The sequence below is a fragment of the Nicotiana attenuata genome, unplaced genomic scaffold, assembly GCF_001879085.1.
Source record: "Nicotiana attenuata strain UT unplaced genomic scaffold, NIATTr2, whole genome shotgun sequence".
In the NCBI taxonomy this organism is placed as follows: domain Eukaryota; kingdom Viridiplantae; phylum Streptophyta; class Magnoliopsida; order Solanales; family Solanaceae; genus Nicotiana; species Nicotiana attenuata.
Window position 1 is genome coordinate 11,510 of NW_017670402.1, and position 72,089 is coordinate 83,598.

The window sequence follows — 72,089 nt, forward strand, 5'->3', positions numbered from 1 at the left end:
TTGAGCCATAACTTTTCTCTATTTGTTCAACTACGTTTATATTGTGGTTGGTTGAAGAGCTCTCAATTAGCTGTGCCTATTTAGTATGCATAACTCGATAGAGAGTGCATATTTAGGTAATTGTTGAACAACACCACTCCCAGAGTATATGAGGGATCAATAACCGAGGGTTTAAAGGTGGGATTAGGGATAACGAAGCCTTGGGTGCGATCTGAAGTGAGCTGTATTAAAAGCCAGCTAGCGTAGCTCGGGAGAGTGCGTCTAGTAATTGTCGTAATTACTCGGGAGAGATTTACGGTAATAAGATTGCTCATGATCGGTAGAGAATACTTAGGCGAAATTATAGAAGACATAGCGGGAAGGATTCCGACAATTGGGGAAATCATAACTCTAGACCTCCTTAATCTTTTATCTAACCCTCAGTATCGTTAGTTGTTAATTTACTATTTTAATTTGTTAGTTAATTAGTTAAACACAAGAATCTAAATATCTATAAGTTAGGAATTGCTCAAGCTTGTCTTCTTAGCAATATTGAACAACTGTAGCTAAGCCTTAGTTTTCTGTGGGATTCGACTCTGGACTTGTAAACCGGATTATATTTGCAACGACCGCTTAGTCCTTTTTATAAGGCATAGTTGGGCGTGATCAAATTTTGGCGCCGTTACCGGGGAACTAACGGTGTAGTTGTAGGTGTACATATTGCTAGGTTGCAAGTTTGAACTTTTATTTTATTATTTGATTTTTTTTTTATTTTAGTTTTATTTGTTTATTTGAGAAACATGACATCATGGAATTATGAGAATTTTGTTGTTGGTAATTCTACTTTTGATCCTCCTTATGCATATTGTGAAGGAAACCACCCAGGGCAAAATTATCAATATATTCCTGAGAGCGAGTTTTGTGCACCAACTCAATCTTATGTGTGGAATGTGTGTGATATATGTGGTGGTCAAGATGGTCACTTTCACGGTTGTGCTTATATTTCTTACCTTCCCCCAACCCCTTACTTTGATGGTTCTTCTTTTTCTGGTGAAGTTAATAGGAACAAAGAACCTAGGGAAGCTGACCTAAAGAAGCTCGAAGATATGTTAAAGTGCATTTTGGAACAACAGAGTAAATTACTACTGCGGATAGAAAGGCAGGAGGAAACTATTCACAACTTGAAAGTTCACATGAGTCAACTGGTTGAAGCTTTTAATGCTCAACAAGCCACTATTGTGAATAGTATCCAAGAAGAGCGTGAATTAGATACAGAAATTGATGAGCTAGAGGAGGAGGCTAGAGTAGAACACCAACAATCAATCGCACTAGATTTTGAGGATGTCGATGTTGTAGAAGAGATACTAGAGTCAACCAAGAATATTGAGGATACATATATAGTTGACTCTATTGTAATTAGTGTTGAGAATGTAGACAGTCCCAATGTTCATGTAGTTGAGCGCATTGGTCCTCACTCCAAGCATTTTTCCACATTGTGTTTAGATGATGATATGAAAATAGAGTCGTCTGAGCCGTTTGAGGAGTCAAGGAATGAGGAACAAAGTGCTTACATTCTGGAATTCTTCTTGCCAGAAAGTCGGGATTACACACCTCATCTAAAGGCCAAGAAGTTCAGAATACTACATTATTTTATTGGGCCAGTTAGATTCGTTCCACCACCCCAGGAGCATGATCATAGAGCAGAATCAAAACTTGGGGTCCAGATTCATAAGTTCAAAGTGGAGGCAGAAAGTGATTCACGTCGTGCCGCGACGTTAAATCAAGCGCTTGTTGGGAGGCAACCCAGCTTTATTGCTTTCTTTTATTTATTTTTTTATTTTTTTTTTTTTTTTAATTGTATTATTTTTGTAGTGTCAATTTTTTTTATTTTCTAGGAGCATGGAAAGCAAAGGTATTGGAAGGATGCAACAGCAAATCAAATGGTTGGAACTAAGTGTGAGGTACCCGCACGAAGGACCAAGCTTGGGAGAAGTCTGAGTACCCCATGAACTGCTAGTGCTTCGGCCTTTGGCCTACTAGGGAGTTTCTTTTACCCTCTTGTATGTATGGGTGTGCATTGGGGACAATGCACAATTTTAAGTGTGGGGTGAGGAGATTGTCTGGGTGACTTTTCATGCTACTTTAGCTGTGTTCGTTTAATTAAATAATTTTTTTAAAAGATTGGACTTTTCCTGATGACGGATCTTCTAGACAGTTTTCTTGAGGGAAGTAAGTCTAAAGAAAATACCAAAAAGATTTTTTGTTTTGTTTTGGGTAGTGTAGTAACTCCCCCTTGGTTTTTCTTTGGGCCACGGTTCTTTTCCAAAGGTTTTATTTGAACCGGGTGTAGTTAGTTTTTTTTTTGGGAATAGGATCCATTGTGTTTTGTTTTGAAATGAAGCAATATCTCTTGACTTTGTTATGCCTTGAGAATAGTGAGTACTTTGGCTGTGACGCTTAGGCTCAGTTTTTGACTCTTGCATAAGTACCTTAAATTGTATGATTTTAACTTTGCTTAACTGCTTTGACTAGAGTGTCTTGATGAATCTAATCCTGAGTGAGTTATGTGCCATGTGTGTGTGAGGTTTAGGTGTTATTCTGTGCAGTGCATTTGATGCCTAGAACTTGCCCCGTGTGTTTGCAAAGCGAAATAGTAGTGTTGTTCAGTCTTGGAAGTGATATAGGCGTTTTCTTGTTGAGCCAGATATGTATATTTTACCCACCTAATTGTTATGTATCGTACTTAACCTCTTTGAGCCTATAATCCTTTTTCTTTGGCAACCACATTACAAGCCTAACCCATTTGTTTGAATTAACCATCTATTTGAACCTTTTCACCTCTCATGAGCACTTGAATTGTTATGAACTTTGTAAAAGTTAAAGTGTGGGGTGGTTGGTTTGGCTTTTGAGTGGAACTAATTGAATAAGGAGAAAGGTACACTGTTTTGAAAAAGGAAGAGCCACTTGAATTGAAAAAAAAATATAGTTGGATTGTTGTGGAAAAAAAAAATCCTTGATAAGTGGTGGCTTTTGAGGTAAGTGTGCTTAAAGAAGAATGGGGTAATATGCATTGATGTGAAGGTGGAGTTTTGGTTTGACATAAGTATTGGGTTTGAATGTTAAAGTATATGTATTAAAGTGCTTAGGGAGGTGTAGTCACTCTTATATCTAAATATATCCTACCCGTCCCGTAGCCTACATTACAACCAAATAAAGTCCTAATTGATCCTAGATTGAATGAGATCGATTAGTGGAGTAGTACACTATGGGCAAGCTTATGGTGCATCTTTTGTGGCATATGAATGTTATTTCTGAGAGTGAGTGAATTCTTTCTATCTTGAGTTCCTAAGTGTTCTTAAATTTTATTGTGTGGAACTACTCTTTTTTTGTTGTGTGAGGGCACTTGATTCATGAAGGAAAGGTAATGTCAGTCACCTCTATATTAGAGTAAGTGGGTGAGTTGTGAATAATGTGTGGTACTTGTGAGTCAAATCTTGAGGTGAAGATGTTAAGCTTTTGTGCTTAGTCTATTTTAAATACTCTTGGTGTGCTGCGTTAGGAGAATTGTTTAAAAAGGTCGTGTCTATAAAAAAAAGTGTAGTTTGATTGCTCGAGGACGAGCAACAGCTTAAGTGTGGGGTGTTGATGATAGTCTATAATTACGTATTTTAGTCGATTATTACACTCGAGTTTACTGCACTTTAATTGAGTTTGAGCTTTAATCGCTAGTGTTTTGCACTAATTGTGTGTTTTATGCCTTGTAGGTGTGATTCCGAGCTATATAGATGTTATGGAATGCATTTAAGTGATTTGGAGCTTTAAAGTTTGAGTAATAGTTCAAGGAATTAAGCCGGGATCATGTTTGGGGGTCAAATTTGATAATTAAGTACGAATGAAGACTCGAGGAGGCATATTGCGCACTGTCTAGTAAAATAGATATAACTTTTTTCTCAGAACTCCATTTGGGCCCCACAATATATGGTTGGAAAGATAACTCAAAGGGCTACAACTTTCATGTTTTACGTTTTTCCAAATTCCAAACGGAAGAGGATGAAATACCGTGATTACGGTGGAATTGCGGCAGAACCGCGACAGAGTGTACTCGGGGACAACTGAAGAATCAGAGAGTATGTTTGGCCGCGGTTTGACCGCGACAGCGGTGAGACCGCGGCAGGAAGCGAAAATTTCAGGGACTAAAGTGCAAAACATGGGATTAAACTTTTTTCATCGCCCCACCCAAGGCAGATCGAACAAAAGATCTTCCCACTAATGCTTTCATTCTCCCGGCTATGATACTGGTAAAGAGCCCTTAAGTCCTAAACCCTATATTAAACAAAGGAGGCCGGCCAAGAACAAGAGGGGGACATATTTTGGACATAGATTCGACCTAAGGAGGCAAGAACATATTGGGAGCAAGGCGGAGAATTCTTCTACGAGTTTTTCCTTCCTCTTCCTATTTTTCATTGTTGGTTATGACTTTTAGTATTGTAGTTTTACATACTATTATGAATAGCTAATTTGTTATCTAGAGTTTGATAGAACCTTTTGTAGGATAAATTCTTGTTATGTTTTTAGATAATTGAGCCATAGCTTTTCTCTATTTGTTCAACTACGTTTATATTGTGGTTGGTTGAAGAACTCTCAATTAGCTGTGCCTATTTAGTATGCATAACTCGGGAGAGAGTGCATATTTAGGTAATTATTGAACAACACCACTCCCAGAGTAGATCAGGGATCAATAACCGAGGGTTTAAAGGTGGGATTAGGGATAACGAAGCCTTGAGTGCGATCTGAAGCGAGCTGTATTAAAAGCTAGCTAGCGTAGCTCGGGAGAGTGCGTCTAGTAAATTATCGTAATTACTCGGGAGAGGTTTACAGTAATAAGAGTGCTCATGATCGGTAGAGAATACTTAGGCGAAATTATAAAAGACATAGCAGGAAGGATTCCGACAATTGGGGAAATCATAACTCTAGACCTCCTTAATCTTTTCTCTAACCCTCAGTATCGTTAGTTGTTAATTTACTATTTTAATTTGTTAGTTAAGTAGTTAAACACAAGAATCTTAATATCTATAAGTTAGGAATTGTTCAAGCCTGTCTTCTTGGTGATAGTGAACAGTTGTAGCTAAACCTTAGTTCTCTGTGGGATTCGACTCCGGACTTGTAAACCGGATTATATTTGCAGCGACCGCATTGTCCTTTTTATAAGGCATATTTGGGCGTGATCAATATCAGTGTTAGTATAAACACTGATATGGGGTGCAAATTTTGGCTGGTGTTTCATAAAAAACTTAATTCCCTGCATTTAACAAGAATAAATACATGTAAATACAATTGAATACAATGCATATTTCATAGTAAATCTGACATGAATACATATGAATACAACTACAAACACTTAGAAGTATAGATATAACTAAATACACAGAATATATTACAGTACATCTGACATGAATACATACGAATACAACTAAATACACTGACAAGGCTAAATACATATTAAAAAACTAGATACAACACACATGACATAAAAAATAACTAAGCTGAATACATATGAATACAATTAAAAACTTACTGGAAAATTGAACAGTTGCAAAAAAAAAAAAATACATTGAAAAATAAATAGTTGCTTCAAAATACAACAGTGTGGGAACCTTGAAAATCATTAAGAATAGAACTGTCAAAATACATAAGAATACATATACATATATATAAATACAACTGAATACATTCATACCAAATAGTACAAAAATGTGAAATTGAATAAAACTAAATATATTTAAATACAACCAGATACATACAAATACAACATCATACATGTAAAATAACTTGAATAATTATGAATACATATAAGTTTCTTTGAATGCATATTGATAAAATAGCAATTACCTTTTCGTGTCGTGTATCTGATATTTTTTTTGCAGCAACTTCCTTTACATTGACACATGAAGAATCATTCATAGGTTTTTTTCCTCTTTGAAGCAACTGGATTTTTTATTTCTTTTGAAGATTTCTCAACTTGGACTTCTTTCGACTTGTCATTGTGTAATTTAGTTCTTCTCTCTGAAACTGTAGTTGCTGATAAACCTGCAAAATCTGACTCCGCTTGAGTTATTTGCAACGAGAAAGAGGACCCATCAAAATTGAGAATTTTGGTGGGTATACCTCTGGTTATCATCTTGTGTGGCGTTGAATCCGACATTGGAGAGAAAAACCAAAGCTTCCTGGTGAGTAAACAATACCAATGGTTATTGTTTCAGAAACAAACTAAAATCGGTATGAAAATTTTAGAAACAAAATAAGGATATCAAAATCGAAGAAGTAAACTTACCAGGAGTATACAAATCGGCAGTAAAACAGTGATTTTAGCTAGATTTTGAATGTTGGATTGATAATGGCGGAGAAATAGAGAATTTGGGTGGGAGAAGAGTTATGAAACGTGGGTTTGTGGGAGAAGAGAGTAAAGTGTATGCAAAAAGAGAGAGAACGTGGTTAGAGCACATATACGGTGATTATGTGAGAGAAAATACTAAAAAGGAGAGAAAAAAATATTATTTAGCATATATGGTGCCTTAAATGTAGGATGTAACTATAATTAGATATTTTGCTATAAAGGATAAAAGGTATTTATAGGATATAATATTTTAAAATGGTATTTATTTAAAATAAATAGGGTACTAAGGTTTTTTATAGGGTGTAAAATTTCCTATTTTGTTACATGTTTAGTTAAGTTGACTTGGACAATTTTTATTACGTTTAATTTGAAATTAAGTATCTTTTGAAAGATGAATCATAAAATAAAATTTACAATATGAGTAATTATTATTTAATTTAAAGCTCCACATATTTTGATAGATGAATTCCCCTAAAAGCAATGATGGTGTAGAATGTTTGTTGGGTTGGAGAAGAATTTGAAAATGAAATTCACTCATGTTGAAAAATGAAAGACCTACTATGTGACAAGAACTTCACACCTGTTATGTTTTACTATTGAAGCAAAGTGATAGAGAAACTTAAACACCAAATGAATGTGGCTGCCTTTATTCAATTAAATTAAAAATAAAACTTAAAAATTAAATTCATTGCCCCTTTCCAACTCCCTTCTTCTCTCCCCTGCATATTCCCCGCATCTTAAAACAAACAAACTCTTTCAGAAATTTTCCTAAATTTCCCACTTCTCCAATTACACAATTGCCCACGTTTCCAGTCCTTACTAGTTGTCTCAGCTGAAGTCGGTCGGAGTTCTCTGGATCTCGCCGGAAAATTTTGTCTTCCGGCAGACAGTTCCCGCCAAGAAATTATACATACTCTAACTCCGTTTAAATCACTTCTTTCACAGGTCAGTTTTTTTTGTTTTGTTTTTTTGTTTATGAGCAATGTTGAATTTTGTTAAAAAAAGATTGAGATGTAGATCTATTCGAAATACGTTGAGATGTTACATTTTATTGGCTTTTGTTAATTAAAATGGATGTTACATGCTTGATCTGTGTCGAATTCAATACTATCTGGATATGAAAGTTGTTGTCATGCAAAAAGATGTGATTTTTTTTACTGGTTTTATAGTGAGATCTATTAAATTAATTTCCATAAATTTTGCGTTAAAAGTGATTTGGTTGATCTCTGATTTTGATACCAGAGAGAGGTTAAGTGAGGGTTTATACTGCTGAATAACTTCATTCAGTAAAAATTGCAAAAGAACAAGTGCATTTTGTTCAGTAAGTTACTTACTGGGCACTGCCCTTTATATACTATGTATGTATGCAGATGATGTTGTCAGTGTCATGATTTAGCTTTTCTATTTAGTTGCAGTTGAGTCACCAGCTGTAGACCATTGGTTAGTGGATTGGTTATATGGCTTCGTCATAGTAATGTTTCATGTGTGGTTATCTCTGTCTATGTTACATGGATTCATTTATGGGTATGTATCCATTATAGGTGTGTGCATACCATTACTAATACATCAAGTTGAATATGCATTAAGTAACCACATCCTAATTACACCGATTTGACACAGGGTATGTCAAGGGGAATGAATGATCCATGTAATATGGGTCTTTATATGCAGCAGTTGCAGTTTGGATTGGATTGTAGTTAGTTAAAAAGGTTGAGAATATTTAAGATCTGGATGACCTGTGCATGTATTTCATTTGATGTGCTTAAGCTGTTTGAGCTGACTATTTTAGTGAATGGTAAATGAAATAGTCTTAGAAAGATGAAGGTGAGCTATATGATCCTTCATTCCTGATATTTTAAAGATATCTGACAAGTAGAACTAACAGAATTTTTTCTCACGATGTTGCCTTACTTTATTTTCTTGTTTGCCCTTTCAATGTTTATTCTAATATATGGTGGTTTTTGTACTCACAATGTTTCTTGTATTTAGGTGAAATTTCTTTAAATCTGAAATATTAAGCAGTTGACTCATGAAGAACGGTATGGCAGAATGCGCTGTCTGTCATTCCAAGCTTGTTTCTCCAACTGTAAAAACTATTTCAAGGGCATATGATCGACACAGAAGCAAGATTTCATCAAAGCAGCGTGCTCTTAATGTCCTTTTGGTTGTAGGAGATTGTATGCTGGTTGGTTTACAGGTAGCGGCCCTCTTCACATGTTAACTGTTAACTCATCTTCTTTTTAGAGCTCAAAAAAAGTTTTGTTTTTTTGCATGCAAATGATAATATCTTATGTGTAAACTGGAAACTTATTAAGCTACTTGAATTCGTGTGGATTGTGCTCCTTTCCCAAACAATCACCGTTATTTGGTACTTGTTAAAAATTTCTGCTTTTCTATTGAATGTAGTTAACTTATTGCTGTTATCACATATCTATAGTCACTTGCTGTTATCAGCAAGGCATTCAAAGTTTCTGCTTAATTATGAGAAAGACATAAGTCTCACTCAGTATTTATTTCCGTTTTCAGCCTGTTTTAGTATTTATGTCAAAAGTGGACGGAAAATTCAAGTTTAGTCCCGTAAGTGTCAACTTCTTGACGGAGGCGACAAAGGTCGTCTTTGCAATACTAATGCTTTTAATCCAGGTACACTTTATTTATGTTTTTGGTTTTACTCATAATATTTTCTTCATATATTTTCTTTTAGAAAGCTCAATTTATATGTCTTGTTGGATTGTTTCTGTAGGCCAGGCATCAAAAAGTTGGAGAAAAGCCACTTCTTTCAATATCCACATTTGTACAGGTAAAATGTTATTGATGTGAGTGTTGTAACTGCTCTTAGTTCTTTATTGCTCATCATGTCCATGTAATATCATCATTCTTGCATTTGTTCTTTATTATAGTATAAAGTTTGCAAGTGATGCAGTATCTGAGGAGCCAGTCTCTCAGTTGAGTCCTCTTCTTACATGATTAACCTACCATATGTATGTCATTAAAGATGAGGAAGATGCCTAGCCTGGATGATTGTCTTGGACAAAGGGACAAATGAGTTGTCGCTTTTGGGTGCAGACAGCCCGAAACAGCCAATCATCAATTCAAATTATGTGTATGAACCTGCAAAGAAGAAAGATATCATGAGTTGTAAACTTTTTACCACACCTCCAATAGAGTTAGGCAAAGCTCCCAGTTGGGGGCCACACGTGCAGGAAGGAAATTTGAGCTTGATGCAAACAGATTGGGCCTTCAAGCATATAAAGTGTTAAGAAAGATCGAATTAGTGGTCTTACGGGAATTCACATCGTGAAGAGCTGCTAATGATATCATGCAGTAAACAAAAGGTGCCTGGCATGCTGTATATAGTTTATATTGGATAAACGAACTAAATGCTTCTCTTCACTGGGTATAGTCTACTGAGAAGAAACTTCAAGAAATCCTACAATTCTAGTTGCATATCAGGATGCCCTCATTTATTCATTCCACAGAAGGATCAATATATTGCTGTGAGTTCTACCTCTCTTCATAACAACATCCCAGGCTCTAAAGTATTGAATATTATCTACAGAAAAGGAAAAAAGAATAAACATAACGTGGTGAATAAGGATGACGACACTGAGTTGATCCATAATGTGGAGAATAAGGATGAAGACACTGAGTTGATCCAGAGACGCTTAAACTCTTTTAGTATTGTCAAAGTATAGTTTTATTGGGACAACTGCAAAAGACATGCCTAACATTGATATAATTTGGACCAAGCTCGGAAGTTGGAACCTTCTCATATTTCTACATAGTCTCAAACTGCCATGTTTTATCATAGCTAAGTTTTCGTGGACCGAGCTCGGGAGTTGGGCCCTCTTCATATTTCTACATAGTTTCAAGCTGCCAAGTTTTGTATGAGTTTTGGTTTTCTCCCAAAGATAATTCAAGTTTGCACACTTGGCTGGAAAAAGAAAACTTCAACCTTTTTACCTAGTTTTGTTCCTTTTGTTTCACTTGTCAGTTCGTCTGATGTGAAATGGAAACATCCTTTAAGTTACTAATTGATGCTTGCAAATACTGGTTTTCCTCTTTCTTAAGCTTCTAATGTGACCTAAGGTCCACAAACAACGAGACTGAGTCAGTGAGGGGTGGGGAGGAAAAAGAAAGGAAAAGTGTAGCATACTTGTTGAAAGACCTCCAGTTGTTACCTTCACAGTTGTGTATGTAGTTGGCAACTTGATAAATGCCAGTGAATAGCTCCGGTTGAGTCAAAGAAACAGTTTGTACATACTTTTGACACCGGCCCGGTGTCAATTTATGAAAGTTTTGACTTATAATAGAACCGAAGACTTCTGATTCCTTCTAGATTGTTGACTGCATGAAAGCTTCCACTTTTCTTTGTTGCAGTGTCAGTTGCATCTTAAAATTGACTAATTCTTATCTGCATCCTGGTTAACTTTTGTTTTCCTTCACCATTCTATTAAAACCGCTACTTTGCACCAATCTATTTCAGCTTCTTCGAGAATTGAAATATGTTGTCAGTTTGTATAGCTTTCAGATTCTATGTTGACTGCTTGATATCTGTTCTGTGTGACTGAAATCTTACTGGCTTGACATGCATTCATTAGTTAGTCGTCCATTGTATTTTTTGTACAAACATGCTACTAACATTTAACAGGCTTACTATTACTTGATAATTTCTCATGACCATTTTATATTTTCTTCAGGCTGCACGAAACAATGTGCTTCTTGCTGTACCAGCACTACTCTATGCCATAAATAACTACCTAAAGTTCATCATGCAGGTACTATTTGTTGCTGTTCTTGTCAGTTCTCTGAGTGATTATTCCCATTGTTTTGTTATTTCGTCCAGCATGGCACATTTTGTCTCTACGTTTTTTCTTGTACTGTACATTACTAGAAAGTTGGAATAGTGTCTAGTTTCACCCATTCATTCATCGAGAATAACAGGTCTGGCATGAGAAGAGTTGCTGTCTCGAACTTTACTGTTTGTCTCAAAACTTGGGATATATCCAGTACTAATTTCTAGGATTACATAATGACTTCTGGGCTAGGGAGTTGGATTTTTGCCTCAAAATAACAAATCTTGAATTCTGCTTCAGTAGTGATGATTCCATAGAGATTGTTATTTCTTAATAACTAATACTCAACAAATCAGAGGACTATTCTGGTTTTGCAAGAATGCTTCTGTGCGCAATACTTCCTGCTGGCTGTCGCTTTGTCCTTAGCACGACTAAAAATTCCAAATAAGAGAGGCTGCTGAAGAACCAATTACCATTGTTTAGATGCCCTACTGGGTGAAGGTCTGGCATGTGTAGACTTGCCATGCCATGGTGCTGTAGGAGACAAGTGACAGTCTTAACTCTTTCTGCTTATGGCTAAGATGTAAACGGAGAATTAAATTCATCTTTCATAACTCTGTTTTGGTTAATGGATTCTTTGCCCTATGTCCCCATTTGCTTTAACAGTTATTGAGACACCTCTATAAAACTTGATTTGATGTTTGGTTTTGAAGATACTGAGTCATGTATATATATTTGATTGACTGTTCTACTCCTATTAAGATCTTTTCACTGTTCAATATAATCTTTAAGTCCTAGCTTGCTAGCTACCAGACTATACACTGGGGATTTTCTTTTACCACAGTTCTCCTTTTTCTTGACATGTTCCCTCTAATATTTTTGTACAGTTATATTTCAACCCAGCAACTGTGAAGATGCTAAGCAATCTGAAGGTAACTGCTATAGTTGACCACTGCTACAACGTATCATCTGATTGTTTTTTGCTGATTTTCTGCTGAATTCTTCAATTGCTTTACTGACACTGATTGCTTTTCTTTCTTTTGCACAATCCCCTACATTTTGGTTATTCCAGATTAGTTAGTCGCGTATTTGATCTCAAACATGAAGCTATGTATCAAGGGTATCGTTAGAATAATTACGGTACTAATTTTGGTATCAATAGACAGGTGTTCCATTGTCATTTTTTATTGCTGTACCAATAATACCAGCATTTGTGCTACTTCACTGACTTAGTATGGAATGCCAATAAGTGTACTAGCAATGCATGTGTTAGTGCCAACCATAGGAAGAAGAACTCGGTTACTCATCTTGGATTGGATTAATAATTTTATGCTGATCTACGAATGAGCCTTCTATTTGATTTATTCTATACTTCTTCAAGTCTCCATCATCAGGGGCATCAGGAGTTTCATTCTTGACAATCTCATGCTGATCCGTCGATTAGCTGATATATAAAAAAAGTTACAATTATAATTTTTTTATCTTAATTTATAATTATTATTGATCTAATTATATTTAATCACAAATTGTGATAAATAAATATTTGACTGGACAAAGTGATGTAATATCAAGAGCTCATATGTATTCTAAATTATCATTTGGCTGTGATTGAGTTTAGTCTGAATCATGGATTCGCAGTTCAAGATGATCAACAGTAAACCTATTCCGTCATAAATACAGTGTAGGTAAATTCAAATTAGCACAATCCAACTTCATCCCTGAATTCAGCCAACTTTGGATTAAGCCTAAATTTAGATCAACTTGCATCCAATATATCACCAGCTAGTTTGGGTTGAAGCGTTATTGTTATCGCCATTGTTTCTTGATCCAAATCTATCCTGATTAGATTCTGAAATTGCTCCCATTTAATCTGTATTATGGAGGCTTCCAGTGTAAATCACTATATATCTTCTTGAAATTTTAAGCAATATGGGCTGATAGTCTGTGTGGTACTCTTTCGAAACAGCTTGCAGTCTTTAGCAGGTGGTTAAATCTTCCTTTGATATTATGAATAAATCTACTCGTGACTGGACTTTAGAGAAAAACTAGATATCTCATAATTGCTAGATTTTCATATGCATATTTTTCTTTTGTTAGTGGTAAAAGGAAGAATGCTTCTAGTAATTTGGTTTCTGTTATAATCATGTTAATCTTTCCCTTGTTCCCTTCAGTAAAACATGGAAAAGCTTGGAGCATCCATAAAGTGCTATATTTAAGTTCTCTTAGGAATTTTTGAGGTGGTTATAAATTTTCTCCAAGATAATATTATGCACAAGGGTCGGACTCAACTAGTCTGCTATTCCTTTATTGGGTAATCTAGTGAAAGAAAGTTCTTTTAGCATCTATTCTAGAATGTCTAAAGGTATCTGTCTGAATCCTTTTTACATGGCCGAAAAAATGACTACTCTTTTTTGTTCACTTTTCTCTCTCCTTGAATATTACATAAAGCCAAAAAATTTATTAAGGTGGTTATTTCTTTTCGATACCTGAGACTTTACATATCAATTGATGAGTATCTTGGTTTCACTATTATATACCAGCAAAAGGATATGTCTCAGAATACTTTCTTGGATATTATGCTCCGGTAGAACTTTTCTTTAATTTTTATAATATTTGTTTCTTTGTTGACAAAGTGCAGGTTCTGGTTATTGCCGTGCTTTTGAAATTTATCATGAAACGACGATTTTCCATAATTCAGGTTAGTGGTTTCAAACTAGTAAAATAAGCTGGTGTTGCAATATTGATTGTGAAGGCAGGAAGGAGCGAAGCATCCTGTGTAACTTCTTGCAGGATGATAGAAGTTGTATACCCATATAATAGGACTTATTATGGTACAGTGGGAGGCTCTTGCTCTGTTGCTAATTGGGATTAGCATTAATCAACTTCGATCGATTCCTGAAGGCACCACTTCTTTGGCTCTTCCAGTTACCACAATTGCATACATCTATACACTGATTTTTGTAAGTAATTAAAAGCTTCTACTACCAATTCATTTTTGTTCTGTTATTTGAAGAGGCGTTAGTGAACCCTTGGACATCATTTAAGATACTGGCTAAAGAAGGGTTTTTCACACAGGTAACTGTTCCTTCTATGGCCTCAGTATTCAATGAGTATGCTTTGAAGAGTCAATATGACACTAGCATTTATCTCCAGGTAACTTCACCATGGTTGGTTATCATTTCTCTTATTTATTTATCAGCAGAATGATCTGTGGTTAGCTTGGCTCATTATTTTCCTCTGCCTTCTTTCGCGGGACGATTGTTACGTTTGAGTGGACATAACATTTTTATATACCTGTACTTAAGTACTTATTGAGTGCCAGTTTACTACAATGTTTGAGACTTCGAGCATTTCTTTTCAGTTGATGCATGTCAGATCTTGTCTCTCGAGCAATATAGATTATGCGAATTTCTCTATTCATAAAGGGTGGACGTGGCTTCTATCAGTGCCCTCTTCCTGAACCATCTGACATGTTACTGTTTAACTTGCAGAACTTATTTCTCTATGGATATGGTGCTATATTCAACTTTCTCGCAATTCTTGGGATTGCTATATTTAAAGGTAATGGTGTGATTCTGAGGGTTTTCCTAGAAATCAAAATTTGGCACATGACAAGGCAAATAATAACTGACTTAAATAAAAATGCTCTTGAGGTTACTGAGTTCACCGACATTGTTACTTTGCTATTTTAATCTCATTATAGTGCTTAGATCCTTGCTTTCATGTTTTATCTTCAAGTAACTGTTACAGTTATATATACCATATTATTACACCTGCCCTGGATTAGAATGTACTGCCAAAGAAAACCTGCAAAATTGCAAATGACATTACTCTCTCATGGTGTAAATCATATTACTAAGCGTTAATATCATAGTGGTTGAAAATCATATTACTAACCAACATAGTGGTTGCAAAATCATATTACCTCTTAGACAAATCATACTAGTAAATCTCTTAATGGTAAATACAAAGTTTTATAGTTAGGGAAGCAATCAGGTGTATATATCTACTTTGATAGGAGTGGTTATAGGGAACCTCATGATGACATATATGTCTATGTTTGTAACCAGTGCAAAAGTTCTGCCCTTGTTTTAAAAAACTTCTCTGAAATACATTAGGAAAATTGTGGTAAACAAAATCCCATGCTGGTTTTTCCGTAGAGGTAATTGAAGTGGCAACATTTTTTTTTTTGATAAGAATTGAAGTGGCAACATATGAGATCATGGATGAAGCCAATCCTACTTCAGACTACCAATCGAAAAATGATCTTACTTCAGAGCAAGGCCTTTGTTGGACAATATTTCTCCAGCCCTTGAAATGTTTCTTCTGAATTTTTCAGGTCCTAGTAGCTTGGATATATTTGAGGGGCATTCAAAGGCAACAATGCTTCTAATTGTTAACAACGCGGCACAAGGAATTCTGTCTTCCTTTTTTTTCAAATATGCTGGTGAGATTATCTACTCAATATGCTCCACCCTTTCTTTTTGGCTCATCATATCCTCCATTAATGGGATTATATTATCTTTGTATTAAGCTCTAAGCCATCTCCTACTTTTAACAAGAAAATTTTCTTTTATGGTATTCTACTCAATAACACAATTTGTTTATACCAGATACGATTCTGAAGAAGTATTCGTCGACCGTTGCAACGATATTTACAGGCATAGCATCTGCTTTGTTGTTTGGTCATACACTGACCATAAACTTTCTTCTTGGGATTTCTGTTGTTTTCATCTCAATGCACCAGGTACTAAAATTGAGAGAGTTGTCCCTTTGATATTTTCCCATTTTCTCTTTGGACTGACCATATAACTTTGATACTTCAGTTCTTTTCACCTCTTGCAAAAGTTAAAGATGACCAACAAAATGGGACATTGGAGTTGATTGATGTCGGGGAGAAGCATAGGTACTTACTTTACCGGTTAAGTATAATGTAGAATTATGTCTCAGCTGTAACTTGTCTTTCCTTGTCAGCTACTAGTTCTTAGAGTAATGCTTTCTGTATCCTATTTTCGTTCTTATATATGCACACCGAGTATGTGATAGGAAGTAGGTTGTGATGGCTTGCTCCTGGTATGTCTGTTCGTTTAATATGTTTGTCTGGTGGAATGAGTAGAGTAACATGATACTACTCCAACTATAGCCTCTTATAGCGGATGTAGTTCTGCACCTAATTCAGCTGCTACTCCACCCAAGAGGGCAAAATAGCACTGAAAGTTTCTCTGTGATACGACTTATATCGTGTAATTTAAGTTTATATCATATCATTGAAGTACTCTTGTCGTTAATTTTTTTTTTACTTTTAAGTGTCAGAGTTCAGATGTATCCAATTTAGAGAATGTGTATGGATTGATAGCTCCCTGCATAGCTGAAGGGCTGCTTCTCTCTCTTTTTTTTTCCTATTTCTGCAAATATTATCTCCTTGTTGCTTGATATAACGAATGATGGCCCTTTTTCTCAAAATAATTAAAAAAAAAGTTACAAGTTATTATTGGCATAAGGTCCTTTGCCATGCAAGATATGTCCCAGCTTCACTTACTAAGACAACAAGCCATACTTCAATTACTATTATTAGGTGATGATTGGCATTGGCCATACTGTGTACAGAAGCATTCAAATAACTTCTGTTTTTAGGCTGTTAACTACTTCGTGAGACCTCAATTGTGCAAGTCTTTTTTTCCCTTGCTTTGAGTTAGCCAGAAAGCTTTACCTGCTATTTGCCAAGTGCCAACCATAACATCAAATTCATCTATTAAAAGATGGATCTGAACTAAATGCTAAAAAATTTAGGTGTACATCACAGAGATGCATGTTCACCCCCTCGTACCCCTTACTCACCTCCAAAGTTTAAAAAGATGCATCTGTTAATACTTCCCTTTTCTGTTGTTTTTCAGCTCTAAAGATTCATCCTTCGTAAATATGGCAGCAGGAGCAAATGAGGAGGTATGGATTTATTTATCAGAAATTTAGATGCCGAGTTTTCACTGTATTTCCTAATACAGAATTCATATTAATTTCTTTTCCAGGCTAGTCATCTAGTAGGACCTGATGAAAGACAGCCACTTCTTCCAAGATGAAGTTATTTGAACTGTAAGTCTGCTAGTGTCTCTATACTTTCTGATCCAAGTTTTTAACTTCGATACACATAAATTAAGACCATTTTCAGAGTTTTTATGATTTATGGATGTCTCTTGGTTGCACTTCTTATTCGCGAACTTGGAGAGCTGCGAAGCATGTTGGAGGACTAAAAAGAAGACTAGGGTAGTTTGGTTGGTACCTCGGTCATCTCATGGAATTATTTATCATCCTGTTTTTCTTTTTATTTTGATATGTATGAAAAGAACTAAACAAGAAGAATAAATAATTTGACGACCAACTGATGCCAGTAATTTTTATATTATTTTATACGTATTAAGGAACTGTTTATATCAAATAAATCTGAAGTTGAGTACAGTAGATAATGCTGCTTTCAGTTAGCAATGATATTGATGAGACATAGATATAGATACCAAGAAAGTATGATGTCGTAGACGTTGTCAGATTGCAACTATATTGAATGATTCACAGTTAAAGTGCATCATGTACCACCAGATTAACATGAGAACTTTATCCTGCATGTCTTAGTATTTGTTCATCTGCAATTCCTGATCTCATATGGTGCTTATTTTATTGTTATTAGACCTTTTTCTTCTGTGAATACAAGCTGCTTACCAGAAAATTGTTATTGTAGGTCATTTCTAGGGCATTTTGTGGTGAGCATTTACAGGGAGTGTAGAATATGAGGTCATTCAGATTAATATCCAGAAGAAATAAAGAAGAATGTTCTGCTGTTTCTCTTTTCTTCTCTCCAAAATTTGGTCAATCCCTCTGTGCTTCACGGGTCTTTCATCTGGAGAGGACTATATGTTGATGAAGGAGTTTTAGGTAGGCAACAGCAATATAGTTCTCCTGCAATACAAATACGTGTGATGGACGTTGTATAAGTTACATACCACTTACAAAAAGACATGTAGTGTTACATATTGATTTTCTTGTAAACAGTTGACAGATATCAATTCTTTCATACATTCTTGTAATCAAGTGAATTTTGATGATAGAACTGTGCCATAGAATTTGTGATGTTTATTTTCAAGAAGGATGTTGGTTTATCCTGGTTTAAAAGGCAGACGATGGTTCAAAATATTGGTAGTTTCCCATCTGTGTTAAATTATGCTCATCTCTGCCTCATGAAAATCTCCGAATTTGGATATAATGTGCCTATAACGTAGTCAAATTAAGAAGGCGAGATTCACCATTGCAGTTTATTTTTCATTTTTTAATTTCAAGCAAATTGTTGAATGATTCTTGAATTGCCATCCTTGTTAGTTCTTCTCGTAATACATATGTGTATGGGCATTAATGCATAGTTATCCGGTCTTTCACTTGGACAGGTCGTATTTTATGCTCAAATTCCAGTCTGTTCTTTTAACTGAATGGCCACGTGAAATATTCAGTTGTTCAAGTGAAGTTTGCACGTAAATGACAATATTGGGTCTTTAGGAGTCTAATCTTTTGTCTATCCAATGGACACTGTTCGGGCAGAGTTTGTAGGTTGATCAATCTTTCTGGTTGATTGGACAACCAAATTAGTTATATATATCACGTTGATATCCTCTTTGTAAAGAGGCTTCAACTGTTAGGCATAGTACAACAACAACATATTCAGTATTATCTCACACCGTGGGGTCTGGGGAGTGTAGTGTATGCCCAGACCTTACCCCTACTTTATAAGGATAAAGAGGTTGTTTTCAATAGACGCTCGGCTCAAGAAAACAATAACAACATACCTAGTATTATGCCATACCGTGAGGTCTGGGGAGTGTAGTATGTACCCAGACCTTACCCCTACTTTATAAGAATAGAGAGGTTGTTTCTAATAGACCCTCGGCTTAGGAAAGCATGTTAGGCATAGTACAACAATATGAAAGTTTGATTTTTCTTTATTTAAGCTCACGTTATATTTTTGGGAGAATTACATCCCTTGTCACTTGGCCCAACAACCCATCAGAAAATGGCTATGTTTGAAGCCCTTACCCAATATAGCCCAGGTTGTACATAATCTGAAAATTAATTTTTACCGGTTAGCCCATCCCTTTTTTCTTCGTTCTTCTTCTCCTTTCCATGTCAGCCTTTGCACCACAAAATTTCTCTACTATTGTTATTCTCCTTCAATTCTTTTCCGGATTTCAATGGTTAACTAAGGATTTGAAAAATAAAAGTCATCATTACAAGTGGTTCGAAGATTCGATTTCAGAAATTAAGTTTTCCGATTTGTTAGTTATTTGGAATGAGTGTTGTCTCAATTGATTGGAGTAATTAAGATGAGTTCAAAACTCAAATTTCAAGTGATTTGGAGTTGATTGAGGCTATATTTGAGTTAAATTTCAAAAATTTAGTTTTCCGATTTGTTAATTGTTTGGAATGGGTGTTGTCTCAATTGATTGGAATCATTAAGATAAGTTCAAAAATTTAATTCCAAGTGATTTGGAGTAGATTTAGGCTATATTTGAGTTAAATTTCAGAGGATGCCCAAGGAAGAAGAAGAAGAACACGTGAAGCTCCATTGATAGGATTCCTTTGTATAATAATATATAATATTGTATAAATAGTATATAGTGTATAAACACAGCTTATACACTATTATATCCAAGGTTGATACATTTTTTACAGGCATTTGGTGAATTTCTCGTATTTTCTTCTTCTTCTTCTTCTCATTCTTCTTATACACCTATATACATAGTGTATCAAGAATACTTTCACTCTGTGATTATACATCTTTATACACTTTTATACAATTATATACATACTGTACCTCTTTGTATAAAAGTGTATAACATTGTATAAATATGTATAAGCATCGCTGACGAAATTTTTGTTCACTTGCAATTCTTGTATAAAACTTAGTCCAAATCTCCAGCAAATAACTTCAAACTTTGTATACAACCTACTTAGACTATTTCTAATAAGTTCAAACAATACCCACTCCAAATTTCTCACAAAATCATAGCCGAAATTTAACAAGATTAGCATTAAAGGAGATGAAATTTTAGGTTTCTCGCGTCTGTTTTTGCGTTTTGCAGTTGTGATAGGTATGTATAAACCTGAAGATATACAAATTTTTTTTAAAAAAACAGAGAAGTATTGGTTATGGAAGAAGGCACGAATGAGTGTTGACTGAATGGGGAACCGATTTTTCTTTTCAGTTTTGTTTGCATATAATTCTTTTTCATTAATTAAATTAAATATTTATGGGTGAAAAATGAGGAGAGAGCTATAATAGGGGTAGGTAGGAATAAATGAGGTTATTATAATTAGAGGGAATGAGAAAAGAAAAGATCTTATTGATATTTGGCTAGACATTTGCAAACTTGTAACTGGGCTAAAATAGTGCAAGCTTAACTTATGGAGTGCATTATTCTGTAATTTTGTCTTAATTTTTCTAAGTTGCTCTATATGATAGTACAAATTAAGATTGCTTCGCAACATGGACATGGATAAGTATGATATTGTGCAATATAGTGGTTGGGTTTGTACCTTTATCTTGCTTAATATTGGTCAGACACTTTGTCACTTTAGGAGACTAAGAAGTCATTATTTATTTTTTCAAATTTATTTTTATTTTCAATGAATGTGTCAAACATGCACTTATTCTATTTTGCTTATATGCAAAGCATTCCCTTAAAAGCTACCCCTTCATCTCATATTAACAGTCGTAATTATTAAAAATAGTTATTTTAAATTATTTGTTATTTTAGAAGTTCAAGATAAAATTAATTATTTTTTTCTTTTTTACCCTTAGTAATAATTATTTTTGAAGATAAAGATAATATAAAAATAAAATAAATATTTAATAAAAAAAGATTATAGCTTAAGATACAAATAAAAATATAATAGTCTAATTAATTAATATTTATTAAGGACGTATAAAAGAGAAACATAATATTCTACTAACACAATCCAAACTGCAAAGAGGCGTTTGGCTTGTGTTTGTTTTTGTCTCATTCTCATGTTTTTGTATTGGCATGTTTTTTTTTGTTAATGTATTGGCATGTCAAGTAATACAGCAGCTCCCTGCAATTGCACTTTAACACAAATGCCATGAACCTCTCTCTGTATATCTCACCCTCCAGGTCCATTCACTTCACTTCTACAGAGCGATGTAGTTCCTTCCACCACCACCGTCACTACGTCATTTCCCGACGAGTTTCCCCCTCTCCTCCCCGTCGCCGCCATCTGCGCCGCCGTCTCCTTAAAAAGTTCTATCCTAATCTCACCGAAGACACCACCTCTCCTCCCCCGACCGATCAAAGCCTCCACTTCATTCTCACCGTCGATGATTTACCTACCAAATCCTTGTACTCAGTCAAGGACCTTCTCGATTCGAAGCTCAGCGAATTCGTCGACTCTAGCCGAGCCGCCATTAAAGACTTGCAAACTCTCATCCGTATAGATAGCAATAACGGTAGAGTTCTGTTCTCCTGCAGAAGGTCCACCGTTCAATTCCTAGGTACTCTAGTAATTACCAGTTTCGTAGTTATTTTCACTCTTAGGGCTATTTTTAAGCTTCTAGTTCTAGGGTTACGAATGAACAACGAACGAAACAACAACGTTGAATTAGTGTATAAAAGAGACCGTAGTTTGGGTGGAAAAGAAGTACTTGTTGCCAAAAATGAGACAGTTTATAGGAAGAAACCAAATGTGTTGGATAGTGAAGACAGAAACAGCAATTGGGACTGGGGAAGTCGAATTAGGTTTTCGAGGAGGCGAAGGAAGAAGAGCTCGGTGGAGAAGTTGCCAAAATGGTGGCCTGTTTCGACTTCTAGTTCGGATCAAGTTGGAGCAGAGAATCAAGAGGAGTATCAGAGAATGGCCAATAGATTGATTCGAGGTAAGTTTATTTCCAGCTTATTGTTAGTTGTGTGACTGTTTTTTCCATCTTAATAATCTTATCGTTTATATTTTCTAAGTTAAGTGAATGAATCATTTTTATCCATTGAAGAATGGAAGACATGAACTCCTAGTATGATAGATTAATAGTCATATCTAGAAGCTTTAACTAGAACTAGAACTCTTGGCACGCTCTCCCTGTATGCATATGGTAGTTGTAAAAGAGTGAGTTTTAATACAAAGGGTCCTTAAATTTGAGAGTATCTATCCTTAAAATAGAAACTTAATTTCTCCAACTAGTCTCTTGGGCTAATGTCAAAGAGGCTAGCTCCCTCTTCAAACTCCCTATTCTCTCTCTCCCGCTCCTCCAACTGCTTCCCCTCCTCTTCCCTTTCTGAATCTCTCATCTTATTCATTAATTGTCTCGTCTTCACCTCTACCCTTCCTAGAACCTCCTTGTTCCACACCTCTATATCTTTTTTGAGCAACTTCAACTCCTTTCCTGGCTTGGAAGACGGGCCTCCCACCATTGTAGCTACTGCATCATCCAACCATTTTCTCATTAAAGTTTGCTCTGCTGCTTTTAATTGCATGTTCTCAAATCTAAAAGGAGTTCTCGTACTTCTTTTTCTATCCTGCATGATAGGTGAATGGTCTGATGTCAACCTCGAAAGGAATCTGTATTACAGTCGGGGCTGACTGCTCCTAGATTGTAGACACTAGAAATGTATCAAGTCTCAATCTGGATGTAGAATCCTCCAACCTAGTCCAAATGAAAGAAGCATTTGTTAAAGGAAGATCAATAAGAAAATGGTTTTCAATAAACGCCGAGAACTCCTCCATTGCCCTTGACAACACCCTACAGTTCACTTTCTCTTCCGGGACTGTAATGGTGTTACAATCCCCATGTATACATGGGATATTTCACTCCCCATAACTGCCGCCATTTCCTCCCAAGACATTACCTTAGACCCCTCCCCTTTAGGACTAGAAACCCCCCCCAAAACCCCCCCTCAATCCTATTCCCGATATTTCTAAATCGTGTAGCTAGTAAAATATTGTTAGATGAAGACTTAGGCCCTGTACAATGTGCATTGATCTTTTGTCTGTGATTGGCATTTGGCAATTCAAAGAATAGGTTTGTACGGGTGAAGAGCTGCATTTTGTTCGGTTCTATTAATTGAAGGAAAGATCCTTGTTTTGGACCTATCAAAAAAAAAAGAGGAAAGGTCTTCCTTTGAAGGTTCTTTCATATCTATTCATCTCATTCTTTTGGTAGGTGGTATACCAATTGCATTTTTTTGGTATTTAGCAACATCAAAGGTGAATACGTATCTTCAACTAGGTTCACTCATTTCTCTTTCTCTCCCTCTATGTATGTCTGCCAGTCATCTGTCATTTTTCTGATCCAACGAGTTCTCTCATTGGGCACTCATAAAGTGTTATAAGTTGAATTGTTGTGTGGATGAAGGCCTAAAGAACATATCAAGCAGACAATAAGTAGTCGGTCGTGGCTTCTTAAGTTTAGTTACCACATTCTTGAAGCTTTAACTTAAAATGCACTTTTGCTGTCGCGGGATAGTTATCATATTGAATGGGTTTTAGATTCGCATGACTTGTATGTCATAGGTGTAACTATTGCATATTGTGTTTCATATGGGAAGAACATATGATCTTGACGTTTTCAAGCTTCCCCGATAATTGTTAGTTATGATTTTCCTTTTAAATCACAGTTTACAAATTTGCTTTCCAGCCATCTTGGACAATAGAATGACGGGGAAGGACATTTTGGAGGATGATATAATTCAAGTCAGTATGTTAATGGCTTCTCATTTCTTTTTTCTTACAAAATATGAAATGTTCGCATAGTTGTTTAGTTCCTTGATTTTGTTTGGAAGCCCCTTTTTATTTAATGAGTTTGCTGTACCCATATTTCACCAAAACTAAAAAAAGGATATACAACTGAATTTAAGCTTAATTACATTGTCCTTTGTCTTAAGAAACTCTAGCATTTCTTTCCTTCCAAAGCGGCGGAGATGGAATTCCAAAATTTGGAAGAAGCTTTAGTCAATCATTTTTTATGCCAAGCTAGGAGGAAATCCAAAGTAGATCTTGGCATGAATTGTGGATAAGATGTTAAAAATGAAGTTCTAGATGCGGGAAGAGACTTTGCGATGAAGGAATAAATGGTTTGCGTCTTCTTCATTCTTGCAAAGAGAGCACCAGTACATAATGAATATTCCTTCGTTAGAACATTATCAAGATTGAGGCATTTCCCATAAGCTACAATTCCAAGGGAAATATTTGACCTTACAAGGGGCATGGCTGTTCTAGATTGCTTTCCGAGGTCGAGGAGTCAAGCAGGAAATAGTGATGGAGTTATTACAACTTTTAACCGAGAAAAGTTCGTTAGCGTGGGGTTTCCAGAATATGTTGCCAGGGATGGGAGTAAGAGGAGGGCATTATCAACTGCATGTAGTCCTTGAGTCCCCACTCATTGAGGTTTTTTCTTAGAGGAATGGACCATCCTTTTTTTTTTTAGAAGGTAACATTTGTGTGTATTGATACATAACAGTACATAGGTTGTACTGAAACCATATTTATGATATGCAAAATGATATACTACAATCCTAGCAGTGTTCTAGGACTTCTAGGATCGATACAGTATCTTCTGGCCACTTTTGTTTACACCAAAAATAAAAAAGGACACAATTCATTTTGATCTTCTGTATTGAATTACTACTATCCTCAAAACATCTAGAGTTTCTCTCCTTGCATATTGTCCACCATATACATGCGGGGATAGTCCTCCATCTATCTCTGCTTCCAGCTCCAGTTCCAGCTTCATCCCAACTAGTGAGCACTTCAGTAATCTTAGAGGGCATTGTCCATGAAATACCTCTGAGGTTAATGAATATCTTCCATAGTTGATATGTGATCCTGCAGTGTAGAAATAGATGGCTAACTGTCTCAACTGTTTCCCCACATAAAATATACCTAGAGCACAATGGGATCCCTCTCTTCATAAGATTATCCTGGGTCAAGACTGCCTCCTTTGCAAGTAACCACGTGAAACAAGATACCTTGTAAGGTATCTTAACTTTCCAGATGTGTTTCCATGGCCAGATAGTGATCTGTACATTAGTATGATTAAGCATCTTGTAAGCCTCATTTACTTTGTAGATTCCTCTGTTGTGGCCCTTCCACCATAGTGCATCCCTACCATTTTGAAGGCCTTTGAGTGCTTCCAGTTGCTTGTAACGTTCAGTCAACCTCGTCAGCTCCCAGTCATTCAGCCTTCTTCTAAGTATCAGATCCCAACCTTGAGGGGTCCACATTTCAACTATTGTCTCTTGCTGGTGTTGAGCTAGACCATACATATCAGGAAATAGTTCCATCAAGCTTCAGATCCCATCCAATTATCCTTCCAGAAAGAAGTTTTGGTACCACTCTTCACTCTGATGCATGATTGGCTCTTCACTATAGGCCAGAGTGTTCTGATGGATCTCCATAGACTAACCCCATATGTTGTATTGACGTCCTTTGAAACCCAGTTGTTTTCCTCTCCATACTTAGCTTTGATGACATTACTCCATAAGGATTGAGGTTCTTGAGAGAATCTCCATAACCACTTCATCTTAAGAGCCTTGTTTTGATTTTTTAAATTTCCGATGCCTAGCCCACCTTTGTTTTGCCAATCGTCAGAGATTTCCATTTCACTAGGTGATACCCCTTCTTTTCTTTGTTTCCTTGCCAAAGGAAAGATCTTCTGAGATTATCCAGTCTCTGAATAACACTTACAGGGATGAGAAAGAGTAACATCATGTATGTAGGAAGTGAGTCAAGTACTGAATTGATAAGAATCAATCTTCCTTCCATAGAAAGATACTGAGCTTTCCATCTGGATAACTTCTTCTCACATTTTTCAATGACTGTATTCCATATCTCCTTGGACTTGGACTTAGCACCTAAAGGCATGCCCAGATAGATAGCAGGAAGAGATCCTACTACACCTCCCAAAATCAGTGATAGTTGCTCATCTCAGGCACATCATTGATTGGATACAGATGACTCTTTTCCCAATTGATATGCAATCCTGAAGTACCTTCAAACAAGACCAGGATGATTCTCAAATACCTCAATTGTTCTTCTTTTGCATCACAAAAAATTAGAGTGTCGTCAGCATATTGGAGATGTGTAATCTCCAGATTGTTGTTGCCCCTTCTTGCTACGTCGAACCCTTTGATCCATCCATTGATTTTTGCAGTTTTGATCATATTGTTCAACCCCTCCATAGCAATTATGAAGAGAAAAGGAGATAGGGGATCTCCTTGCCTGAGCCCTCTGTGTGCAGGGAAGAAACCTTCTGGGGATCCATTAATGAGAATGGAGAATTTAACTAAAGATGTGCAAGCTCTCATCCAGTTGATCCATTTCTTCCCAAAGCCCATTAGTTCCAGCATTTTCAACAAGAATCTCCAATTCACATGATCATATGCCTTCTCAATGTCTAGTTTGCACAAAATTCCTGGTTTTTTAGTTTGTTTCTTGAATCTACTGCTTCATTTGCTATTAGAACAACATCCATTATTTGTCTTCCTTTGATAAAAGCCATCTGATGTGCATCCACCAATTTGTTAATCACCCTTTTGAGTCTCTCTGTTAGAATCTTCGAAAGCAGCTTATAAAAGCTGCCTATTTAAGCTTATAGGCCTGAAGTCCCTGAGTTCTTTGGCTCCAATCTTCTTAGGAATCAAGGCTATGTATGTTGCATTGAAACTTCTTTCAAACAGTTCCTGAGAATGGAAATTATGGAGAGCGTCCATGATATCTTGTTTCAAAATGTCCCAACATTTGATGAAGAAACCCATAGTGTATCCATCAGGCCCTGGAGCCTTATCTACTGCACATAGCTTCAAATAAGATAGCACTTCTTGTTCTTCAAAGTTGCTTTGTAAAAGCTCTTTTTCTTTTTCTGATATTGTGGGGCAGTTGTCGAAATTGACTTCAAGGTCTCCATTCCATTATTTCTGAATAAAGATTCTTGTAGAATTCGATGATCTCAAGCTTGATTCTCCTTGGTTCCTCAATTGTTTCATCATTCACCACTGGTTGATCAATGTTGTTGCATCTTTTACACGCATTAGCAGTTTGGTGAAAAAACTTAGTGTTCCTGTCTCCTTCCTTAAGCCACAGAGCCCTAGATCTTTGCCTCCAGGCAGCTTTTTCATTTTTCAGATGTACCTCATATTCCATGAGGGTAGAAGCCTTCCTCACTGATTCCTCCTCAGTCAATGCTCTTGTATCTTGAATGGCATCAAAGACTGCCAAATGTTTTAGAAGCTCGGTTCTTTGAGCCCCCAAGTTTCCTCGGCTACTTTTGCTCCATTCTCTGAGTTTGCCTTTTAAAGCTTTGAGTTTGCATGCTAACACATAATCTGGCCTCCAGTGAAATCCAAAAGAGGTCCACCATTCTCTGATCCCGTCTACAAAGCCTTCAGTATTCAACTATCAGTTATCAAACTTAAAGTAGGATTTGGTTTGCTCCCAAGACCCACACTGTAGTGAGATAGGAACATGGTCTGAAATCAGCCTTTGTAGGACTACTTGTTTTATGTTCCTGAATCTATCATCCCAATCTTCTGAAATTAAGATTCTGTCAATTCTGGATGCTATTATCTGATTATCTCCTTTGAACCAAGTATGATAGCCTGTTTGGCCAAGCTTTTTTTGGGTCAAAAGTGCTTTTTTTGGCCAAAAGCACTTTTGGCCAAAAATTGAGGTGTTTGGCCAAGCTTTTGGAAGGAAAAAAAGTGCTTTTGAGGAGAAGCAGAAGCAGAAAAAAGTAGCTTCTCTCCAAAAGCACTTTTCTGAGAAGCACTCTTGAGAAAAATACACTTAGAATCAGTTTTCAAAAGCTTGGCCAAACACTAATTACTGCTCAAAAGTGCTTTTCAAATTAATTAGCCCAACACAAACTACTTCTCACCAAAAGCACTTTTTTAAAAAGTACTTTTGAGAAAAGCACTTCTCAAAATAAGGTGTTTTTAGAAGCTTGGCCAAACGGGCAATAAGTTCCCCCTTCTAATTGGAGATCAATAAGTTCCATGCCTTCGATAAAATCTGAGAACTCCACCATAGCTCCTTTTTTCCGAGGGAAATCTAGTGACATTGAAGTCACCACAAACAGCCCATGGCCCTTCCATCAATCCTCTTACTGCCCCCATTTCCCCCGATACAGGTTTCCTCTCAATGTCACAATTAGGAGCATATACTCCTGTAATATGACATGCGAAATTTTGCGCAAGACTTGAATTTACATGTCAGAGTATAAGCTCCTATTTGTAACACCTCACCTTCGCAACTCTACAATCCCATAACATTGCAATACCCCCTCTAGTACCACTGGTTTCCAAACATGCATACCTCACCCCATCTCCCTCCCCAAACCTGACTAATAACCTCCTTTATATCCCCCTCTAATTTTGTTTCTTGAAAGCATATAATATCTGCCTTCCACTCCCTCGCCAAACTTTTTATAATCCTCCTCTTAGCCAAATCGTTCAAACCCCTGACATTCCATGATACTAAATTAATCAGCATAATTCAACAATTGGCAGAATGTTCCCCCTACTTCTTTTTCCATTACTTCTGAACTTGACATCAAAAGAAACTAGATCTTTCAACTCTTTCTTACCTTTAAATCTGTTCTTTTTGATTTCTGAATCTGATTCCATCCTTCTACTTTGTCTACAACTGTCGATTTGCATTAGAAGCTCTAATGCTTCTTCTTCGTGCCCCTGAAAATCCATCCCGAACATCTTACTCAATCTGATTAAATTCTGATGTACCCTAAGTGTTGCATTCATCTCTTTTTCTGGAAATGAATTGTGGTGCTGGACAGAGATAGGAGTAGCTTCTTCAACTCCCCAATCTTCATCATTGATCCCTGAATTGAGTTGGCTCAATTGTAGTTGCTGCCCAGATTCTACTTTTGATTGGTCTTCTCCCACACTGATAATGGCCATAGCATCTACTACCTTATCTCCCTGTAACCCTGCCCCAGTTTCTTCTTCTGTCACCATGCAGGTAATTGAATTTTCAGTGTAGCTTGCTGCTCTTTCAGAATGCTCTCCAGTTGACGGTTGATTTTTCAGAGAGGGGGGCTGGTTTACGTTAGATACAGTCTTCGGTTCTTCTAAGCAGCAGTCATAAGTTAAGTCTTCTGAGGGGCTTTGTTGAAAGTCATTAAAAATGACTTGGGCTGAAAAATCAGGCCCAAATGTTGATACTGGCCCAACCCTAGGAGAGCCCAACAGATTTCTTTCCCCTACCCCATCTGCATGCCTGGCACTTGCCTCCACAATAAATCCAAAGCAGCTTTTACTGCTTCCAACGTTCACAGCAGTTGGCTGTCCTTCCCATTAATTACGCAGGGGGTCTTTACCCTTAGGTCTTCCAATGGTTTCGACCCATTGAATATTCCAGTAGCCTTCAGAGACTCCGGCGACTCTACCTTTTCCGGCGAGCTTAACTCAAATCGAGTTTGCTTTTCCGCCCTGATTGGAATAAAATTTTTGACCCCTTCTCTTTCTATGATAACCTCATATTCCGACTGTCTCCGGCAATTTCGATCCTAGCCCATTTCATATGATTCTTGAGTTCTATCTCTTCCTCGGTAGCTATCCACCCACCACAAAGTTCACCTATTTCTTTGAAAATCTTTTGTGACCACAGGTGCATAGGTACTCCCATGGCTCTAATCCAAGTAGTTTTAACTGGAAGAGAGGTGGGAATACAACCAGCAAATGGGGTTCCACCATTCTAGAAAAAGCCTTTGATTCTTCTATCTCCATTCTCCTTGAATGATTTGTTCAGCCATGTTCCTGTTTGGGAACTCGAAGATATACAAGTCCCCAGCCATGTCGTACATGTAGTATTGTAAATATAGTGATTTTGGGACTTTCTTTCTTGTGAGGGCACATGAATTAGGATGGATTGGTGAAATTGATACACCCGAAAATGAGTTAGTTGAGCATATCTAGTGGACTAGTGCTTTTGAGTCACTTCTTGAGGCTTATTTTTGTCACTTGATTATTTTGAAACTCCCTTGCACTTCTTGAAGTAGTTTTTAAATGAGGGGGTGTATGTCGTTTTGAAACTCACCCAACTTAAAGCTTTTGCTTGTCCTCAAGCAAATCAAAACCAACAGTTCAATGAGGTTCTACCATTTAAAGCACAAGTCATATTGCTAGCATTTACAAATCACATTCTCCAATTAAGCATTATACTTATGGATTTGGTTGGTACTAATAATTAGGTTCAAGTATGTGCATCTTACCCGAATAACTCCCTCATTTAAAAACAACTTCAAGAAGTGCAAGGGAGTTTCAAAATAATCAAGTGACAAGAATAAGCCTCAAGAAGTGACTCAAAAGCATTAATCCACTACATATGCTCAACTTACTCATTTCCGGGTGTATCAATTTCACCAATCCATAAGCTTGCCCTTATTTTAATTCATCGGCTATTCAAGAATATTCGGTTGGAGATCCCATAAAAACTTTTTAAGCTTGTAATGTAGGTTTAGGGAAGGGTCGGATAAGCATTTGGGATACAAGTGACTACACCCTCCTTGAACACTACTCACATTTGTCTTTCTTTTTGCACTTTGTTTCTTTTCAAACCACATAGCCTCATTGGCATCTAGTTGCCAACATAGAACCACCTTACATACCTCTCTAATTTTCTTGAAGGCTCCATATTTATATACATACATATATTTCTCTCTTTTGTTTTTTTTATATACATATTTTTCTTTTGGAGCTTGAATAATTTAATAAGAACACTTTGAGGTATATGTTCCTACACTCAATGTACAACCTTACCAATTTTCACTTTGACACCACACCCCCAACTTAGGCTTTTTGCCTCACTCTCAATGTTCAAGAAGGAATGGGTTCAAAAGAGGGAATTATTTTACAAAAGGGGAAAGGTTTGTAATGAGGTGGCCAAAGAAAAGGTTGAAGGCTCGAATAGGGTACTAGTGATAGTATTTATGCAATGGTAAGCTTGAAAGGCTAAAGAGGTTTTACAAATATCACAAAGAATGCCTAAGGTCATCCCTCCAACCAAACATAACTAACATTAGCGTTGAAAGACCAACCGGGCAAGTTCTAGACGATAGAAGTAAACACAAGATTTATTTATACAACACTGACACACATGGCACATGAATTAATCAAGACGGATCAATTTCATTTTCTAATAAGAGCATCTAGAGCAATATTATTCAAACAAGAGTTTGCTTATTCTTCACCATGCAACTTACTTGTTTTAATTCAAAATCGAAATTCAGAGGGGTATTCTTAATTCACATTTCACATACAAGAGTCTAATTTTGTTAGTACCAAATAATCCAAAAGTCTCCTCCTAGCAAAACAAGACTAATTCCCTTAACAAAGTCGTCACGCCATCCATCATAGGGAAAAGTCACTCGGTTCAGCACAAAATGTTCCTCGGGAAAGAACCGTAGCATAAAGAAAACCCAAGAAAATAAAATAATGAAAACTACTAAAAAAATAATTAACAACAACTAATATTAAAGGAAGAATAAATAAAGGAAGAAATAAAAATTAAAATAGGACAACAAAAGTGACTAATCTGCACATATATAGCTACTCATACTACGCTCGGCAAGAGCACGTGATACACAATATCAAAACAAGCCCGACAAGGGCACAAGATATCCATTTTTATTTTATTTTATTTTTTTTTGATTTGCACCGGGTGTCCGAGTCTCTAAGAGTCCCGACTAATCCCGGGGGTGCACAGGCCTTCAGCAAGGAGTTTCCCGCAAGTGCACCACGGTTAATTTACCCAGTCCGATGGCCCTCATAAATTGTTTGCACCCAGTGGGTTTCGAACTTTTGAGACCTTGAAAGGGAGCAAACCCCAAGGCTCAAGTCTATTGCCACCAGGCCAACCCCTGAGGGTTAGGGCACAAGATATCCATACAACAGAATAAGCCCGGCAAGGGCACAAATCAAAGTAGCTATGTATAGATAAAATGTACGCTACCCCCAGCTAACATTATTGCAGTGTCCTCACTGCACAATATCAAAAATAAAACACAAGTAGTTTGAGGGTCTCCTTGAGGTCCGCATCAGACTAGCAGACTGTGGGAGGAAGGCTGATCATTGCTGTGCTGAACTCAAAGCCTCATCATCATCACCACCAGCATCGTCTGACACGAAGGAATACTCCTCGCTATCATCTCTAGCCTCCACTGGTATCTTCCTGCCCGGCTGCCCCCATTTGAAGATGGTCTTTATGCCTCTCCACATCTTGATCATGAATTTGCTCTTTTTCTTGTTCTTCGCCTTCTCCTTCTGAAAATCTGACTGAAGATCTGCATGCGCCTTGGCCAAGTTGCTCTAGGCTGTGTCGAGTTTGCCAACTGATGCTGCTATCTTCTCCTAAGACTCTGCCTGACTTTTCTGCGCATCTAAGTATCTCCTCATGTCTTCCCTGGAGAAGTACTCGGGCCCAGGCTCGGAGGATGAGAGCCTACTAGGGAGCTGTGACACTAACTCCCGGATGGATGTCAGCTGAGAGTTCAGCACCCCAAATGGTCCGTCAGGTGCAGCTGCCTGTGAGGATGACTCTGGACCAGCAGCAGTAGTGGTGACTTTTCTTTTCTTGCTTTTTACCGCACTACCCTAACCTGTTACTCTCAGTGGATGAAAAGGTTTATCAGTTGGCAACCAATTATCGGTGCTACGCACCTCAACCTCTGCCCTCATGCATAACTGTGTGATCAGCGAAGGGAATATCAACCCTGCATTATTGTCCAACAAATACTCTCTCAGCTCCCGCAGGCAGGATATAGTAACCGACATTCACAGGAATGCCGTCCAGGATGCATGCAATGATCAAGGCCCTGGTGTAGGAGACATCTGAGACATTTCCACAAGGTGACACCCTGTTGCAGAGGATGTAACGCCATATTTTTGACTCAGCTGTAAACTCAATTGACTTCAAACCCTTTCTCCTGTTTCCCCATTTTGCTCTCATGCTTGGAGGGTAGAGTTTTGAGACAAGCCATTCCCCGTTGTCTCCTGATCCTTCTCTCGCAACGGCTCAATAGGATAGTTAGGAATCGCAAGGGTGCCATTTATTTGCTCCATCCCAAACCTCACTAATTTTCCTCTACTGATGAGTTGTGGGTTGGCGAAGTTTGTGCGCTTAAGATTTGCATAAAATTCGCGTACCCACTCCTCATTGGCGCATGGAGTGGGAACGAAACATGACCATCCGGAGGCATTGAGACGGGCATAGAAATCTGGGAGCCGTTCGGCCAATTTCTCCTCGGCGATCCCCTTTTCAAGCATTATCTTTTTTGTGACGAGGTTGTCATAATATCTGCGTTGACAGTCAGCCGACATGAAGCGTGAGTTATCAAATGGATCATCAACCTCCTCAATTTCATGATGTTGCGGAGCATTTTCGTTCATGCTTGGGTCCATTTTAGCTCAAAGTACCTTCACAAAATCAACACAATGTTAGTCGGGCAATAGAATCTTGTTAAGCAATTTAAAACACTGCAATTAGGCCAAAGAACCAAGTTGAACGGGCCCGGGAAGGACCAGTTGCGAAGCTACTGGAAATTGCCAGTCTGCCCAGTTTCCGCACCTGCGGAAGATTAAACGCAGGAGCGGTCCCGATTCTGTCGGATTTTCACCGCATCTGCGGTTTTGTTTAGTCTGTCCAAAATCGCACCTGCGATTTCGCAGGTGCGAGACCGCATCTGCGGTGTTCGTCCAATGGTTCAAATGCCCAGAATTTTTCATTTGTGGCATGATTTTTAGCAACTAATTTGTACTCGAGACTTCCAATTTAGTGTACCAAATGGACCTCTGACTCTCACCTGTTATGCTTTAGTCCATAACAGGTGAGGGCAGCTGCACCTAACGGACCATTTGGGGTGTTGAACTCCTAGCTGACATCCATCCGGGAGTTAGTGTCACAGCTCCCTAGTGGGCCCTCATCCTCCCAGCCTGGGCCTGAGTACTTCTCCACGGAAGACATGAGGAGATGCGCAGAAAAGTCAGGCAGAGTCTCAGGAGAAGATAGCAGCATCAATTGGCAAACTCGAGACAACCTAGAGCAACTTGGCCAAGGCGCATGCAGATCTTTAGTCAGATTTCCAGAAGGAGAAGGCGAAGAACAAGAAAAGGAGCAAATTCATGATCAAGATGTGGAGAGGCATAAAGGCCATCTTCAAATGGGGGTAGCCGGGCAGGAAGATACCAGTGGAGGCTAGAGATGATAGCGAGGAGTATTCCTTCATGTCAGACGATGCTGCTGGTGGTGATGATGAGGCTGTGAGTTCAGCACAACAGTGATCAACCTTCCTCCCACAGTCTGCTAGTTTGATGCAGACCTCAGGGAGACGCTCAAACTACATGTGTTTTATTTTTGATATTGTGCAGTGAGGACACTGCAATGTTGTTAGTTGGGGGTCGCGTACATTTTATCTATACATCGCTACTTTGATTTGTGCCCTTGCCCGGCTTATTCTGTTGTATGGATATCTTGTGCCCTTGCCGGACTTGTTTTGATCTTGTGTATCATGTGCTCTTGTCGAGCGTAGTGTGAGTAGCTATATATGTGCAGATTAGTCACTTTTGTTGTCCTATTTTAATTTTTCTTTCTTCCTTTATTTATTCTTCCTTTAATATTAGTTGTTGTTGTTAATTATTTGTTTTAGTAGTTTTCATTATTTTATTTTCTTGGGTTTTCTTTATGCTACGGTTCTTTCCCGAGGAACATTTTGTGTTGAACCGGGTCACTTTTCCCTATGATGGATGGCGTGACGACTTTCTTAAGGGAATTAGTCTTGTTTTGCTAGGAGGAGACTTTTGGATTATTTGGTACTAACAAAATTAGTCTCTTGTATGTGAAATGTGAATTAAGAATACCCCTCCGAATTTCGATTTTGAATTAAAACAAGTTGCATGGTGAAAAATAATTTGTGTGATAAATTTTAGGCTCTTTTAGGCCTCATTTGTTTGCTGTCTACATCAGAATACCCAATCATACAAGTGACCTTGCTTTGGTGAAACTCTGATATATCAGAATATGTGTATTACTGCATCTCAATGATCGTCACATGTAATTTGGAGAAATTGCTAACTCACTAACAATAGATGAAATGTTTCGTGTGATCGTAAGATTATTGAGATGCCAACTAGTCTGCGATAACGACTTTAGATTCATCAAAAAGCTCCCTCATCGCAGAACAATGTTAACATTCGAGTCCATAGGAGTATCAAGAGGTTTGCAATTTAACATGCTAGTTTCGTCTAATATGTGCAAAATGTATTTCTTCTATGAAATGAAAATTCAACTACTGGATTGCACCACCTCAATGCCTAGGAAGTAGTTAGTTTATCCCATAGTTGAATTTTCATTTCATAGAGAATATGCTTTGGACATTGGTTCACTGCCAACATGTTGCTTAACATGAATAATGCCTCCATAATCAGCACCTGTTATAACAATATCATCCACATAAATAACCAAGAGTATATGCTTGTCATTATGAAAATGTTTATAAAGTATGGAGCGATCAGCTTCGCTTCAAAGCATGCCAAATGGTGGGCAACAATGTAAAATGGCCGAACCATATCCTTGGTGATTGCTTGAGTCCATAAAGAGATCGGCAATACTAATCCAAACTTCCGTGTGTAACAAATCCCGGTGGTTACTCCATGTAGACCTCAACAAATTCGACATGAAGGCATGCATTATTGATATCAACTCATGAGGGGGCCAAGGAAACATGGCTGCCACAAAAATAAGGAGGCGAACAGATGCAATCTACGCTATTTGAGAAAAAGTATCACCAAAATTAAGACCATAAATCTGAGTACATCCCTTGGCTACTAGTCTAGCTTTCAGGCAAACAACCTTTCGATCGGCACCCACCTTGATAGTAAACACCCCGAGACATCCAATTGTTGTTTAGATCGATGGTAAATAAACTATCTCCTAAGTACCATTGTCATGAAGAACAATTATTTTCTCAACCATGGAACGATAAAATGGATTGCTTGATTATTCTCTCGAGCTTGTTGGAATTTATACTGTGTTTACTAGTAATCCCAACAAGGAAAGGAAAGTAATCCTAGTAATTTCTATTCCTATTTACTCAATAATAGGGATTCTAAACCTTCTTAAAAGGGCAGCCCGGTGCACTAAGCTCCCGCTATGTGCGCCCAGGGAAGGGCCGGACCATAAGGATCTATTTACAAAATAAACTCTTGTCCTATTAATAATTTCCTAATCTTAACAACCCAGAATTGTTTGTTATGGTAAATGATAGGGAAGCTAGGGTGATAGGCTATTTAAGAAGGGATGACCAGGATAATATGGCGGAGACACATGGCTTATACTTCTAATTGTGAAATTATTCATTTGGAGTTCCTTGAAGAAGATGTAGGGGAGGGTGTGTGTGGAAGAATACTGGGAACACGAAGGCACCAACGAGAGTAGATATTTCCTAGTATAGTGAAAGCAGCAACAAGTTGGAGATTAAGAGATTGGTAGAGAAAGAAAAGCATGTCATTTTGTCCATAATGAAATGGTTGTGGAGAAATGGGCAAAATGAGAAAGGATATTGGAAGGATGTCATAGGTGTCAAATATGGAGCTCAGAATCACTGGTTTACCAGGAAATGCACAACTTCTCATGGGGTAGGGGTTTGGAAAGGAATTTTTCCGGAGTATTTGATTCAAAGTTGGTATGGTCTTCATGTTAGATTTTGGGAGGACAGGTGGCTTGGAAACACAATACTAAAGGAGTCTTATCCAGGTTTATATAAGATAGCCAGCAACCAAAAGGCAAGTATTGCTCAACACAGGGAGGGCAACAACTGGAACCCTTAATTCAGAAGGAACTTGTAGGACTAGGAAATCAATGATCTTCTCACACTCTTAGAAGTTCTTGGTTGCTGGAGTACTCTAGAGCACCAATATGACAAATAGCCTGTTTGGCTAAGCTTTTAAAATCTACTTATTTTGAGAAGTGGTTTTTTCCAAAGTGCTTTTCAAAAAAGTACTTTTTGTGAGAAGCAGTTTGTATTTGGCTAATCAATTTGAAAAGCACTTTTGAGGTCCAAGCTTTTAAAAAATGCCTCTAAGTGTATTTTTCTCAAAAGTGCTTTTCAAGAAAGTGCTTCTGGGGAGAAGCTACTATTTTCCGCTTTTCAAAAACTGCTTCTACTTCTACTCAAAAACACTTTTTTTCCTTCAAAAGGCTTGGCCAAACACCTTAACTTTGGGGAAGAAAAAAATACCTTTGACCAAAAAAACAAAGCACTTTTGGCCAAGAAAAAAGCTCGGCCAAACATGTTAAAAATCACGTGGGAGAGTTGTAAGGAACGAAAGTTCACTGTCAAAGATAGCTACAACCGCTTATGCTCACAAAATGGTATGCTAGTGGACTATCTTTGGAAACATGTTTTGAGGGTAGACAACCACTAAAAGTGGCATGTTTCACATGGACGACACTTAATGAAGCTTGCTTAACGCATCTCGGCAAAAAAGGGTATTGTCCTAGTCAACAGATACTACATGTGTCACCAAAACTTTGAGAATTTTGATCACTTATTTTTACACTGCCTAGTTGCATGTGCTATTTGGAATTTCTTTTCTCCATTTTTGGTCTGCAATGGATCATGCCTCATTCTATCCGGGAGCTTTTGGTAGCTGGTGTTCTTCAAGAGTTGACAAAATCATCAAAAGAATTTGGAGAATGATAGCTGCAGTAAATTTGTGGTGCTTATGCAAAGAAAGAATCTCAGCTCCAACCTACACTCTGAAAGCTAGATGCTTAGTTAATTTATTCAAATGAATTTTTTCTCTTGTAAATAGTGTTGATAATTTTTTGGATATTGTTAGCTCTCTGATTCTAACATAGATATGGCTTGGAACTAACTTTTTTACTGTTTATAGCTTTTTGATATACTAGCTCCTTGTAGGTTTTTTATTCGAGCTAGCTTTTGATTCCTTTTGTAATTCTGCATCTTCTTGATGCCTTTTCTACTGCAATTTACTTCATAAAAAACACTAAAAAAATTTTGGGATTATTTGGAATGGTGAGACGTATGTAAAGCACAAGCAATTTTTTTACCGTATATTCTTTTTTGCTTAGAGAGAATCCACTGCGGGCCAGATAGTTGGGATGATATGAAAATGACGAGCAACCATGTCTTGAACTTGTACATAATTTTGACAGTTTTTTTTGATAATAATAAAAGATTTCTTATGAAAAAGCTTGTGGTAAATCCTTTTCAAAAAAAAAAAAGCTTGTGGTAAATATGGACAAGAAATGTGATTCATCAACAATGGAAAAAAGATACAAAGAAACAAGATGGAGGTTTCGGAAAACTTGTTTTTCCCTCCTTTTTCTTTTGTCCTTCAACTTGTAATTTGTGAGTAGATTTTCTTTCTGTCCTTGGGTTACTGGGAGAGTGGATCGGGGGGCAGCAGCCAGTGGATACAGTTCTATTGATTGTTAGAGAATGTGGATTTTTAAGTTGGACTTAAGGTTTCAGTTTGGAGGGTGTTTGGATTGGCTTAAAAGCTAGTCAAACCAAAAAGCATTGACTCATTTTGGTATTTGGCAAACACAAAAAGTGCTTTTAAACCAAAAACTTTCGAAAACAAGCCAAAAGCTATAAGTTGGAGAACTTATGGCTTTTTTGCTTAAAAGATAGATGAGTTTGGCCTAGTAATTTACATTACTATCCCTTATATGTGTTTATAAACCTCACAGTACCCTCCCTAACTGAAAGTCCAAATCCCGTTTTCTTATTTTTCTTCCTCCATCTAGTTGCTAACAAAAACGTTTGGTTTATAATCTATGCTTCTTGTTTGCATTGGAATATTCTCTTTTGAAGACACTACTTCATATCTGATCTTGCTTCATTATTAAAGCCGCTCACATCGTTATTTCTAGACAGGATCTTTATCAGATGAAATAGATAACATATAAATTTCAGAGAAGAGAATCTTCTTTCTGGAATTAGAAAGTATATACATCGAAATTTTAATGGATCAAAGCCTATACGAAATTTGGGCTAAATCTTACATTCAAGACTCTACTCTTGAAATTTTAGGAGTCTATTAAGGCTGCTTGGAGGATACTCTACCAATACCCTAACTTGAAGGCTACCTACCCTAACCCTAGGTCATTCTTATAATAAGGATTACATATTCCCTTAAAAAAAGATCTAAAAAAATGGAGATCATCTCAATATCCCATAAACTCTTGGGATACTCACAAAGAGATTAGCCAGACGTTTCTTGATAATAAAATACTTCAAGAAGATCCACGACTTTCATGGAGATCAAATACATCTCAGGAAGGTCCTCATCATTCTAAGTTCGAGAAATATGATGATTCAGCCCTCGAATCACGGAGAACAATTCGGAGGAAGAATCAAGGAGAAACAGAATTGTATCATAATTGATTAATAAAATAACTTTATTCTTTTGTGATTGCAGTTATTTTTTCATGTGTTGAAAATTCGTTGCAAACAAATTGGCACGCCCAGTGGGACCAATTTTGCTCTTCGCCTCTTCCTCCTGCAAATCGAAAACTACAAGTTTCAAGATCATCTGTTGCGATGGTCGATTACTTCAAGTCTCGTCTTCAAATTTCGGCGAAGCCTACACTCCGACAAACCTTGAAGTATGGGGCATTTATAGACAAGGAAATTTTAATGGATCAAGCACATACGACATTTAAGCTAAATCGTAAATTGGAGGCTACTCTACCAATACTCTAGCTTGGAGGCTACCTACTCTAACCCTAGGTCACTCCTATAAAAATGGCTATATTCCCTTAAAAAAAGGATCTCAGAAGTGGAGATCATCTTGAATATCCCATAACCTCTTCTTGGGATCACAAAGAGATCAAGATGTAGCCAGGCGCTTCTTGATAATAAAATACTTCAAGAAGAAGATCCACACAATGCTTGACTTTCTCCGCATTATCCCAAGTTCGAGAAATACGATGATTCAGCCTTCGAATCACGGAGAATAATTTGGATCAAGGGAGAAACATGATTGTACTCACAATTGATTAATAAAATTACTTTATTTTTTGTGATTGCAGTTATTTTTCGTGTGTCGTTGCAAGCAGAAAGAAGAGGTCCTAATTTCATGTAATACTGCCACGAGATAAAACTATGTGAAAATGTGTAAAATAATTGATAATTAGTAGGTTAATTTAATGGTGTAAAAAATTAGATATTGTTAATGTATAAAACTTTACTACAGATATATAGTATAAAGTGATTTGAGATCCAACTTAATTTGTATTTCTATTAGTTTAAAATTAAGAAGGTTGCAATAATAAGCTCATATTTCAATCATTTTAGCAGAAAAATACTTATCAGTACTCCTTTTCACCAAACACATCGATTGTTAAGCTTAGCACTTTCAGTCTAACACAACACACGTAACTGCTTACTCATAAATTCAGCCAACACTTGGACAATGCTTTCAGCACTTGGTGCTTCAAAGCTACTTAAATTCAGCTAAACCGAACGGGCTCTTAGTCTTTGTCAGTTTCAAGACTTTGACAATGCAAGATAGTGATCTAGGAACAGTTCTATTTTCTTTTGGTGGAAGTACATGTTAGATAGCCTTCTTTATTTGGAAGGCAGTGCGGTGGGGGCATAGGGCAAGATAGAAAGTTTATTAGGCGGGATGGCTTACCTTTATAATATTGTCCTTGCAGATGTCCATGTTCTTTCAAACTTAAAAATTTAGTGGAACTACATGTTAGATAGCCTTTATATTTTGGATGGTAGTGTCTCATATCCACTTTCCTTGTTGACAAAGTTTTTACTTTTTAATAATTTATAAGCTATACTCCAATTTGTGCTAACATGCTGGTCCATTTGTAGTTACGATGTATAGGGAGGGTATCAGGCGTGAAAGTTTCATTTGATACTGAGAATGCACGGGATACCCTTTATCGTGTGGCAATCGACTTTGTTCTTAATCATTGTGAAAGGTAGCTCGCTTTGCTCGACGCTTGATTGCTAAATGCCCTACTTTTTCATCCTTTTTACCCTCATATAGCTGCTGTTTCTTTGCTCTTCTGCAGCACTGCAAATCAGTCAGCTTTTGTTCTAATTGGTGGTGAAGAAGCACAAAACTTCATTGCTGGGCTTGCTGATAATGTTGGACTTGACAATACTCGGGCTGCAAGAATGGTTTCTGCAGCTGTTGCTGCACGCACTAGGTCAAGGTTCTTGCAAGCTTGGGTAAGTTTTTCTTCCACGTGGAATTAAATTTATTTATGCCCTTGGACTTCTTGAAGCAGGCTGTGTTATTAAAAACCTTAATCCATCCATAAAGTTGTACTGCATAAATCTACTTTTGATAAAGCTATCGGTTCTTCTTCAACTATGGCTGGTAGAATTTGGAAGCGAAGGAGGAGAATTAAATGGAGATCCGTTAAAACCTAATGGGCCAGCCAACCCTCCTAGTTACCAATTTCCAACCTCCTCTTCAAGTTCTAGGCATGACAAGAAAGGAGATTTACAATTAACCCAAGAACAATTTTTTTTGGTAAGTTAAACCCAAGAGCAATTTTTGATCATTCTCCTCCCTCCTCTTTCCTTTTTCATCCCCGGAACACTCCTTATAACCAAGACTAGTTGGTACAATGTTTGTGCATGGGATAAGCCCCTATGTTATTAAATGGCTAGTAAAATGAAAGGGAGTAGCAAATAAACAGTTGCTAATTAATGTCATGCTTCCTCTTTTACCTTTAATAAGGGAAGAAATTAAGCCTTGCTTAAAAATAGAAACCTCTATGATGAGATAATAAAACATCAGTTTTGAAGCCCTGTTGTATAATATGTAAAAGTAGGAAACTAAACACCTACTGTAGTTTCTTCTAATTCCCACCAATCCATCAATTGCCGCTGGTATGTTGAATGTATCGGCATGTGTACTTCAGTACATCTGGTTTTGGATTTGGGGATTGAGAGAATTATTGTCTTACAAAAGAAGAAAGATTGTCTTCCATCTTTGTTTTCCCTCTAAAATAAACAGTTGGCATGATGAACTAATTGATTGATGGTCATAAATATAATATATTTTGCTTGTACTGATGCTACTAGAATCTTTTTGTTTTCAGGCCTTGGAAATGCAAGGAAATCATTCTGAAGCTGCCGTGGAACTGTTTAAAATATGTGTAATTCACCAGATATTTCCTCCTGAAGAGTTCTCGGTTCGTCTTCTCTTCATTTTGTACTTCGGTTAAGTTCGTGCGGTTTATGCTCTGTTTGTGTAATTCTCATGGTGTGTGCTATTTTAATTCTTTAAAAAGTGCCTCGACATTGATAGTTGATTAGAAACACAAAAATCCAGGAAAACTAATTGATAAATTTATTCTTGATCCCAATGCCTGATGGTATAATTTACTATATGAAAAAAAGAAGGAAATCAGCTATCAATGATCCTAGCTAGATTATTCACTCTCTATAGTGATCTTTTCAAGCAGTGTTTTAAATGGCATGAGCGTAAGGCGAGGCGTTTTATATATGCCTCAGCGACGCGTAAGCCCCGAGGCACGGGGCATAAGCCCCATTGGTATTTAATATTTTTAATACTTTATAAAATAATATAATTACAGTAAATATTTATAAACAGGTAAAATTGCATAAAAATTGAAGAAAACTATAAATATGTGAAAAATTTATATATAGATGTGCTCCATCCCCACGAAAAATTAGTCAAAACAATCTAGTAAGCGCTACTTACAAGCACAGATAACTTGAGTCGAAAAGAATAAAGCTTTCTACATGGAGGAACAAAAAGGATGACTAACTTGCAATTTGAATTTTGCAGTTGCTGCTACGAAGGAGAATGAAGTTCTCTTTGTATTTGTGGAAAAAAATTGAATATTTTTTGCTTTTGGGACATATTAGCAGACTAGCGGACAAGATAAAGAATTGGGAAAGATCATAAATTAGGGCTTCAATTAATAAAAAAGGTCTTGACTTTTAAATTTAATACATTTCACTTCTTTTTAAAACTTGAGTAATTACAAGCTGACTTTTTTGAATTTGGGTATTATATGAAGGATTTATTCAACAAATATTGTTTTAATTTGAAAAAGTCTTTGGGGCGTACGCCTCACTACAAAAACGCGTCTCAAAAGCCCGGGCGTACGCCCTGAACGCCCGGACGTACGCCCCAAATTGTTGGGCGTACGCCTCTTGAGGCTTTCGCCCCACACCATCGCCTCGGGGCATTTTTGGTGCGGCTCGCCCCACGGCCCGCCCCGAAAATGCCTTTTAAAACATTGTTTTCAAGTTGTCTCACTATTTCAAGGTGCCGATGCACTTTGCACTGCTGTGTAGGGCTATTTCATGCTATTTGTTGTTTTATTGCATGTTTCTACAGCCTGAGATGGAGATGGTGGCTCGTGGACTTGAGAAACACTTAAAACACTTAATTGTTGGGCGTACGCCTCTTGAGGCTTTCGCCCCACACCATCGCCTCGGGGCATTTTTGGTGCGGCTCGCCCCACGGCCCGCCCCGAAAATGCCTTTTAAAACATTGTTTTCAAGTTGTCTCACTATTTCAAGGTGCCGATGCACTTTGCACTGCTGTGTAGGGCCATTTCATGCTATTTGTTGTTTTATTGCATGTTTCTACAGCCTGAGATGGAGATGGTGGCTCGTGGACTTGAGAAACACTTAAAAGTAGATCAGAGGGAATTCCTAATGAACACTCTTCTACGTGTGTGTGGTGATCAGAGCAGGAGAAGTGTGGCTGAAGCTCTGGGCCTGGTATGCCTAGTTTGTTGCTTCTATTCTGTATCTGGTAAATCTAGAATTTGTTGCTCATTGATATTGGGCATCTATTTGAGTGACATTTCCAATTGTAGCGGCAATTTTTTGTTGGGAAGTGGAGACTCCTGTCAAATTTCTACCTATTCTTTGTGCTTTGAGAAGAGAATTCTGCCCTCAGCGTTGTAAAGTAGATCTGAACAAGCAGTGTGGAGAAGGCATCAATTCTCTATCCTCAGTTTTGTGCACAATGCCCTCTTAGACGTCGAGGAAATTTACCTGCTCTAATCTGGGCCTGTCTCTTTTCAAAAATAATTTTATACTCTCTTCTGTCCTCTCCTTGAGCAAAATATGGAAGTTATTTCATCCCAAGTGTCTCTGTGTTTTCGTGTGCGTAACTAGTAGGAGTAGGAAAAGAGTTCAGTTCTGGATGAACTTAGTGTCATGTGGCATGGCTGGTGGGTTTTTATTCTTAACCCTGGTCTTCCTCTATTACTTTTAGTCATCTACCTTGGTTGTTAGCTGTGTTATAAAACCCTAGGAGGAGATTTTCTAGTTACTTAAAGATAGTGATTATTTAGAAAATTATCCAACTGATATGTTAATCACTTAGGGTGTGTTTGATAAGTGGTTTTCTTATTTTTCGGCGTTTGGTTAGCAAGCAGAGAATATTGTCCCAAGAGCATTTATATATAATCTAGGAAAAGACTATGGAGGTTGGGGTTTGAGAGGGGTTGAAGTAGGGGTGATTGTGGGGGCTTTGGGGGAACCTAAGGGGTTGGGTGGTGGGCAGGGGGGGCCAAGGGGGTGGGTGGCGGGGAAGCTGGGTGGTGGTAGGGAGGGTTAAAACCATCTGTTGGATAGTTTCAGGAAATTTTTTCCCTCTTGCTAGGGAAGTAATTTTTCGGAAATTAGAGGAAAATGTGTTCAAAAGGAAATGTTTTCCAAAACATTTAAACCAAGCTAACATTGGAAAATTGGAAAACATTTTTCCGAGATGTTTTCCAACCTCACTTTTTTCGGAAAAGAAGAACCAAACAAATGTCAGGCTTTGGTAGAGGCTCTTAATTAAAGTCTGTCCACATGTGCTGTACTTCCCTTCTGTCTCTTCTAATCCAGTTTTTGGTTGACTTCCAGAAAATATTTCCTCGAGGCTAAACTGATGATTTTCTAAAATTGCAAAATTCAAAGAAGAAAAGACTGAAACTTTTTTGCAAATACAAAGGTTTAAGAAATGAGAAACTATAAAAAGGGACTGAAGATTCCGTTATCACTCGAGTTAGAACTCCAAAGAGCTATGGAACCTTTAAGCTGTCTTAATGCTAGTGACTTGGTTGTTTCGTTGGAGCAGTGTTCCTTGTTGTGTGACTACTCCCATCCCCATTTCCTGTTTTCTTTTTGTTCCTTTCAAACCCAATAACACACAGCGGAAGAGTTCCTAAAGGCTCTAAGAAATTCTTATTCAACACAAATTTCACCCTCACCTCTTCAATCTCTGGCAAGTTGCTTTATTTTTCATACTTTCCAAAGTGAGCAGCGTAAAGAGGTATCTTGTTACCATGGGTATCAAAACCTGTTGGATTTTCTCTTGAGACTTCTGAGCAGGAACAGTCTGGACTACTGGTCCTGTGCAATGCTTATCTCCTAGGTTATCTGCTGTTATTTTTGCTTGAGTTAACCTTTAAAATAGAATATGGTTCTTTTTACCTTCATAGTATTATTACATTTGTTTCCTTCGTAAATGTGTTTTGGTATTGCTGTTTCTCCTTTACCCTTTATCTGTTGGTTTTTCACTATGTGCTCTTTATCTACTTGATTTGTTTTCCACTTATCTTCTGCAGATGTACTCGAAGGATAACATCATTCATCAACAGGAAAACAAGTATACGTAAATCACTAATTTAATTTTGCACTCTTGTTGCGTACATGAAATGATTTTTAAAGATGATGAATGATGTTTCAATACTCTGAAGGACTTTGGACAACAATTAGTACTACTACTGTATGCAACAACGTTCCAGAATATTTCAAATGGATTATTAAATTTATCATGTAAAAGGTAATGTTAACTGCTAGAAGAAGGGGAAAATGTGTATATTACACTCTACTAACTTAAATTTTGTGGACGACCCCTTAATTGCCTAGTCTCGTGCGGATTGGAACTAATCCTCCTCTACCAAATGATTTTCAGATTTGTGTTTGGCTTGTGTTATACGTGCGCTTGATACGTATATAAAGCCACTTATTCTTTCTTCTTTTTTTTTTTTACCTTCCTTTTGTTCTTTGTTTCACCACCATATTATACCATTGTCCATGGGAAAGGAGAACTGTCGTTCCCACCAGCTAAAACCTTCTATCACGTAGCCTACCACCTATCTTCTCTGACAACCCAACAACATTTCCCTTTCTCGTTGGCACCTTAACCGATAAACCATACCGAGAAATAGCTCACCTCTCATCACCAATCTTCATCCCTCCAGTTCACTAGAGGTGGATTTATAATTTAATTTGATGGATTCATGCTGTAAAGTTTTTAGCACTGTATTCATTATAACTTGTATTATCAATTAATGGGCAGAGGTCGGACCGTCCAAATAAACCTATTGGACAAATAAGGGGAAGGACAAGCTTAACTTTGAAGGAAAATTCCTATTGGACTAGTAAGGGGAAGGACAAGCTTAACTTTGAAGGAAATTTCATGTCACAGTTCTATTAGAAGAATAATAAATCTACCTTACTAGAGGAACAAGTACAAAATCTAGTTGAGTACTAATTATATTAGTGGTGGAAACATCATCTAGCTTTCCTGCAGCTTTAGCAGAGACTAGAGAGCACAGTATTCTGTAGTAGAATTATTTTTTTCGTTTACTGCAAAAACATAACAAAACTAAAGAATTAAAAGCCAAGAGTTCTTGAAATCCTTTGATGCACGAGGATATGTCATCAATCTTGCGAAATAGTTGCTTGTAAATTGGCTACTCCATTCAGTATCAGCAGAATATATGATCACTTCTATATGTCCCTGATGCTCTTTAAAGACTCCCTCCTTAAATTGTAGCCTTTTGATCTGTTATTATCATCCTTCTTTTTCCATGCTTCTCCATCCGTCATTAAGCAAACCATTCTTGTCATCCTTCTGGAGAAATTGAGAGGATCATTGAAGCAAGATGATACTTTAACTAAAGTCAACCTATTTCAAGAAATTGTACAATCTTCACCAAGCTAAAGTATGCTACCAAAGCTGAAACCTTAATTTAACGTATTTGTGACACACTTTCTACTGTAATTGAAGATTGATATTTGCATTTTCTAGTAATCATTCAAAGGTTGAGAATTTTAAAAATCCTGGAAGAAAATAAGAAACAGTCAATTTCTCGAGTTCACTGTCTTAATAGTTGAAAAACTCAGCATGATAAGTAACAATTGAATACAACCTAAACTATAATCTGGCCGAAGCTTTATTTTCACAATCTTTATAGTTCAAACACAGTGTGACATATAAGAAGTTGGATATAAAAGCCACCATGTTACCTCATATCTGGAAGAACTTCCACTATAATAGAAAATTGATCACTTAGGATTTCTTTGTAGCAGTTAAAAATCAAGCACATTGAAAATCTTGGAGTAATATTTTGTCCGCACTATTCCACCATCTTGGCAAGCTGGAGATGATCTATGAAGAGAACTTTCAGTGTTGCCTCCTTTATGAGATTACTATTAACTACTACGATAATTTTCCTTAGTAAGGAGGGAAATCTCCTGCATGATCCCACGAGGATGTCAAAGAGCTGGAGATGGACTAAGATAGAAGGACGAAAATTTTATTTGAGTCAAGACATTGGGTTTTCATCAAACACCTTTGCTATCGGAAAGAAGCAACCTATACTTCATGATTCAGAACTTTAACATGATAGGCAGAAATATTTAGATAGTTGCTACAGGAAGAAGGGGAAACCAGGAGTGGACTGACTTTGCTAAGTTGATTCAGATTGTTGTAAAAAGCATAGTGTATTTCTCGAAACTAAGAATAAGGAGGAGGAGGAGGAGAACACATGAACGCGACTGTCAAGAAAATCGTATAGCAACGCATGCAACAAGATTGTAACCCATATCAAATAAATTCTTAATAATTCAAACATAAATCAACAAAAATGGGCCAAAATCCAAAAGAGATTTATGTTAACACCCACGAAAATGTGATTACCAACAAAAGAGTAATAATAAGCAGAGAAAGATTTCACCAAATAAATTGCCAACATCAAAAATAATTACGAAAAAGAAATGAAAGAAGATCCATATTTAAAGAACAGCAAAGAAGTGCAATAAACAAAGAAAACTTACAGAAAAAGCATACCAAGACTGAGACCTCACCTTGAGAGTGCGAAGAATTGAGAGGAGTAGAAGAAATTAATAGAATGTAATGACTGGGAATCGGCTGTGAAATTTCTATATAGCGAATGCAGTACACGTTTACTAACATAATGTGCATACACGTGTCCTTATAGAAAGGTTCAGAGGCATGAGATAGAATTACATTCATACACGTTTAAAGTACAATTTGTAGTGCTTTTTGTTCGGTTATATGATGCTATGTTCGTCCTCCTTGGCCATTTATATATATTAGTAATACCCTCCTTTCAAATTCACCTCAATTCTAGACGATCTTCAATTTTTCATGTGCTAATATTCATGCCATCTTCATTAATTCCGGCGACGAGTTTTGAATCGTCTAAAATTTGTGGGCCTATAAAAAACGACCTAATAAACATTAGTCATCGCTTCGCCATGATAGTTCCTCGTTTTTTTGGCATTTTGGGGCCATAAAATATGAATTCAGGACGATTTTCAATTTTTCATGTGTAATAGTCCACACAATCTGTATGAACTCGGCGATTGGCGCCGAATCGTTGAAAAATTTTCGGGCCCACCAGAAACGACATAATGAACTAGTCATTGCTTCGCCATGACTATTGCTCGTTTCTTGGCATTTTGGGACCATAAAATAGGAATTCGGGACGATTTTCAGATTTACGTATGCTATAGTCCACGCCATCTGCATGAATTCGGGCGATCGGCTTCGAATAGCCTAAAATTTTGCTGGCCCATAAAAAACAACCTAATGAATAATAGTCATCGATTCGCCATGACCATTCCTCATTTTTTGGTGTTATAGGGGCCATAAAACAGGAATTCAGGATGATTTTCAGATTTTCGTGTGCTATAGTCCACGCTCTATATGAATTCGGGCGACTGGCTACAAATCGCCTAAAATTTTGTGGGCCCATAAAAATTGACCTAATGAAAAATTGTCATCCCCTCGTTATGACTGTTCCTTATTTATTGGCGTTTTAAGGCCATAAAACATGAGATCAAGACGATTTTCAAATTTTCGTATGCTATGGTCCACGCCATCTGCATGAACTCAGCCGATCATCTTCGAATCGCATAAAATTTTGCGGGTCCATCAAAAACAACCTAATGAACAATGTTCATCGCTTTTCCATGACCGTTCTTCGTTTTTTGGCGTTTTAGGGCTAGAAAACAGGAATTTAGGATGATTTTTAGATTTTCGTGTGTTATAGTCCACACCATCTGCATGTATTTGGGCCACTGGCTCTGTATCGCCTAAAATTTTGGTAGCCCATCAGAAATAACCTAATGAACAAGATTCATCGCTTCACCATGACCATTCTATGTTTTTTAGCGTTTTAGGACCATAAAACAGGAATTCAGGACGATTTCCAGTTTTTTTATATTATAGTCCATGCCATCTATACCTTCAGCATAATCGTTTCTCGTTTTTTGGTATTTTAGAGTCAAAAAATGGAATTACGATTAATTTTTAAATTTTCGTGTGTGAATCCGCTGTACCGAATCCGAATCGCCTAATATTTTGCATGGCCATAAAAAATGACTTGATGAATAATAGTCATAGTTTCGGCATGACCGTTCCTCTTTTTTGACATTTTAGGCCCAAAAAATTGGAACTCGGGCTGATTTTCAAATTTTGGTGTGGTATAGTCAACGCCATCTGCATGAGTTGGGGCCTACTAGATCCGAATTGCCTAAAATTTTGTAGGTCTGCAAAAAATGAACGAATAATAGGCATGGGTTCGGCTTGACCATTCCTTATTTTTTTGGCATTTTAGGACCAAAAAGCTAGAATTTGGGCAAATTTCTAAATTATTGTGTGCTATAAACCACGCCATCTGCATGAATCCGGGATATCGGATTCAAATCTCCTAAAATTTTGCGCGGCCATAAAAAATGACCTAATGAACAATAGTCACGGCTCCGGCATGGCCGTTCCTTATTTTTTCGCAGTTTAGGGCAAAAAAAACTGAAATTCGGGCTGATTTGCAAATTTTCGTGTGTTATAGTACACGCCATCTGCTTGAATCTCGACTACCAGATCAGAATTGCCTAAAATTGTGTGGAGCCATAAAAAATGATCTAATGAACAATACGCATGACTTTGGCATGACCGCTCCTCGTTTTTTGGCATTTTAGGACCAAAAAATTAGAATTTGAGCTCATTTCAAATTTTTCATATGTTATAGTTCACGCCATCTGCATGAATCAGGGGGGACTAGATTTGAATCGCCAAAAATTTTGCGGGGCCATCAAAATTGACCTAATGAACAATAGTCATGGTTTCAGCATGGTCGTTCCTCGTTTTTTGGCATGTTAGGGCCAAAAAATTAGAATTCGGGTCGATTTTCAAATTTTCATGTGTTATAGTCCACGCTACCTGCATGAATCCGGGCTACCAGATCCGGATCGCCTAAATTTTACGGGGCCATCAAAAATGACATAATGAACAATAGTCATAGCTTCGGCATGACCATTCCTTTTTTTGGCATTTTAAGGCCAAAAAATTAGAATTCGGGCCAATTTTAATATTTTCGTGTGTTACATAGTCTACACCATCTGCATGAATCTGATCTACTGGATCCGAGTCGCCTAAAATTTTGTGGGGTCATCAAAAATGACCTAATGAAAAATAGTCATCGATTTGTCATGAATGTTCCTCGTTTTTTTGGCATTTTAGGGCTAAGAAACAGGAATTCGGGTTTATTTCAAATTTTTCGCGTCCACCATATGCATGAATCCAAGCTACTGGATCCAAATCGCCTAAAGTTTTGGGGGCCACCAAAAAATGACCTAATGAATAATAGCCACAATTTCGGCACGATCGTTCCTCCTTTTTTGGAATTTTAGGGCTAAAAAACTAAAATTCGGGCCCATTTCCAAATTATCGTTTGCTATAGTCCACGCTATCTGCATGAATCCAGGGTATCGGATCCGAATCGCCTAAAATTTTACGGGACTATAAAAAATGACCTAATCAACAATAGTTATCGCTTCGCCATGACCGTTTCTCATTTTATGACATTTTAGGGCCATAAAACAGGAATTCAGCACGATTCCCACATTTTCGTGTGCATTAGGATTCCGTTCCTCGTTTTGAATCGTATTAAATCTTGTTTTATGGTCCAAATTCCAAAAGAAAAAGATGAACAATCATGACAAAATAATGACTATTGTTTATTAGGTCGTTTCGGATGGGTCCACAAATTGTAGGCGATTCGGAGTCTGTCACCCGAATTTATGAAGATGACGTGGATTAGCACCCGAAAAATCAAAAAATCGTTTTGAATTTCTATTTTATGGCCCTAAAACACCCAAAAATAAGGAACAGTAATGGCGAAACAATGACTATTGTTCATTATTTCGTTTCTGATGGGACCATAAAATTTTAGGCGATACGGAGCTCGTCGCCCACACGAGAATCAGAAATCATCCTGAATTCCTATTTTATGGCCCTAAAACGCCAAATAACAGAAAACAGTCATGCCGAATTCGTGAAGATGGTGTGAACATTAGCACACGAAAAATTGAAAATCGTCCATAACTCCTGTTTTAGGGCCTAAAAGGCCAAAATGGGACAGTCATGGCTAAGCAATGACAACTGTTCACTAGGTCGTTTCTGATGCGTCCACAAAATTTTAAGTGATTCGGATCTCGTCGCCCGAATTCATGAAGATGGTGTGGACATTAGCACATGAAAAAATCGAAAATCATCTTGAATTCATGTATGATGATCCTAAAACGCCAAAAACAAGAAATAGTCATGGCAAAGCAATGATTATTGTTCATTAAGTCGTTTCTGATTGGCCCACAAAATTTTAGGCGATTTAGAACCCGTTGTCTGAATTCATAAAGATGGCACGGACATTAGCACACGAAAATTTTTAAGAAATTACCCTAAATTCCTGTTTTTAGCCCTAAAATGCCAAAAAACGAGAAATAGCCGTAATGAAGCGATGGCTATTGTTCATTAGGTCGTTCTGATGGGCCCACAAAATTTTAAGTGATTTAGAGCCCTTCGTCGAGTTCATAAAGGTGACGTGGACATTAGCACGGGAAAAATTGAAAATCATCCTGATTTCTTATTTTATGACCCTAAAACGCCAAAAAAAATTCTTGTTTTATGGCCCTAAAACGCCAAAAAAAGGGATGGTCATGGATAAGCCATAACTATTTTTCATCAAATTACTTTTGATGGGCCCACAAAATTTTAGGTGATTCGGACCCCGTCGCCCGAATTCATGAAGAAGTCGTGGAAATTAGCACACGAAAAATTAGAAATCATCCTGAATTCTTGTTTTATGGCTCTAAAATGCCAAAAAATGAGAAACAATCATGGCGAAATAAGGACTTCTGTTCATTAGGTCATCTCTGATGGGTCTACAAATTTTTAGGCAATTTGAAGCTCGTCGCCCGAATTCATGAAGATGGTGTGGACAACACACAAAAAATGGAAAATCGTTTTGAGTTCCTGAATGCCAAAACACAAGGAGCGGTCATGGCGAAATAATGACTATTGTTCATTAGCTCGTTTCTAATGATCCCACAAAATTTTAGGTGCTTCATAGCCCATAGCCCGAATTCACGAAGATGGTGTGGACCTAAGCACATGAAAAATCGAAAATCATCATAAATTTCTGTTTTATGGTCCTAAACTGCCAAAAAACAAGGAACAATCATGGTGAATGATGACTATTGTTCATTAGGTCGTTTTAGATGGGTCCACAAAAATTTTAGGTGATTCGGAGCTCGCCGCTTAATTCATGAAGATGGCATGGACATTAGCACACGAAAAATTGGAAATCATCCTGAATACCTGTTTTATGGCCCTAAAACGCCGAAAAACGAGAAACGGTCATGGCGAAATGGTGACTATTGTTCATTAGGTCGTTTCTGATGGGCGGACTCCATCGCCCAAATTCATGAAAATTAGCAAATAAAAAATTAAAAATCATCCTCAATTCCTTTTTTATTGGCCCTAAAACGCCAAAAAAATGAGGAACGGCATGTAGGAGCAATGACTATTCTTCATTATGGCGTTTCTGATAGGCACACAAAATTTTAGGTGATTCGGAGCCCGTCGCCCGAATTCATGAAGATTGCATAGACATTAGCACACAAAAAATTGGAAATTGTCCTAAATTCGTCTTTATGACCCTAAAACGCCAAAAAACGATGAACGTTCATGACAAAGCCATGACTATCGTTCAGTAGGTCGTTTCTGATTGGCCCAAAAAGAATTAGGCGATTTAGAGTCCGTCGCCCGAATTCATGAAGATGGTGTGGACAAGCCCACTAAAAATTGGAAATCGTCCTAAATTCATTTTTTATGACCCTAAAATGTCAAAAACGAGGAACTTTCATGACAAAGTGATGATAATTTTTCATTAGGTCGTTTCTGATGGGTCCACAAAATTTTATGCGACTCGGAGCCCGTCGGCGGAATTCATGAAGATGGCATGGACATTACCACACGAAAAAATCGGAAATCATCCTGAATCCTATTTTTATGGCCCTAAAACGCCAAAAAACAAGTAACGGTCACGACGAAGCAATAACAATTGTTCATTAGGTCGTATCTGATTGGCCCACAAAATTTTAGGCGATTCGGAGCCCGTCACTAAAATTCATTAAGATGGCATGAACATTAGCACACGAAAAAATAGAAATCATGTTGAATTCCTGTTTTATGGCCTTAAAAAGCCAACAAACGAGGAACAACCATGGTTAAGCTATGACTATTGTTCATGAGGTCGTTTCTGATGGGCCCACAAATATTAGGATTCGAAGTTCGTCAATCGAATTCACAAAAATGGCGTGAACACTAGCCCACAAAAAATTGAAAATCGTCCTGAATTCCTGTTTTATTGCCCTAAAACGTCAAAACTCACCTTGGCTAGTCTTCACCAATAGCCTCAAAACAACTTATAACAAAATGGCAACATAAGGTTAACATGGCACATTGACAATAACCAGGGGACGAAATGCAATAGGGTAGTAGAATTTCAACTTGTACAAATTACAGTCTAGAGGCGTAGACTTCACAGTACATAGATATATATATTTATCAAACCTGTTCATCTACACAATTCATAAACGTAAAAAAAAAAATGAATTCCAAAAAATTACATGATAGACAACAAGAAAGGCAACATCCTTGTACACATTACGATTCCCAATCTGTCTCAGCATCACACAGTTCACAATATCACTCCACTTATTGTATGCTTCTTTCAGGCTAAAGTAGGAATGCATGCTCACAAATCCAACAAGAAGTCTCAAGAAGCAGCAGCAGGTGCAGTGGATGGGTTAAAAGCTTTTTGATCTCCGCAGGTGAGTACTTCGTGAGGCCCTGCTTCCTCGCGACCAACACCCATCAAGTCAAGATAATACTGGAAATGGGAGATGATGTTGTTCATGCCGTCAACATCACCTTGGCCACAAACACTATCGCCATAGAGAATGTTCATGGTCGTGCCAAAACCAGGAAGTCGTTTAGACAAAGTATCATTCTTCGTGGGTTTCCAATTCCCAACAAAGGCATCATGAGCTGAAGGCTGACCCTTTTTCATTGGGTTCATCCACCTCCAAATTGCAGCCTGGAAAGCCATGGTAGCATTTTGTTCAATGTATTCAGGATGATCTAACAGATTTAGCTTGAGGGCTTCACCAATAGCTCCATAATTGTAGTTCCTAGTAGAATTACCAATATAAACAAATTCTTAATACCTATCAAATATATAGTCAAGCATGCAAGCAGCTCAGGCATCAAGAATGACATTAGTAGGTACAATATGTATTGTTCGGTGAATTAAGTCTCAAATCACAAACCAACAAGATATTTCTGTGATCTAAAAAAGCAATCTCATGCCAAATTTAGTAAGTGATAAACCAACAAAGGAGTGTATTGAATTGACTCAAATAATGGCTTAATGAAAAATATCAATTTATAACTGTTGTCAAAAGATTAGTAAAAGAACATGTACCAGTAGATAGGCAAGGCACCACGACCATAATATCGAGCTCCAGGAGTGCATGGGTAGGTTAATTTGAAGTAATCATCACAGTAATCTTGGCTCGGACTCATTTCCTTGTTATAGCACAGACCCCAAGCCAATGGTCCACCAGTGGCAACTCCATAACCACCTGTTAACATAGAGTTGTAAGCTGGTAGAGAGAGACTACAATTGAACCTAAGAGAGATCACGGCAAACTACGCTACAGGCTAAATCTGAAGTGGTCAAAGAAACTCCAACTACATTTGAACATGAATCTCTCCAGAGGTTAAGTAGGATGACAAAGTGCTTCAAAAACTATTCAACATTGTCATCATAAACAAATTAAATCCCGAAATCTTTCGTTTTGAGGCTATACCTGTATCAGTTAATGAAATAACACAAGACAATCATCTCAATTGGAGAAATCACGCCAAACTTTTGACGAACATAAATTGTGACTAAGAATAACGTCTGAAAGACCATTTGTTCCACAAAATAAAAATTTATTTTGTACTTATCAGGTTATGCGTACATCTACCGCACAAAAGATACAGACATACAGATCATGCTACAAGTTGAGCATGCACAGGTACAAACAGAGAGATAACAAGAATAGGTTAAGTCATCCATAGATGGTAAAAGAGCCAATAATTCTTCAAACAGAACCTACATAAGTCACTTTTCACCATAACAACTCTATCTCAATTATAATATACACCATTCTAGGAAGGTTTATTATTTGGATCACCAAGGGTTTTGATTTCCCATTTCAGTTATTTCGCACAGAATTATTTGGACTAGTGTGACTAAAACTGCTCTGTTTTCCTTAGTAATTAGCTTAACATAAGCTGATTGCATCAGATCGCCAAGGCCCCAATCAAAATCCTGCACACTAAAGATCCATTATAAATCTCAACTTCAAGCAATATTCAGTTACCTACAAGCTATATTTGTTGAGCTGAGGGTCTATCGGAAACAGCCTCTCTGCCCATCGTGGCAGAGGTAAGGTCTGCGTACACACTACCCCAGACCCCACTTGTGAGATTTTCCTAGGTCGGTGTTGTTGTACAAGCTATATTTCTGAGAGGTAAAATTGACTACCAATTTCAATCATTTTTTTGAGAGGTACAACTAATAAAATTAAGTTCTAGTCATGGACACATCAACAATGTATTCTCTAATCATGAGCTTCTTTGATCTCTTACCTATTCTGGAATTATTTGAATCCCAATATTTTAAACAGACTGTACAATAAATATTGGGAAAATAGCCGCTCTCAAAATAATAGTCTAAAAAATGTATATTTTTCGTATATTTTTGTATATATATATATATATATATATATATATATATATATATATATATATATATATACACACACACGTTGTATGTTATATACAAAAATTATACAAATTTTATACAATTTTCCAGCTACCAAATGTAAATAGTTTCTGGCACGCGCTAAAAGTGATAATACCCCTACAATATTGTGATCCAAGAGGCTGGTAAACTTACAAGTAGTTTTGCTACCAACATGGCCAAGGAAAGCAGCAATTTCCTTCATCTGCATTCTCTTACCACCAGTGGTACCAAATCCAAGAGGTTGGTAAAGTGCTGCAGCATTGATGAAAGAGCTGTAATCCCAAAACCCAACAGCATGAGCCACAGGTGTGTTCCTCTTAGCGAAAAGCAGCTCAAATTGGTCTACGTCCAAATAATCAGTTATTGTCAAATTACAACAGAATTTTGACAATTTGTTACACTCCCAATCCTTCACACACATCTTCGTACCCTTCACCATTTTCACTATTGTTGGTCGTTTCTTAAATGACTCATTCTCATCTCCATTCACACAACCAATAATCGAGATTGCAATTAGTAGCAACAAACCTAAGCTCTTCATTTTCGAGATCCCCATTATTCTTTTCTGCAAATAGAAGAAAGATGAAAACTTTGAGAGCTGCTACACAAGAATAAAAGAAAATTTGCTTCGAGATTTAAAGACAAATACAATATAGCGAAGTGAAAAGACAACTTACTGAGAATCAAGAATTGATTTTTGAGAATGGGTATTGATTCAATTTTGTGTAAATTATTTTTTCTTTGGGTACAAAACAATGCAAGGTAGATGGAGTATCTTTTTCAAGAAAAGGGACAATAAATGTGAGGAAATGGAAATGAACGGTGGAAATTGGTCTGATTTGGGTGGAAGATGGGAAGGACGGTGGAGATTGATGGGTCGAAGATGTCGGGGGAAACAGGCTGGATTTGGAATCAAGCAAAGCAGTGGAAGGTGAGGGCTGACCCCACTTGAGCTAATGTCACTCCACCGACAGCTTACCATTTTCCTTTTCTTTTTTTCTTTCCAGCTAACCACTATTTTAGCTCTAGTTTTTTTGGTCAATTTTTTGTGCTGAAAAAAAAAAGGAAAAAGAGAATATGTTTAGACGTATGTTCGTGTTTTATGTCACACAAAAACAACCTGCACGACAGCCAAGTCTTCCACTTGACTTCAGCCTGCTCCAACACTTAGCCAAAATTACAGTAACTTTGGACTTAGAATATTTTAAGCAGCTTTTCAACGTAGTAAGTTTAGGACTGATTTTAGGCAACGAAGTATGATAAAGGCAACAGAAAATAAAGATGAAAACAAGGCTCAATATACAGGAAATTTCTTCACCAGCTTTGTATTTAACTCGAGCAAACAAAAAAACTCAACTCAAAGTACAGACGTGTATAAAGGAAGATCACTCTTGACCCTCACAAGACTACTCTTAGCCTTAGGTGTTTTCACTCTTGAAAACCAGTCTTAGGACTCTTTCCTAACTCAATGTGTCTCTTACACGTTTTTCTCTTATCTCCCAAACATAAAGGGTGCTGCCCATTTATAACACATGAACCAGCCCCTTTTCTTACATTAGTTGTCTTAGGCTTAGACACTTGTCCCACAAATCCCACTATTTTAGCCTAATGTAGTTGACAACCCCCAACTACTAGGAACATGTAAAGATCATGCCAATAATAATGGAAACATGGCCAAAAACGTGCTAACTCCCATCTGCCAACATTTTGAACAAAGCCAATTGCTGTCCATGTGCACAGCATGTGCCGTAACCGCTCTTGACTTGGTCAATCTGAAGCTTGGTGCCCATTTTCGTGCTTGGCTTTAATCAGGCGCCAATGCCATTGTATCCAGCTGCATTGTAACCACATTTTGCCTATGCCATTGCCCACGAACATGGCCCTTTGTCGCGCCCCAATGCCATGACAAGTCTGTCCCGCGCACTGCCTTCCGTTGCACTTTAGCCTGCCTTTGTCACTTCGTTTTTGCCTTGCCTTGGCATCACTGCCTCATGCCTTGATGCCTTTGCCATGATCAAGTGTCACCCTCAGCCCGCAACTCATTGTCAAGCCCTTGCCAAGCTGCCTCGCCTCCGTCAAAGCCTTGGCCATCACTTGCCCGTTTTCCTTTTTGCCTTGGTGCTACTCATTCACCTAGCTTGCAACACTCTTGCTGCCTTATGACAACACTCTCGTTGTCAAGTCAAGCTCAAAGTGGTATAGGTCTAACAAACCACCCACACCCTTTGAAACTCGACGTCCTCGTCGAGGTTAGCTCAATTTATGATTCCTAAGGGGTTGACAAGCAACGCCCTTTGGCCTCCCTTCTCTTCAGCTACAATTACATTCACTCTAGCCGCTTGTTTGTCGTTGGTCATTGCCTCTAATGCAACCCTATTGTCCACGATAGTCATAGCATTTAACACTGCCTTCTCCGGGCAGTCCCTTGCTCGATGTGGCCCATCACAAAGGAAACAACCACAAAATTTGCTGCCCTTCTCCTTGCATTTTGAAGTTCCAGCCTCATGTTTTCCCTTCCCCTTGTCTTCATTAGCATTGTTGTTTTCACATTTCTTCCACTCCTTTGCCTTGTCCTTCTTTTCGTCGTTGGACTTTGAAGCAGAAATCTCATCACTCAAGTGAAAATCGCCCAATGCATCAGCCGCAACCGCAGCACTTGCGAGGTTTTGAATATTCTGCCTACGCAACTCCAATTGTGCCCACTGTTGCAGCCCGCTCATGAAGTTGTGCAATTTGTCTTCTTCCGACATATTGCTGATGCCCAATATCAAAGAAGTGAACTCTTTGACATATGCTCCAACTGATCGGTTTGCCTCAACTTTTTCAGTTTGTCCCTAGCAATCCAAGACGTATTGCTAGGAAGGAACTGATCCTTCAATTCCTTTTTAAGCCGCTACCACGACTCATTCTTTGGTCTGCCCAAACTTTCATCTTCAGCCACACGAGTGCGCCACCATAACTTAGCATCTTTACTCAAATACATGCTAGTCAAGGTTACTTTCTCTTTCTCGTCTTGCACACGAATAGCATGAAAGTACTGCTCCATATCCTAAAGAAAATTCTCCAATTCACGTGCACTCCTTGCACCACCAAATGCCTTAGGTTCTGGAATTTTCACCTTGAGATGATCAGCACCACGTTGAGGAGCATCCTCGCCTACAGCACGTCGCAGTACCACTGTCTCAGCTTTCAGATCCGTATTCTCTTGACTTAGCCTTGCCAATTCTACCTCAAGGTAGGCAAGCCTTGTCATGAGAGTCTGAATTTCTTCGCCTTCAGGAACATTTCCCACCAATGCCTCCAGTTTCGTTAGCCTTTCCCGCAGTTTGTTGTTACCACCGGCCATGTTCTCAAACAAGACTATGAAATCTGCCACTGCCCTTCGTGTCTCCGCCACGAACCTGCTCCGCTCTGATACCAGTTGTCACAAGCGTGTTTTATGTCACACAAAAACAGCCTGCACAACAGCCAAGTCTCTCACTTGACTTCAGCCTGCTCCAACACTTAGCCAAAATTACAGCAACTTTGGACTTAGAATATTTTAAGCAGCTTTTCAACGTAGTAAGTTTAGGACTGATTTTAGGAAACGAAGTATGATAAAGGTAACGGAAAATAAAGATGAAAACAAGGCTCAATATACAGGAAATTTCTTCACCAGCTTTGTATTTAATTCGAGCAAACAAAAAAACTCAACTCAAAGTACAGCCGTGTATAAAGGAAGATCACTCTTGACCCTCACAAGACTACTCTTAGCCTTAGGTGTTTTCACTCTTGAAAACCAGACTTAGGACTCTTTCCTAACTCAATGTGTACTCTTACACGTTTTTCTCTTATCTCCCAAACATAAAGGGTGTTGCCCATTTATAACACATGAACCAGCCCGTTTTCTTACAATAGTTGCCTTAGGCTTAGACACTTGTCCCACATAGCCCCTATTTTAGCCTAATGTAGTTGACAACTCCCAACTACTAGGAACATGTAAAGATCATGCCAATAATAATGGAAACATGGCCAAAAACGTGCTAACTCCCATCTGCCAACATTTTGAAAAAAGCCAACTGCTGCCCATATGCACAGCATGTGCCGTAACCGCTCTTGACTTGGTCAATCTGAATCTCGGTGCCCATTTTCGTGTCTTGGCTTTAATCAGGCGCCAATGCCATTGTATCCAGCTGCATTGTAACCACATTTTGCCTATGCCATTGCCCACGAACATGGCCCTTTGCCGCGCCCCAACGCCATGACAATATGTCCCGCACACTGCCTTCCGTTGCACTTTAGCCTGCCTTTGTCACTTTGTTTTTGCCTTGCCTTGGCATCACTGCCTCATTCCTTGATGCCTTTTCCATGATCAAGTGTCACCCTCAGCCCGCAACTCATTGTCAAGCCCTTGCCAAGCTGCCTCGCCTCCGTCAAAGCCTTGGCCATCACTTGCCCGTTCCCCTTTTTGCCTTGGTGCTACTCGTGCACCTAGCTTGCAATACTCTTGCTGCCTCATGACAACACTCTCGTTGTCAAGTCAAGCTCAAAGTGACGGAGGTCTAACAGTAGGCTTTCTAAGAGGGTCCGAGTGAGCCCAAGATATTCACGATTAGCCTGATTTATAACTATTAATTGGAAATTAGTTATAGTTTTAAAATTTAGTTATTTTTTATGTAAAAATACAATTTAAACAAAAATATTGTTAGTTAAAATTTGAAAAAATTTCAGCATATTATGCTGGAGTTTGTATTTTTTACATGTAAAATTCTAGTACAATTAATAATGTATTAGAATTACATCATAATATGCTGGAGTTTTATACGTAGGAGTTCCATAATCCTGCATATTATGCTGAATTTTTTCGTGTTTCAATTAATTTTTTCAAAATTTATCTTTGCATTAAATATTGACTATTTCTTAATTACGTTATAAATATTTGCTATGTGTCAATTACATATTCATAAACGGGCCATCCTACGCTATTTTGACAATAAATTATGACAGAAACCTGTTCTGGGATTGTAGCTTCTCCTTCACCTTTTTAATCATCTCATTATATCGTCGCTATATGTAATATGGTTCAAGTTTGAGTTTCACTCAGGCATGCCAAACCCTTTAAGTTTCTTGTTGTCAAATATTAAGTTCAAAATCCCTCTCTGAAAAGAATGAATAAGGCAGGAGATAAGAGATCTCCTTGTTGCACCATTCTAGTAGAGTGAAAGAAACTGTGAGCTTGCCCATTCAACAATACTGAATATCAATTACTAGCCACCAACCTTCATATCATGTCAATAAAATTTTCAGCACCTCATCTTCCTTAGCACCCTAGAAAGATATATCCACGAGACCCTATCGTAATTCTTGGCCATGTCAAGTTTGATCACCGCGTTAACTGATCGGCTCCAACCCTACACCACTATAAAATGGCAAAGAGTGGTCGATGCAGCTTTTACCGGAAAGATCGAAATCGATATCCACAAGGAGCTAATATTGGTTGGTAGTTGGGTTTCTATCCAATCTAGCTATGCTTGTTGCTCTTAATTGCACTTCTAACCATATTTGGATTTGTTTCTATTCTACTTTTAATGCTACTGATTGCTGAAAGTAATCTGAGTACAATATTTTTGTAGAATTTTTCTCAATTGATAAAAAGCACTAGGGAAGTGACTTACACCTAGGCGAATATCTAATGGGGTCTAGAATTTAGGACAATCTTGTCATATTTGGGATCATGATATAACCTTTGCACATAATTACTCACTCTATACCTCTCGGTAGTTTGAGTGACTTTGCCCTAATTGGCTTTCTCAAGCCCAATTGGGTGTTCAAATAATGCAAGCAAAATTGGCTCAAGTCGGGTATTACTATCTCTAGGTTTAACCCTTTAATTGGGCTATCAATCTCTTGAATGCTCCCCAATTCCTTGTTAGCCTAAATTTTCTAGACTTAGTCCCTCTTTCTCAAGAAGAGTCTAAGTCTTAAAGGCACGAATCAGTGTTTGCAACCACCAATTCTAACTTTAGATTGTAGCACTCAGAGCAAGGATTGTGAAAAAGAACGCTCATCTCTCTCAAAGGAAGGTCACAAGTCCGGATCTAAGTACCATAAGCTTGCCCCTTATGTGAATCACCACTAATGTAAGCTCACTCAACTCGACATCATATATGGATTTTGTGGAAATGTAATGAAGGCTTTTGGTTCGAGGTAGGATATATCGGTCTATGAAGGTTTCATCTTTCCTTAAGCACTTCAGTTTCTCATTTCGGCTCACACTTTCTTGACTCTTTGAGTCATTTGCTTCTTCCTTAGGGGACTAGAGAGACGCATTGTCACTCTTTCTTGTTCATGTCAATTCTTTTTCTCCTTTCTAATCATTCCAAGCCTTTCATCATTGCTTTTATTGAATCCCTTCATTTTTTTATATTATTCACTTTCTTTTTGACTTTTTGGCTTTTCTTTCTTTTTCTTTTTGCCTTCCCTTTTCTTCATTTTGTACCTTTTTATCACTTTTGCATTCCTCGTCTCCCCCCCCCCCCCCAAACTTATGCTTTTGCCAATTTTTCTGAGGAAAGATCGGATGCCAAGAGATGGTCATTTTAGAACGGATAAAGGCTTGTATCATGGCTATTGAAAGAACAAGGGCTTCGACTCAACGGGGTTGACTAGCGATATCATATTTGGTGGGCTATGGATGCTTTCAAGTTTCAATTTGGATCAAGGAGAGCCTATAATCATTTCTCAAGTTGAGCTACACTTAGAATTTCGACTAGACAAACATTTAGGGCAAGTTCTAGACTTATTGGCACGGGACTTGGACTTGCAAATCAATACCTTACCTCACAAGTTGTTAGATTGCTAAAGAGACAGAGTTGGGGGCCCACAACAGCCCTAGCTAACATTGAGCAACACAAATGGCTCCAAGAAGCCACTCGATGATTGTTTAGTCAACACAAGAGTCTAAAGGTCACAACTAGCACCATTCATTGTAAATCAATTTGTTTCTAACCATAAGGTCAAAAGTTAAATGTGCTAGGCCCAAGTGAAACTTTGCCTGAGTCACTTTTATTCATTACTACTATTTACACAAAAACATAAAGAAAAATGGACTCAAACCCTTAAGAAGGTTGTCACGCCATCCATTATCGGGAAGAGCCACCTGGTTCACACAAATTCCACCTTTGGAAAGAACCGTGGCATTAAGAAAACAAAAGACTTATTGATCACGAAAACTTGTAAAAGTAAGAAGCTACAAACTGAAAAAGAAACTACTAAATGAAATAAGAAGTTATGCTATTAAGGAAAATTACAAAAGAAGTTATAAAGTAAAATACGGAAAGTAAACTGAATATGTACAATAGGGGATTGAGACGAATATACATAAAAGGGGAATGAATATATACATGGAAGAGTAACTTTATATACATACCAAAAGTAAAAAGTACAAGAATAACGGAAAATAGTATCAAGGTTATTACAAACCAAATATCCAAATCATCATCAAAATAGCGCCCCCCCCCCCCCCCCCCAAATAAAAAGTAGCATTGTCCTTAATGCTATCAACAAAAATAGAATAAGGGAAGGGTAGAGAGAAAAGAAAACTCCCAAAGATGCCTCTATCTGCAAGGGGTCACCGGCTGGATCCTGTGGCTGGCGTGAGTCACCTCCCTCGGGGTCCTCCAGCTCAATCTCCAAATCCTCAGTCTGGGGGATCACCCCTCTCCTCATGGGATCTCTGTCAACTTCCTGCTCTGGTGCCTGTGCTGCCTGAGCTGCTGGGACTGGCTCCTCCAAGAGTAAGTCCAATGGAATGTCTCCAGCTGATCTAATCTTCTCAACCTCCTTGCTCAGCAGCTTTACTGACTCATTTGAGGCCCGAGTCTTCTTTATCTTCTTCGTTTGTTTGCCCAGGTCCTTGATTGCTTTTCCTTCTGCATCCAAAGCATCCATGATAAGCTTCTGGTTATCTAGGAGCTTCTTCTGGTTGTCCAGAAGCTCCTTTAGAGATTCCTCCACTGAAGCGGGCACCTGAGGCTGTGCTGGAACTGACTGAGCTGCCACTGTGCTGGATAGGATAGACAGCTTAGATGTAGCTGCCTGCATCCAGTTGTTGATGCTGGAAAGAGTCTGATTAACCCTCAGTGCAGTGAGAGGGTATGCTGATGAAGAAGGCATAGAAGTAGATGGTCCGGAGGGAGGATGTGGCATGGCAGTGGAAGGCTCAGAACCAGTGGCCACCACCGCTGGCTCTTCAGAATGGCCAGTGGAAGTGGTGGCTTTGCCCTTAGACTTGGGGTTGTCCGGACCCTGAAGGCTGTACCATGAAAATGGCCTCTTTGGTTTCACTTTGGTGTCAAATTCCCTTCCTTCTACTTCCTGATCCTCCAGGTACATGGTGAGGAAATTTGGGAAAGGATATGAGCTCTCATCTTTTCCAAACGCTCTGTTAATCACCCTGGCCATAATATTCCCGACATTGATCGGGTACCCCGCCATGATAGCCCCCACAATAAGAGCCCGGGAAAGCGGCATATCACTGTCATGTGTGGTAGGGTCCAACCGGCTGCACAGAAAAGTAGACCACCCCTTCGCTTCAAAGCTCAGAGTGTTCCTGTAGATCGGGAGCCCTGGTGTCAGCCAAGCTGGAGTAGTCCCAGGAATAGCGATCACCGATGCAAGCCAAGGGCGGGCTAAATCATCCATAGCCACCTTCTCCAGATACAGCGACTCATCCTCATCATTGAACCTAGCATAGTCATTCAGCGTCTTACCATCAAATCTAATCTCCAGGTTCCGCACCTTGGTCACATAGGTGCCCTTTTTTATGTGGGCTACGTTGGCATTAAACTCTTTGACTAAATATTCATTAGCCTCCGTCAGCTTGCTTGTAAAGAATTTCCACCCCACTCTTTCATCAAATTGCCTCTTCACATTGGGGTTGTGGGATAGAAGATCCCTTTCTATGAATTGTCTCTCGAGGGTGAGAGACCTCTGCAGCCACCATTCCCTGAATTTATGATAGGCTTTCTCACTAACGAACCGTTCTTGCCATACCACGGGGTTCCTTGTTCTCTCCAACCCCCCTGCCTGGGTGTCACCTCCTCTCCCGTCATCCGGTATCTCAGCATCAACATCAATATCAGCAGAAGTAGGAGCAGCTGGTGACGCCGGAGTTGCAGCAGGTGGGGAAGATGATCTCGACGCTTCACTACCTCCCTCTGAGTCATCAGACGACTCAGTAGAGGAGGTAGGTAGATCCACCAGTCGGTACCTCTCTGGGAAATCTGGGACATGAGTAGGTATCACCTTCCGAAACTTCTCGGGAAGGGACGTACTCACTTGTGTTCGAGTGGTCCGCTGCTCTATCCGCAACTTTGATGGCCTTTCGCATCTTCCCAATGGATTGTTGTACTACTAGGGGTAACTTGATCCTTCCTCATCCCCTTCCTCGTAAGGACTCTGCTCTCCCTTTTTTTTATCACTCCCGTCTCTAGATTTGACCATTGTCTGCATACACAATCAGTGAAAGCGTATTAGTAATGTTGTTAAAAGAATCATTAAAGGAAAGCAGATGAAAAATTGACAGTGTTCCAAAAGCGGTAGTCCGCTGTCAGCGGAAAAAGGAGTGCGGCCACGGACTGGCTACCGCTGAGAGCGGAAATTTGGACGCGGCCGCGAAAGACTGGGATTCAGACTACCCAGTCTATGGAGTTGGACTACCACTGAGAGCGGAATTTTGGGCGCGGCCGCGAAAGTTGCAACGCTGTCCACGGAAAAACTAACGCGGCCGCGAACCCAACTAAGCAAGACTCTGAACTTAAAATTCGAGGTCCGTGTAAAAAGAATCGCGGCTGCGTAAAACAGGCCGCTGGCCGCGGAATTTCCACCGCTGACCATGGAAAATGAACCATTTTTAACTCAAGACATTGTATGAACGCTGACCGCGGAATTACGGCCGCGACCGCGAAATTCAAAAAGAACGGGCACTGAAAGGTTTTTTTACTAGCATACAAATTAGGCAAATAGGTGCTAAAATGAACAACCCTACCCTCTATTAGGCATACATAACAAATACCCACATGAATTTTTAACATCAATGCCTATATTATGGTGATTAATCAAACTCTAATTAAAAAGAAGAAGTTAAAACTAAAAGAAAAGAAAAGTAAAAATATAAAAGCAATGCTAGGATTTGAACATACCAGTTGTGTGATGTGTGTTGGAAACTAACTTCAGATTAGTGTTATGATATTGGGCTCAGAATAAAGGAAGATGAACAGTAGCTTATTTCCTTTGAGAGTGAAAGGTGCGAAAAGGGTAAAAAGAGGAGGGCCCTCCTATTTATACTAAAAACCTGAGGGCCCACACCGACCTACCTAGCGCGGCCGCGGAATTCCACCGCGGTCCACGCTTTTGGCTATTTTGAAGAGGTGCAGGTTCCAGAATACCGCTGAGAGTGGAAAAGTGGGTGCGGTCGTGGAATAAGGTCCGCTGACCATGAAAAAGCCACCGCGGACGTGGTAGAAATTTCAGAGAGGTCACTTTTTGGACTTTCCAAGTCCGTGTCTGCTATAAAATCACGCCCCCGCGAAAAAGCTTCCGCTGATCGCGGAATTTTGAGCACGGTCAGCGGTCCAATCACATACTTAGCCAAACTTTCCAGTATTAGTCCTGCACTGCATCAAAAATTCCTACACAAACTTCACAACCAATTAGTCCAAAACAAAGCTACACTAAGAAGAAAATCAAAAATAAAGAAAAATGCATGGGTTGCCTCCCAAGAAGCGCCTGATTTAACGTCGCGGCACGACGCAGGTTACCATCAATCACTTGAGATAGATCATTGCCACCACGTGGCTGTCATCAAACTTGCCAAGATAGTGCTTCACTCGGTGCCCATTAACTCGGAAGATTTCACCATTTTTGTTTTTCAAATCAAGAGCACCAAACGTAGTTACATGTACCACTTTAAAGGGGCCACTCCATTTTGACTTGAGCTTTCCTGGAAATAGTCGTAACCGAGAGTTGAATAGAAGAACCAAATCACCTTCCTTGAATTCCTTGCTCCGGGCATACTCGTCATGTAAGTACTTCATCTTGTCCTTATACAAGGACGAGCTGGAATAGGCATGAAACCTAAACTCATCACGTTCATTGAGTTGCTCTACCCGGAGATTTGCTGCAACATCCCACTCAAGATTTAACTTCTTCAGCGCCCACATGGCCTTATGTTCTAACTCAACCGACAGATGGCACGCTTTCCCAAATACCAACCGGTACGGAGACATACCAATTGGAGTCTTGTAAGCAGTCCTGTAAGCCCACAAAGCATCATCCAGTTTCTTTGACCAGTCAGTCCTATTTGCATTGACAGTTTTTGACAATATGCTCTTTATCTCCCTGTTGGAGACCTCAAATTGTCCACTAGCCTGAGGATGATAAGGGGTTGATACCTTGTGATTGACACCATACTTTGCAAGCAAAGTGTCAAATGCCTTATTGCAGAAATGAGAACCCCCATCACTGATGATCGCCCTAGGAGTGCCAAACCTTGTAAAAATATTTTTCTTTAAGAAAGCCACTACACTACGTGCCTCATTGTTGGGCAAAACCACCGCTTTAACCCACTTGGAAACATAATCAATAGCAACTAGAATGTATGTGTTACCAAATGAACTCACAAAAGGTCCCATGAAGTCAATGGCCCACACGTCAAATATGTCAACCTCAAGAATAGTGATGAGAGGCATTTCATCCTTTTTGGAAATTCCACCAGCTCTCTGACACTCATCACATCTCTTCACAAGCTCACTAGCATCTTTATACAATGTAGGCCAATAAAAATCACAACTGAGCACCTTTGAAGCAGTTCTCGCCTCACCATGATGACCACCGTAGGGCGAGGAATGACAACCATCAAGAATACGCATTTGCTCCTCTTCCGGAACACATCTCCGGATCAGACCATCATTACAAATCTTGAATAGATAAGGCTCGTCCCAGTAGTAATCCAAGCTATCCCGTTTAAGCTTTTTCCTTTGGTTAGAAGAGAGCTCACACGGAACGATGCCGGTCACAAGAAAGTTAGCAATATCGGCGAACCAAGGCATACTATTCAAAGATACGGAGAGGAGTTGTTCGTCCAGGAATGAATCATTAATTTCGAGGTCATCACGGGGCCTCCCCTCTTCCTCCAAGCCGGATAAGTGGTCCGCCACTTGGTTTTCACACCCTTTTCGATCAACAATTTCAAGGTCAAACTCTTGAAACAATAGAACCCATCTCATCAATCGAGCCTTAGAATCCTTCTTTGTCATCAAGCAACGGAGTGTCGCGTGATCAGTATAAATAATCACTTTGGCACCCATGAGATAAGGCCTAAACTTTTCCATGGCAAACACTATGGCTAGCAACTCTTTTTCCGTCACCGTATAATTAACCTGGGCATCACTCATAGTTTTGCTTGCATAATACACCGGGTGAAACATCTTGTTCACCCTTTGCCCCAAGACCGCTCCTACCGCAACATCACTTGCGTCGCACATAAGCTTAAAGGGTAAGCGCCAATTGGGTGCGGTAATAATGGGAATGGTCAGTTTGTACTTGAGAAGTTCAAAAGCTTTCATGCATTCTTCATTAAACACAAACCTCGCATCCTTTTTCCAACAATTTGCACAAGGGATTCACTATCTTTGAAAAGTCCTTGATGAACCTTCGGTAGAACCCCGCATGCCCAAGAAAGCTCTTACCTCCTTGACGGAAGTAGGAGGAGGAAGTTTTGAAATCACTTCAATATTCACCTTGTCCACCTCAATACCGTTCTTTGAGATCGTATGGCCGAGGACAATGCCCTCCTCGACCATAAAGTGGCATTTTTCCCAGTTAAGCACAAGATTTGTCTCTTCACATCGGGCTAGCACCTTGTCAAGATTCTTCAAGCATTCTTCAAAGGAGTCACCCACAACACAAAAATCATCCATGAAAACTTCCAAGAAGTCCTCCACCATGTCCGTAAAGATAGCCATCATACATCGCTGGAAGGTAGCCGGTGCATTACACAAACCAAATGGCATCCGTGAAAATGCAAAGGTCCCATATGGGCATGTGAAGGTGGTTTTCCCTTGGTCCTCCGGTACAATCAAAATCTGGTTGTAACCTGAGTACCCATCCAAAAGCAGTAGTAGGCACGCCCGGCAAGTCTGTCCAACATTTGGTCAAGAAAGAGCAATGGAAAATGATCTTTGCGGGTCATTTTATTCAGCTTCCGGTAGTCCATGCATACCCTCCATCTGGTGACAGTCCTAGTAGGGATCAACTCATTTTGCTCATTTGTGACCACGGTCATACCACCCTTCTTTGGCACACATTGTACCGGTGAAGTCCAAGAACTATCTGAGATGGGGTACACAACCCCTGCATCTAGCCACTTGATCACTTCCTTCTTGACGACCTCTTGCATAGCCTCGTTCAACCTCCTTTGATATTCCACGGAGGGTTTGGCATCATCCTCAAGTATAGTCTTGGGCATGCAAAAGGCGGGGCTTATTCCCCGAATATCAGCTAGAGTACATCCAATTGCCTTCTTCCTTCTTTGGAGCACCTCCAAGGTGGCATCTACCTGCACGTTAGTTAAGCATGAAGAAAGAATAATAGGTAAAGTTGAACTAGGGCCCAAGAATTCATACCTGAGGTGAGAAGGCAAAGGCTTCAACTCCAATACGGGAGGTTCCTCGATTTAGGGCTTTCTTGGTGGAGTTTTTTTGTTTTCAAGATCCAAGGGAAGTTTACGGGGCTCATAGGAGTAAGAACCCATTCCGTGCAAAGCATTGACATACTCTACCAAGCCTTCATCCTCAGTCACATCATGGTACAACAATACAGCTTCCAAAGGATCCTCCACATTGATCATGGCACTCGTGTCATCACCTATCACCACCGTCACAAGATCCACAAAAGAGCAAACTTCATTACTATTCGGTTGCCTCATCGATTTGCAAACGTGGAAGATAACTTTTTCGTCACCCATATGGAAGGAGAGTTCCCCTACTTCCACATCAACCAATGCTTCCCTGTTGCTAGGAAAGGCCTTCCCAATATTATAGGCACCTCATAGCTGACTTCGCAGTCGAGAATCACAAAATCCGCAGGCAAAATAAACTTGTCAACCCGGACCAGAACATCATCAATAATACCAAACGGCCTCTTCATTGTTCGATCCGCCATTTGCAATCTCATTGAAGTAGCTCTCAGTTGACCAATACCCAAAGTTTTGAATACATAGTAAGGCATCAAATTTATACTTGCTCCCATATCACACAAGGCCTTTGCAAAATCCGCACTCCCAATGGTACATGGAATGGTAAATGCACAATTGCATTCACCTGATGGGTCATTTTGATGGTCTCACACTCCATAGATCTCTTCTTAGTCACCAAGTCTTTCATAAACTTGGCGTATCCCGGCATTTGCTCAAGAGCTTCCACTAAGAGCACATTGATCGACAAGCTTTGCATCATCTCAATAAACTTCTTGAATTGGTTTTCATTCTTTTACTTCGCAAGTCTTTGAGGGTATGGTGTAGGAGGCCTTGGCAAAGGAGCCTTAGCCTTGGGCACTACCATTTTCGGTATGTCTATCACGTGTTCCCTAGACGGGTTCACATCATTTTGAGTCTCCACCTCATTGTCATGAATATCAATTCTCACTTCAGCATTCAAATTCTCTTTACACACTTGCTCATCAACTATTGGAACATCATCATTTTGCACTTCAACCTCATCACTCACAACTTCCTTTTGCTTGGAGGTACTTGCTTCACCACCTCTACCGCTCCTTGTAATCACCGTCATTGCATGGCCGGTATTGTTCCCACCCTTCGAGTTTACTACCGTATCGCTAGGTAGCGCCCTCTTAGGGCGAGTGTTCAAAGATTGCAAAATGTGGCCAAGTTGAACCTCCAAGTTTCGGATAGAAGTATTATGGGATGCCAACTGGGCATCGGAGTCGGCGTTTTTCTTCATCATTTTCTCAAACATCAACTCAATCCTTCCAATCTCATTGTTCGACGAGCTAGGACCTTGAGACGGAAATGGAGGCGGGTTGTTTGGTTGTTGATACATTGGAGGCCTTTGAAAGCCTGGCCCCCGATTCCCTTGATTAGCGTTATTCCAACCCCTTGGTTGTTGTTTCCTCCCCAGTTGCCCTGGTTGCCCCAGTTCTGATTGTTGTTCCCCAGTTGTTTTGGTTGTTGTTGTTACCACTGTTCCAATTTCCTTGTTGGTTTTGGTTCCCCAATTTTCTTGGGATCTCCACTGTTGTTGTTGATTCGGAGCATTGCCCCATTGTCCTTTGTAGTTGTTCACATACTGAAATTCTTCACTTTGATCCTCATACCCATC

General features: G+C 38.6%; 3 protein-coding genes and 1 long non-coding RNA gene across 5 annotated transcripts; 2 read left to right on the forward strand and 2 right to left on the reverse strand.

The window, feature by feature from the left end:
* Positions 1-6,982: 6,982 nt before the first annotated feature.
* Positions 6,983-18,351, forward strand: LOC109238906 (CMP-sialic acid transporter 3-like). The gene is made up of 16 exons (XM_019405395.1): positions 6,983-7,318; positions 8,363-8,570; positions 8,900-9,016; positions 9,117-9,173; positions 11,074-11,151; positions 12,057-12,101; positions 13,808-13,867; positions 14,007-14,129; positions 14,245-14,322; positions 14,661-14,730; positions 15,509-15,616; positions 15,783-15,916; positions 15,996-16,075; positions 17,064-17,112; positions 17,196-17,259; positions 17,900-18,351. The coding sequence occupies exons 2-15, from the start codon at positions 8,403-8,405 to the stop codon at positions 17,244-17,246; spliced, it is 1,218 nt and encodes a 405-aa protein (XP_019260940.1). The 5' UTR covers positions 6,983-7,318; positions 8,363-8,402; the 3' UTR covers positions 17,247-17,259; positions 17,900-18,351.
* A 2,875-nt stretch (positions 18,352-21,226) lies between these two features.
* Positions 21,227-46,039, forward strand: LOC109238907. Of its 2 annotated transcripts, XM_019405396.1 has the most exons (8): positions 21,227-22,096; positions 23,849-23,904; positions 41,078-41,187; positions 41,281-41,440; positions 42,322-42,414; positions 43,593-43,631; positions 43,889-43,981; positions 45,823-46,039. In XM_019405396.1, exons 1-8 carry the CDS (start codon positions 21,307-21,309, stop codon positions 45,871-45,873), a joined length of 1,392 nt encoding a protein of 463 aa, XP_019260941.1. In that variant the 5' UTR covers positions 21,227-21,306; the 3' UTR covers positions 45,874-46,039. The 2 variants fall into 2 exon arrangements, with proteins under 2 accessions (XP_019260941.1, XP_019260942.1); XM_019405397.1 differs by lacking the exon at positions 43,593-43,631 and having other exon boundaries at positions 43,850-43,981.
* Positions 46,040-46,659: 620 nt separating this feature from the next.
* LOC109238908 lies at positions 46,660-48,497 on the reverse strand. The gene is made up of 2 exons (XR_002069825.1): positions 48,323-48,497; positions 46,660-47,117 (listed from the first exon to the last, which is right to left on the reverse strand). It is a non-coding gene; the product is annotated as an uncharacterized LOC109238908 (long non-coding RNA).
* Positions 48,498-54,316: 5,819 nt separating this feature from the next.
* LOC109238909 (chitinase-like protein 1) lies at positions 54,317-57,539 on the reverse strand. Its single transcript, XM_019405398.1, has 4 exons — positions 57,390-57,539; positions 56,866-57,277; positions 55,339-55,498; positions 54,317-55,045 (listed from the first exon to the last, which is right to left on the reverse strand). Exons 2-4 carry the CDS (start codon positions 57,266-57,268, stop codon positions 54,631-54,633), a joined length of 978 nt encoding a protein of 325 aa, XP_019260943.1. The 5' UTR covers positions 57,269-57,277; positions 57,390-57,539; the 3' UTR covers positions 54,317-54,630.
* Positions 57,540-72,089: the final 14,550 nt, after the last annotated feature.

Bases quoted from the DNA above. Each gene is read 5' to 3' on its own strand.
- LOC109238909 (XM_019405398.1), bottom strand. From the start codon at position 57,268: ATGGGGATCTCGAAAATGAAGAGCTTAGGTTTGTTGCTACTAATTGCA. The intron at 55,499-56,865 runs GTAAGTTTACCA...CTATGTTAACAG, and splicing joins TGTTGGTAGCAAAACTACTT to GTGGTTATGGAGTTGCCACT. The intron at 55,046-55,338 runs GTACATGTTCTT...TAATTCTACTAG, and splicing joins GGTGCCTTGCCTATCTACTG to GAACTACAATTATGGAGCTA.
- LOC109238906 (XM_019405395.1), top strand. From the start codon at position 8,403: ATGAAGAACGGTATGGCAGAATGCGCTGTCTGTCATTCCAAGCTTGTT. The intron at 13,868-14,006 runs GTTAGTGGTTTC...ATTATGGTACAG, and splicing joins GACGATTTTCCATAATTCAG to TGGGAGGCTCTTGCTCTGTT. The intron at 14,731-15,508 runs GTAATGGTGTGA...TGAATTTTTCAG, and splicing joins TGGGATTGCTATATTTAAAG to GTCCTAGTAGCTTGGATATA.
- LOC109238907 (XM_019405396.1), top strand. From the start codon at position 21,307: ATGAACCTCTCTCTGTATATCTCACCCTCCAGGTCCATTCACTTCACT. The intron at 41,188-41,280 runs GTAGCTCGCTTT...GCTCTTCTGCAG, and splicing joins GTTCTTAATCATTGTGAAAG to CACTGCAAATCAGTCAGCTT. The intron at 42,415-43,592 runs GTTCGTCTTCTC...ATGTTTCTACAG, and splicing joins TTCCTCCTGAAGAGTTCTCG to CCTGAGATGGAGATGGTGGC.